At 44.5% G+C, this 70,774-nt stretch overlaps 6 protein-coding genes across 6 annotated transcripts in view; 2 read left to right on the top strand and 4 right to left on the bottom strand.

Annotated features, from left to right (window-relative positions):
- baz1a (bromodomain adjacent to zinc finger domain, 1A) overlaps positions 1–1,335 on the bottom strand; it is a 25,185-nt gene extending 23,850 nt beyond the window's left edge. The window contains exons 1-2 of the mRNA XM_080534872.1: positions 1,264–1,335; positions 759–946 (exon numbers count right to left, since the gene is read on the bottom strand). Coding sequence (XP_080390998.1) covers positions 759–871 — 113 coding nt within the window. The 5' untranslated portion in view covers positions 872–946; positions 1,264–1,335. The remainder of the gene's footprint in view (positions 1–758; positions 947–1,263) is intronic.
- Positions 1,336–2,437: 1,102 nt separating this feature from the next.
- On the bottom strand, positions 2,438–8,106 carry LOC308169874 (uncharacterized protein). The gene is made up of 8 exons (XM_080544605.1): positions 7,965–8,106; positions 6,401–6,519; positions 5,958–6,096; positions 4,580–4,701; positions 4,104–4,214; positions 3,849–3,955; positions 3,486–3,576; positions 2,438–3,360 (listed from the first exon to the last, which is right to left on the bottom strand). Exons 1-8 carry the CDS (start codon positions 8,065–8,067, stop codon positions 3,247–3,249), a joined length of 906 nt encoding a protein of 301 aa, XP_080400731.1. The 5' UTR covers positions 8,068–8,106; the 3' UTR covers positions 2,438–3,246.
- A 15,744-nt stretch (positions 8,107–23,850) lies between these two features.
- LOC308166695 (uncharacterized protein) lies at positions 23,851–28,258 on the bottom strand. Its single transcript, XM_080541020.1, has 8 exons — positions 28,116–28,258; positions 27,170–27,282; positions 26,727–26,865; positions 26,287–26,408; positions 25,813–25,923; positions 25,560–25,666; positions 25,197–25,287; positions 23,851–24,766 (listed from the first exon to the last, which is right to left on the bottom strand). The coding sequence occupies exons 1-8, from the start codon at positions 28,225–28,227 to the stop codon at positions 24,671–24,673; spliced, it is 891 nt and encodes a 296-aa protein (XP_080397146.1). The 5' UTR covers positions 28,228–28,258; the 3' UTR covers positions 23,851–24,670.
- Positions 28,259–28,569: 311 nt separating this feature from the next.
- On the top strand, positions 28,570–34,941 carry srp54 (signal recognition particle 54). The gene is made up of 17 exons (XM_080532130.1): positions 28,570–28,649; positions 29,049–29,170; positions 29,301–29,398; positions 29,534–29,625; positions 29,725–29,809; positions 30,418–30,522; positions 30,820–30,886; positions 31,131–31,188; positions 31,392–31,542; positions 31,858–32,006; positions 32,203–32,303; positions 32,522–32,608; positions 32,810–32,883; positions 33,133–33,241; positions 33,498–33,668; positions 34,124–34,219; positions 34,543–34,941. Exons 3-17 carry the CDS (start codon positions 29,321–29,323, stop codon positions 34,632–34,634), a joined length of 1,515 nt encoding a protein of 504 aa, XP_080388256.1. The 5' UTR covers positions 28,570–28,649; positions 29,049–29,170; positions 29,301–29,320; the 3' UTR covers positions 34,635–34,941.
- Positions 34,942–35,425: 484 nt separating this feature from the next.
- Positions 35,426–59,071, top strand: sec23a (Sec23 homolog A, coat complex II component). The gene is made up of 20 exons (XM_080549110.1): positions 35,426–35,483; positions 36,599–36,841; positions 37,127–37,184; positions 37,564–37,650; positions 37,898–38,134; positions 38,892–38,971; positions 39,194–39,338; positions 39,718–39,876; positions 40,525–40,640; positions 40,983–41,106; positions 41,594–41,674; positions 41,868–41,957; positions 47,669–47,775; positions 49,400–49,553; positions 50,365–50,442; positions 50,784–50,945; positions 52,402–52,488; positions 53,131–53,286; positions 53,437–53,502; positions 57,032–59,071. The coding sequence occupies exons 2-20, from the start codon at positions 36,621–36,623 to the stop codon at positions 57,119–57,121; spliced, it is 2,298 nt and encodes a 765-aa protein (XP_080405236.1). The 5' UTR covers positions 35,426–35,483; positions 36,599–36,620; the 3' UTR covers positions 57,122–59,071.
- LOC308172300 (adenosine receptor A3) lies at positions 43,268–45,854 on the bottom strand (the record flags this gene model as incomplete). The annotated part of the gene is made up of 3 exons (XM_080547203.1): positions 43,268–43,574; positions 44,614–44,767; positions 45,161–45,854. 3 exons carry the CDS (start codon positions 45,852–45,854, stop codon positions 43,268–43,270), a joined length of 1,155 nt encoding a protein of 384 aa, XP_080403329.1.
- Positions 59,072–70,774: the final 11,703 nt, after the last annotated feature.

Raw genomic sequence — 70,774 nt, 5'->3', positions numbered from 1 at the left:
TTAACTCTTCATGGCTCCCATTCAATTACATAAGTCAGTACTTCAATCATATGTCCTACAAAGTAACGGCAACTAACTTCGGGTCATTGTGAAACAAGTTACAAAATAATTTCAAGATTTGAAGTGTTGAAACAGTTGCGTGGTGACTAGTATTAGGGCTCTCCAGAACACAGCCTCCCAACAATAGCCCTGACCACGTTTCTCCTCAGGCGAACCAGCCTCACTGGGACTGCGATCACCACATCCCCCTGATGGGACAGTCTGAGTGTCCTTCTCTAGAACAAGAATGGATACAACCCGAACTAAGAAGTTCTAAGATGCACAAGTTCAAGATATGAATGTGTTTCTCAAATGCTAAATTACAATGCACATCCAAGTCGACTCATTTCAACTTCGATACTTGGCAACGCAGCCTTGTAGCTCCGGCGGGCTAGCAGGCCCGCTAGTCCGGGTAGTAACCGCAGTACTAGGCTAGCTGGCTAGCTCCACCTGCCAAACAAGACTGTTTACAACTGAACCGAGAGAGATATAGCTCACCAATATGACAACCCCAATCCCATCGGAACCGGCAAGTGCAAAGATGTCTCGGTAAAGTAGTGAAATATGGATAGTTTAGCGGAGGTAAAACTAACTTGTCACTTGACGACTGTCACTTGACTTTGGTTAAAATCCTAGATGAACTTTTCTCATTCGGTCGAACGTCAACAAACTCGCTAGACATCGTTACAGAGAACAGATATTTGATCCATTTCACATACGAGTATGTTCTGAAGATCTCATGGGTGACTTTGCAGAGGAACACTTCTTCCTCGGGTCTGAGGTCCGCGGGGAGTTTCTGTCTGACGAAGGGCTTTCTGTGGAGCAGCGGCATCTTGCTGTCTCTTCGCCTCCTCCGCTGTCCTCTCTCAGACTTTCAAAAAAGGGAGGGAAAAGAACGCCAGAAAGCCTGTAATTGTCAAAAAATAAAGTTTCACATTAAACCCTTTTTAATATGAACTCGCCAGCCTATGAAGGACAGTGACCTGAACATGATATAAATAGAGTGATGGAACGAGAAATTTCAAGAGGAAACCCAGCCTTTGTTAATGACACACGCTTCCCAGCTCCAGTCACTCATACAACAGTGACGTTAATCCTGCCCACAGGAAAATGTGCTCACTGACAGATAGACTCGATTTCTTAGAGTAATAACAAGAAATTCGATGTTTAATCTACCCGAGAATACGATCACATGTAAAAGTAATAATTTCAAGAGACGTTTACCAGTTGTGTCACGTTGAGAAGATAATCCGCGCTCGAAGAATACTAAACTCGGAGTACTGCCCTACTTCTCCCGCGGGCCGGCTGCGTGTTGACGACAAGTTTTGATCCGCTCTAGTTCACTCGCGTAGGGGGCGTCGCTTCAGCGATGATTCTTTGAGGTTTATTGGCTGATTATCCCGTCACTCGCATGACACCACCAATGATCTGCTTGGTAATTTGTGTTCGTCACTTTGTGATCAAATCCAAAGGGGTGAAGAGGAGTTGTGGGGTTCTGTGAACCATGCGAGCATGGTACAATTATTATGAAATCAAAATCATAACGGTATGTGTATAAAATGTATGATCGAATGAAGAACTCAGGGTAAGTGTATTGATAACTTTTATTGGTCAACTGCCTGTACCTCAACAACAGACATGAGCTTCAACACATTTTCTTTTTGTTTAATCTAACCATATCAATCATTATTTCATTAATAAATGTTTGTGTCCCACTCTTTGGATGCCACTGTCCTATATCATACCATTTGAGCTCCAGATAAAGAATACTCCAGAAAAGGCAATATTACATTTATCCTCCGATTCTACCTCCACCAGCCTCACCTGGGTGGTACACTAGAAGAAGGTTCGGAAAATCTAACTGTCATCAGTTTCTTTCATACAGTATGGCATGACTGCTCTTCTCTGTCTGGGTCTGTCTTGAGTCATACAGGCCAGGGAACATACATCTGTAACTCTGCTGCAGTGGTGACGGCAGCATTATATCCAGGGTGCCAGATCAACATCCCCATGAGGTTGTAATTACAAAGACCACAGAGACAAAATGAGGCACAGCTGAGCTCAAGATGAAGGGTTGCTGACTGTGATTGTGCTGCTGCCATGTGAAGTCGCACTCTGCTCAATTATGCTCTCCTATCTCCTCCCCTACTTCCTGTTTCAGTGGTGTGGGAGGGAGGGGAGGGTGAGGGAAGAAAGAAAGAAAGGAGAATAAACAACCCTGCATGAGCTTGTTCATGTTGAATGAACAATTCATACAATTTATGTGTATGACCACCAACTGGTCAGAAAGCAGTATGGTGGTAAGTATGGAGGCAAAAAAATATACAACTAAAAACAACAACAGATCTGTGTAAACATAAATTTTAATATAACATTGCTTTTAGTACAAAATATCAAAGGCAGTCAAATCCTCAGATGGATCTGTGTGTAGTTTAGATGTGTTACATTCCTCTAACATTAAACAGTCCTAATCTACAGTATACTTGGGGCTTCCTGGCCTTATCTGAATGCTCCTATGGTACTGCCCACTAATTACTAAAAGTATTTACTGCATAGTGCATATTCCAAACTATTTAGGCCATACTGTTAAGTAAAAATGTATGCAGAAAGCATACATTTCAACATACCGGTACTCATCATCTCATTCATAGGGAAATCATCATCTGTAACTCCATTATGTTCAAGATAATTGTTTCAATCTCGCTAAGGCCCTCCTCCCTTACCTGCTCCATTGAATTATGGTACTAAATTCAGAAAGAACGTACTGAATAGTATGCAGTGAATACAACATGGAAAGACTAGTATGACATCCTGGCATTTAATAAAACCTAAATTTCGGTACATTTAGCATAAACTTTAGCATACATTTAGCAAAACTTTCTAACCGTGCATACTTAAAACGCCTAGTGCATAAGTACAGTATGAGCACTCAGACACAGCCCCTGTCTCTTGTGGCCACTTGATAATCATGACTGTTATATCATAGCACAGATGGCAATACAGAGCCCTCTATCCAGCACTTATTTTTTTAAGCCAAGTAAAGTCTGTTCATATAAAAGTCAAGCTGAGGACAGAAAGAAACAGTGAACAACAATGCGCCCCTCCCTTGTCCCTTGCCCAACCTAAAACCTCAATCGGAAACCAAGAAGAGGCACAAAAGACTCATAGTCTGTGCGTGTGCGTGCGGGTGTTGGTCTTCAGTCAGGGTCATACCACTCTGTAGAGGTGGATCTCCTTGAACGCCTCCTCGTCGTTGTAATCCAGGGGGATTATTACCTGTTCTACCAACTGATGTCCAGGGTCCACCAGAATCTGCGTTATCTAGAAGTAAAATAGATCATATCAGGAGCCAAATGCTGACCAAGAATTATCAGAAGCTGTGCACAGAATCTTTAACTTTCTTTGTAGAGATACAAACATGTTTCAGTCAAGTCTGTATTATTTACCTGAAGAGAACTGAATGATTGCTGGAGGCTGGGGACAGTGACCAATAAAGCTCCCTTCTTACGGAAATTGCGAAAAATAAATTCCCATGCTCTGCAAAAGCAAAGGGAGATATTAATGCGAATAAATATGTCGTTGACCATTATACTGTATCTGATTACGATAAGACGAGTAAGTCAATGCAGGCTGGTGGAGGTAGAAATCGGAGGACGGGCTCATTGTAATGCATGGTACATCAAACACAATACCATTCCTCATTCCATTCCATGTATTACATTGTATTATTGTCTTTAAACTTCTACCTCCACCTGTCTCCCCTGGAGTAAGTAGACACATTTGTGGTGGTCTTTCCCAGTTATACCTACTTAATTTGGTCCTGGGGCTCCAGGAAGTATTCAAACACATTGTTCATGACGAGAACATCTGCATTCTGTATGAGGGAGTCCTGAGTTCTGACGTCTGCATGGATGACCTAAAGAAATTAGAGAAAAGAATGTGGTAATTATTACATAAAACACAAAAATATTATATACCGTATATATCATATTTATTATGACTTGTGACCTTTCCAATAAAACATACAATAAGAAATGAAGGGAAAAAACAATATAACAGTTTACCTGTATTCGATTACTGAAGCCATACTTCTCAATAGCCATGTTCTGGAGCCTGACGAACTCAGCACTGATCTCCACCCCAACAAGCCGAGCAGCTGTACTGTACACGTGTCCCTGAAAAACAAACGTTGGATGTTGGAGGAACAGAAGGGTCTGAATAATGTTGCTATCTTGAGCCAGTAAGTGCAAGTTACACACACTACTTTTCATTGTATTTCCATGACTTCAATAGAGTACATGACTAATGAAAAACTGTGTAAAGAGATTTGATTGAATAGAAGGCTTTGCGCGTCCACGGCAGTGGAGGCTAGTGGAGGTAGAAATCGGAGGACGGGATCATTGTAACGCATGGAATGCTATGAGAAATAGCATCAAGCACGTGTTTGATACCATTCCTCATTCCATTCCATACATTACAATGAGCCTGTCCTCCAATTTCTACCTCCACCAGCCTCCCTTGATCCACAGTTCTATTTTACCCCGTAGAGGACTGCTCCCAGTCTGGATCCCACGTCCACCACCAGTTTCCCTCTGAGGTCTGGTAAGGCATGTTGGAACAGGAACTTCAGCTCCAATATGGAGAAGGAGTGAGAGTGGCGCCCTGCAGATACAAAGCATCAGGACCATCAGGTTTTATGCTCTGAAGGTATGTACCAGTACTATGAAAGGGGACATGAACTGAAGACAATGATGAAACTGTTATCGTAGTGAAGGAAAAGTTCACACCTTCAGTAGACTTTTGCTTTATATTCTTTACCGTAATTCACAGAACCAAGCGGGCTGTCCTGGTTTACGCATCTACCATACTAGTTGCTGAAACAGTGCTAGAAAGGGCAGTGTGAAAGAACGATATTTGACCTAGCAATGTATGATTATGGCTAGGGCTGCACGATTTGGGGAAAAAAATCGAATTGCGATTATTTGGACAGATATCGCGATTGCGATTAATTTGCGATTATTATTTTTTAAAATAGCAACAAAAAAAAGAGCTACGAGTGAAAGAACTAAACTTACATTGGGTTGCTTTAAAGTTGGGTTGCTTTAAAATCAAGTCGACTCTGAAACACTAGTTTGTTTAACTTTGTTAGACTGGGCTACGGGACTTTCACTCAACTCTCCCTTTCTGACCGCACACCCGTCATACAGCTGCCTGTGGTACTTTTTCAAGTGCTGATATAGGTTTGTGGTGTTGCCTCTGGATGTAGCGACTGTTCTACGACAGGTCGTGCACAACACCTGTTTTTGTTGCACATCAGTCGTCCTAAATCCGAAATACTTCCACACAACAGAAGTGCTGCTTTTCTTCGGGACTAAATCGTCCAACGTTGCTTCTGGTTCTGCTGAAGCCATTATCCACCATGAATGTTGCTATTGCTAGCTACCAAAACGTGGGCGTTTCACGTGCGATGTTGTTGGTGTGCGTTCATTGACGTTGACGTTCATTGTTGACGTTCATTGACGTTGAATCCGACGCGCTGTATGACGTATCCCATACGGGTAGTGGATAGTGAGTTGGACTTGTGATCGGAAGGTTGTGAGTTCAAATCCCGCCTGAAACCACACCACTACTAGTGTGCCCTTGAGTAAGGCACTTAGCCCTCAGTTACTCCAGGGGGAATGTCCCTGTAATTCGTAATTGTAAATCGCTTTGGATTAAAAAAGCGTCTGCTAAATGGCAAAAAATAAATAAATAAAATAAAATAACAAAATAAAATAAAAATCGCAGGCAAATCGCAGGCTTTGCGATTAGCTAATCGCGTCATTTCAAATCGCGATTTCGATTTAAAATCGATTAATCGTGCAGCCCTAATTATGGCCCTGTAGTGCGTGGAGCTGCTTTGAATGTCAAAGACCTACAGAGAGGAGCTGTTCTTTGAGAGCCACACTGGAGGCAGTAGTTACGACTCATCTTGCCCTCCTCACACAGAGTGTCCACTGCATCCTCGTCATACAGGAAGGCATCCACGTGCACAGTGGGCTGGGGGTTCTGCTGGGTCTGGTGAATACACAGAAATAAGAAAATGTCAGTGTAGCAGAGGTGATTTGGGGAGGTCATGTTCTCATGGTGAGGTAGCCCTGCCTCAGACATGTAATCTCAAGTGTCACACTTGGGCCTTGAGGATGTCCTCTTGGCCTAATAGTAGACACTTGGGTCTTCCATGTGGGATGCATGAGTTTGTACTCCACCTGTTATATTAGGAAGAACAGTTTAACTGTATCATATTGTGTAACATTGTTGATTGTATCAACAAACTCTTCCTGTATTTTGAAAGCACTTGCTCCCTGGTGATGAAGCTTACCTTCTGAATGGCCATGGTCTCGGAGGAGAGCATCGCCTCCACAGGAAGACAAGTCCTCAGGTACTCTGAAATACTCTCGAGTATCGAGTATCGAGTATGGTTGTCATTATCCGGCTCATCTGAAACACACATTTATTTAACACATTCAATGTAAAACGTGATATCAATGCATTATAATCAATATGATGCCAATGCGTGTTTATCTTTACAATTTTTAGATTAGATTAGATTCAACTTTGTCATCGCAGAGTACAAGTACTATACAACGAAATGCAGTTTGGCTGTAGTGTACTAGCCTATTGGTGAATAGCAGTGGCGGGCGGTGCATTTCACACCTAGGCCTTCAGTGATGTCCGACACATTCCTACCTGAATTATTCTACCTCTTAATACCATCGTTATGACGCCATGGCTCTAGAAACTAGACAGAAACACAGTATAACCGGGCGTTGCATCACCTTAACATAGTCAGACAAGTACAACAGAGTTATATTAATATTTCCGAAGCATTTTTAATCAATAAATCCGCATTTACAATGAAGAGTGTTAAACTAACATCTTTAAGATCGCTACATTACCCACTTGTGTCGTCTCGTCCACCATAATAGCGACAAAGGGTGCCTTTTTAATCTCCATTTTGATCTCTTCTTCCATCACTTCAGCAATAGCAAAAATCAGGTCGTTTTGTATTTTGCCTGACGTCCCAGTAAACACTTTGTTTGTGGACAGGTGGTAATGTAAATCTGGGTTGTTTTCAGCCAGAAAAGAAAGAAGCTCAACGTAGTTTCCTCTGTTTGTGGACTTGGCGCTTTCATCCTGTCCCCTAAATGAAAGTTATTGTTTACCCAAAAACAGGACACAATCGATCAGTATTATCGATCAGTCAACGAAAGCTTTCGTTGTGAGGCTCCGTTTCCCTGTGCACTTTCAAAAGTTTCACATCTACCGGCATAGTTCGGCATCTCAATAGTGAATATCAATAGTGCGTAGTAATAGTGCGTAGCAATAGTGCGTATCCAATCAAAAGACGTGCTGGGTGCTGACATCATTGAGCCTTCCAGCGGCGCCGTTGTTGCTTTTGCTCGCATCTACGTAGGTTTACTAGGTACGCCACATGTTTTCTCGTTCCAACGTTAAGTTACAGGTCGAATCCGCTTCACCGTTTAATGTGAAGGCGGGCAGATTTTTGAGCCCCCTAGCAACACATTTTGATTGGATAAAAGCTCTAACATAAAGGCCAGCCCTCCCAATCTCAATCGGAGACTGGAAGCAGCGCAACCAAGAGGAAAGCTATGAAATGAAGAGAATAGACTATGGGGAATCATTAATACATATTTGTGGAAAATATATATTAAAATAAAATGTATATTCTGATGATGTTTAGGCCAGCAGAGAAGGCCTTGCTGGCCCTGACGGCACACCACTGGTGAATAGTTGTTGAGAAACATGTTACATCCTAAAGTTAGACGCATGTATCCAAAGAAAATGTATTCAGGGGGCACATGGAGCTGTCTGATGATCGATCCCCTGCAGCTGCCTGGTTCGGACTTCAGTCAGTCACATACCTGCGTTTTTCATCCAGTCAATCAACCTCGGACGTTCTTTGGGATTTATTTTAGAGAGTAGACATTGCATGACATCTTTGGCGTCAGAAAACGTCCCCGCCATATTTAACTACATATAGTTGTGACAACAGCTCATGCCCTGGTGTTAGACTACATGTGGGCAAAGAAGATACTGCTCTGGCTAATATAAGGAGTAGGGGCGTGTTCGCCATTTAAGGAGGAACGAGGAAAATGACATGTGAGTGCTAATGATATAGACATAATTGAGCATATGGTTTTATAGCATATAATGTGTGTATCTAAAATATATTATTAGACACTAGTAAAACGATATCTATTCAAAGAAATACCTATCTAATGTCAATCAATCTTAGTATTATTTCATGCGACCTTAAAATTACACAAGGTCACTGCGGAAGTAAACACAACCCCGGAAGCAGTTGGGGGATTCTGGGATATTTGGGATTTCGATGACGTTTATTTGATCGCTGCTCAGGTGAATTTTCTCAAGACAGTTGGCGATCTCGGAGGTAAGGACACCGACTAGGATACCGTATATAATGAATGAATGAATGAATGGTCTTTAATGTCATTGATATAGTACAGGTACCAAACAACGACATTTGGGAGGGGGGGCTCCCCTGTATGGAGGACCAAGTCTGCCAAAATTAACAATAAATATATAGACACATAAATGAATGTATATAACGCAATACATTTCTATAGTATATGTATTTATTCTTTTCCACATTTATTCTTTCTTTTCCACATTCATTCTTTCTTTTCCACATTGTTTTCTACATTCATTCTTTCTTTTCCACATTCATTCTTTCTTTTCCACATTCATGCTTTCATTCTTTCCCCGATTATCAGTAATGTATGCACATATAGGGGCGTGTCTTGCATGTTGTCCTCGCCCCACGCATTTTCATTGGTTGATGCCCCACGCATTTTCATTGGTTGATACCGCGCGTGACGTGGTAAAAGCGACCTTCATGCCACACATCCGAAGGCATGCATTTGTTAATTCTTATTCTGGCACGGGTACTTAAACACTGGTTATGCTCTTGGATGCTGGTTTAACATAGGCTACTTACGATTTCTGATGACTGGCAGTTCTCCTGACCTTCAATGCCCAATACACTGATTGTAAGTCACATTAATGACATTTTTTCATTGTTAACATACTGTGTTCAAAACTGTGAAGAACACGTTCAAAACAAAATGATTTGGTGTATTTTTGCAGTAATCATATTCCTATCATATATGACAGAAAGCTCACAATAAACAGTTTTTTTGCACAGTGTTTGAGTGACTGTTATTTTGCACTCTATTGATACTCTTCAGTTCCAGCACCTCAGCAAAGTCTGATAAGGGATGAGCGGTGGTATTTTCACTATTTGCAGTAATCATATTGACATGTCTAGAAAATATTAGCAGAATATATACAATGAAATGAAATAGACTAGATGCATTGCCAGGGAAGACATTAGAATGATTAGATGATTAATAATTTATTAATTATTAAATTAGATGTGACCAGATGCAGACCAGAGGGTGGACCAAAACCCTCAGGAGTGAGACATTTTTGGTGTGATTGCTATTGTATTGTAGCCCTGAAATTTCTGTTTTTCTTTTTTGTTTGAACTTTGCATCTTCCACTTTATTTTCCACTTTTCATTTTACACAAGTAAATGTAGTGTACTTTGAAGTAAATGTACCGTAACTTACTTTCTGCAAAGATACTGAAAAAAATAAATACACTTAAGGATAGAAGCAAATTGCGGCATTTCTGATTCATTCTTGTTGCCTAATACTTTACAGTTTTACAGTCAACTATTCTGTCTATGATTACTATAAATCAAACCATTCTTATAATGAAATATTCATTCTTGTGAAAATCATTCAGACTATGTAATGCTCCCTGTTGTTAATGTTTTGTAAGTCAGAATGTTATGAATGACTGTGTATGCTTTCTGAGTGAACATTGTTGCCAGTGTATGGTTGAACGAGCTTCTTTTGAGACATGAATGAAGTGATTGGCCAACATGCGTGTTAGTAATGCAGACTGTATGAAGAGTTGTGACTCTGTGACTTCAGTATTGAACACTGTGACTTAGCGACCGTAAAAAAACTGTAACTAGGAAAAGCAGCAGTTTAGGCTATAAAAGAACAGCAGTGGAGGCCATTGTCGTGGATTTAATTGATTCTTATTAGATTGAGTAAAACGTATAAAGCACAAAGAGCTTAAATCAATTATCTCCAAAGAGGCCTTTTATTAAGTCACATGCAGCCTGGCGAAGCCACCCCTCCAGGGCCTCTGCCACACCCACTGCTGCAGCAGGAAGCAGGACGTCCTTTTCAACACCTGACACCATCTCCAGGAACAACAACAATAACAACACAGAGGGAGATCAGGCACCTGTGAGGGAAGGAAAAGGTGATCATGTCAGATCTATGGTATAGACTCATAGAGCTACATGACTGGGGTCTTAATCGCTCTGTATAAATGATAGATGGATGTAATGATAGTGGTATCTCCAGATGTACGTCTGTGTGTGTATATGTGTGTGCCTGCATGTCATGAAAGTATACTTTATTATTTCTTTTATTCAATGTTATTTACCTTTAATACTGGCCAAAGCCATAGGAAGCGGCCGAAATGCTGGCCATCAGGTCGCGGTGGAAGTCCTCATATGTCCGTTGATGTTTTGACAATTTCAGCTTCAGGAAGCAAGTGGATGACTGTGGTAGAACACAGTCAACCACTTCCACTTGCAGGTATTCTGGAGGGACATCCCACTCAGTCCAAAAAGCCAGAAGTCTTTTCAGACCTTCAGACGAACCTAGGTAGTGGATAGGATATAAATTCAGAAACAATCCATTTCAACAAGGGCCAACAACGAATGTCTCCGCCCTAGGAGACCTATCCTAGAGCAATAGGTGGCAGATTTTGGCAGAATAAAGTAATTAATTGCAAGTGCCCTAGAGAGTGCTGTGGTCTAATGCGCTTGGTGCTTGTTCTGTATACACATCCATGTAAGGGCATCAGTATCGAATAATGAAAAATAGCCATACTTGTTTCGATGAAGGTCCTCAGGAATCCCAGCATCCTCTCCTGGCCCTCCTCATCGCCATCTTCCGAATCTGCCTCCGGCCATTCAATTTTCTCCAGAATCATCTAATATAAATGCACCGGTTAAAATTTGCTCCCCCTTTATGCTTTTTCAATTACAAAAGCCGTTTCAATACACAATCTTTAAAAAAATAATCGAGACACATTTAATGCAAAGCTACATGTGATAAGTTCGCACTTTCCCACGGTTCGCACTTTCCCACGGTATCTAGCCTAGACACCTACAGTATGTCTAAAATCTGAAATTCACAGGGTCTCATGTCAAGAAAAATATTTTGGGGATCTTGCTAAGGCCAATCCATACTCTCGTAACAAAAACAAGTGAATATTTAGCAATAAAAATGCTGTCACATGTAGCTTTAATGTTTTCATTTGCATTACCTGTGGCGTGATCCTGGTTTCTGCGGCTCTTGGCCATAAGACTGGCACAGTGTCCGGCCTGGAACTTAATAGCTCCCAGACACCGGTGTCTTTTAGCCCCCTCCTCAGGTGTTTGACCTGCTTTTTCGTCCTTTCCAGCACCTGTAAAACAAATAAACCCCCCCAAAAACGTGTCATGGTTATATTAAGGCAACAGTGAATTCAATGAGAACCAGTGGTTTCGTTTAAATTCAAAGACTTAAGAAAGACAAACTTACAGCATGCACCAATAGTTTCTCCGCCAGCCACATCCTGTTTGCTGATGTAGGCCCTGGGAAATCCCATGCCTGGCATAGGGAGAGGACCTTCTCTTTGTTGTCCTCGGTGAGGTCATGACCATTGTTCAGCTGACAAGAAATGTAATTGTGAAATGTAACAAATGTAAAAAGCAATTACTTAACACATTGTAAATAGAGAGCAATATAACATCATGAAATACTGCACAATACTAGCAATTAAAAAGCTATTTCTAACCAGTTCCAGCGCCTCCCGAACATCCATGTCCACACAATCCAATGGGGAGACAATTGTCATGTGCTGCGCCCCCCCCACACAGGACATGTGCAATGGCTGGGCTCAGGCCGGTCAAGCATGGTCCACCATGCAGGAAACTGTGCCCCATCATGCGGCCCGCGACAATGAAGAAGTCGCTGTCGAGGAGGGTCTGGTCAGTAGACGGAACCAGATGGTCCGTCTCCCCGTGGAAAAGTAAGGTTTTCCCTTAAAAGAATAAAAAGGTAAAACATTTATTTTAGACATCTGGAAAATATTAACATGACCACCAGGCTAGGAAAATATAGCCTATGCATTAAAAAAATTAAAATCACATATGTACGAGTAACAAGACTTAATTACCTTTCTCTTCATCAAGGTGGAAGCCATATTGGAGGCTCTCCATTGCGGTGGCGAGGACAAATCTGGCCACACCCTCACCGACGGCGGGGTCCCCTTGTAAAAATGAAATAATCAGTAATTTTTAAATAACAAGTTTAGCTTAACAAGTTATTGAAAATCATTAGTGTAATGGTACTGTACAGATCTGTACAGTACCATTACACTAATGATTTTCCTGATTGGCCCATGGGTAACTGGTTTTTTGCTTCCCCAAATGTCCTCTCCAATCTCTCTATCCCCCTTTCCTGTCATTGTCTCTACTATCTCTCTACAATAAAGCATAAAATGCCCCAAAAATTATTAAGATCATAAAGAAAAATTATTAAGATCATTACCAATCAGTTTGCAGGTGAGAGGACTCGCCCAGTTCACCTTCGGCCTTTTGTAGAACGAAACGATCGCTCGTGTTCGTTCCTCCAGAGAACCGCTCAAACTGAGAGTGAAGTTGAGCGGCAACTGATTACTCATATCTGCGAGGGCCGACGCGCAGAAGAGCTTGGCAGCCTTTGCAGAGTCTGCTTCCGTTATCCACGCTTTAACATAAAGAAACTCAAATTACACTACACACAAGATTGCATTCACTGTACACAGTTCTAAATTGATATAACTTAGTCAGACATGTAGCCTGTCAATAGCCTGAATGTGATTGTAGGATTCAACCCCATCCATGGTGTACACACACATAAACATAGTGTAGAACCTTTGTTTTTCTTATTCACAGCTTGTGCTTACCAGCAATGGAGTCCAACGACTCAGATGGATCAAGGTCTGTTATCGATATAGAAAAGATAATCACAGGACAGACTCCAGTCTTTTGCTTGTACTGCATTTGGATTCTCCAAGAAGAGGGGGAAGTTGTGTCTTTCTCTGAGAGGTGATCAGGTCCGCATCCTTGATGCAAAGCTGACCACCTTTCAGAGAAAGAACAGTTCAAGGAGAGCAGAAAGCAAATCCAGTATAAATACCTTCTTTCTTCGTGATGATGTGAGTCGAATGACAACTGGACGGAAGCAGACCATCACCATGAGGAAGAAGAAGATGCAGAAGCGACTGCTTACTGACACGTTGAAAAATCTTCATAGGAGATTTGCATCTGAAAACTTAGACAGCGTGTCATACTGTCTGTTTTGTGCATGTCGGCCATTTTGGGTTGTGGCTCCTACTGATGCTTATAGGGCCACGTGCCAGTGCAAAACACATGAAAATCTCCAGTTCATGGCTGACACACTCTATAGCCATGGAATTGTGGGCTCCAAGAACCTTGAGGAGATGGCTGACCACACTGTTTGTGCCACAGGAAACAAAGCCTGTGCATATGGTGACTGCGAAGAGTGCCGCCTCACCGCTCACCCGACCTTGAAAGCTGTACAATGTTGTACAATGGTCTGTTGAAAGGATAGGTGAGGAAGACCATTACTATTAAGAAGAAGATGCAGAGCACAGAGGCAGAAATGGTTAGCAATTGTCAAGACCGTCTCTTCAAATTCCGTAAGCACCTATTTAACATTAGGTGGCAATATGTTGCTTACAGAAAGTTACGAGAAAGCCTCCAAGAGAACGAGTGCCCAATACACATTGACTTTAGTGAGAATTACTCCTGCAAATATCACCATGAGATACAGTCTGTACATTTTGGGGGATCCCACCAACAAGCAACACTGCACACTGGTGTACTGTACACCACTGAACAGACACCAGTGTCATTCTGTTCGATCTCACCCTCACGGAGGCATGACCCACCAGCGATCTGGGCGCACCTGGAGCCTCTCCTGGAGATGGTGAAGACCAAGTTCCCTAAGGTGGAAAGGCTTCACTTCTTCAGTGATGGCCCAGCAACACAGTACAAACAGAAGGGCAACTTCTACCTCCTGTCCACTTTGCCATTCAGGCATGGTTTTAAAGACCTGTCTTGGAACTTATTTGAGGCCAGCCATGGCAAAGGAGCTCCAGATGGCATCGGAGGGACACTGAAGCGGTCAGCTGACAGGATTGTGCGCTTGGGAGATGATGTTCCAGATGCCTTCACTCTATTCCAGAAACTGAGGGGACTGGAATCGACAGTGGAGCTCTTCTTTGTCAGTGAAGATGAAGTTGAAGCAATGACAAAGGTAAAGATGCATGCACACACACAGCCTGCTTTGTTGTCAGTTCTCAGTCTTTAGTGGCTCTCTATAGATTGATTGTTGTTGTGATTGGTAGAATATGTTGAATATTATGTCTCATACTACTGTATATAATTTCTTCTCGCCTCAGGTCCCTGCTCTGACTCCTGTTAAGGGCACAATGAGGATGCACCAGGTAATCAGCCTCTTACCTGGGCAAATCAAGTATAGGGACATCAGTTGTTTCTGTCAGAGGAAGGATGGTCGACTGGATTGCGCCTGCTTCGAGCTTAAAGTTACTACTCTGGATGGAGTTCCAGTGACACCCCCAACGCAGAAGAGAGAGACCTCATGGCGACCAGAGGCAGTTGACAGCAAGTACATTGGAGAGTGGTGTGTTGTCAAGTATGACAATGACGTGTACCCCGGTATTATCATGGATGTGGAGGAGAATAGCATTCGAGTGAAGTGCATGCATCGCAATGGGGTGAACAAATATTTCTGGCCAAAACCACGTGAAGATGTCAGCTGGTATGCAGATGACCAACTTCTGTGTCTCATACCCGAGCCACAGGCACTCAACAAGCGTTCTTTCCAACTGGAGAAATCCACATGGAAATATCTAGAAGACAACTAGAATTGTGTTAGGGGTCTGGAGCTGGGGCTGGACTTTGGTCTGCTCCTTTTACACTAGTGGGAGCTAGGGCTGCACGATTAATCGATTTTAAATCGAAATCGCGATTTGAAATGACGCGATTAGCTAATCGCAAAGCCTGCGATTTGCCTGCGATTTTTTTTTTTTTTTTGCCATTTAGCAGACGCTTTTTTAATCCAAAGCGATTTACAATTACGAATTACAGGGACATTCCCCCTGGAGTAACTGAGGGCTAAGTGCCTTACTCAAGGGCACACTAGTAGTGGTGTGGTTTCAGGCGGGATTTGAACTCACAACCTTCCGATCACAAGTCCAACTCACTATCCACTACCCGTATGGGATACGTCATACAGCGCGTCGGATTCAACGTCAATGAACGTCAACAATGAACGTCAACGTCAATGAACGCACACCAACAACATCGCACGTGAAACGCCCACGTTTTGGTAGCTAGCAATAGCAACATTCATGGTGGATAATGGCTTCAGCAGAACCAGAAGCAACGTTGGACGATTTAGTCCCGAAGAAAAGCAGCACTTCTGTTGTGTGGAAGTATTTCGGATTTAGGACGACTGATGTGCAACAAAAACAGGTGTTGTGCACGACCTGTCGTGGAACAGTCGCTACATCCAGAGGCAACACCACAAACCTATATCAGCACTTGAAAAAGTACCACAGGCAGCTGTATGACGGGTGTGCGGTCAGAAAGGGAGAGTTGAGTGAAAGTCCCGTAGCCCAGTCTAACAAAGTTAAACAAACTAGTGTTTCAGAGTCGACTTGATTTTAAAGCAACCCAACTTTAAAGCAACCCAATGTAAGTTTAGTTCTTTCACTCGTAGCTCGGGCTGTGGGGGTGCTAGAGGAGGGAGCCTCTAAGTCCCCTGAAGACGTACAAACAAACTGCACGTTGATACGACCTTCCTAGCCGGAGATATGGCCACACTTTTAAAAAACTCCCTTTTTTTTGTTTTGCTATTTTAAAAAATAATAATCGCAAATTAATCGCAATCGCGATATCTGTCCAAATAATCGCAATTCGATTTTTTGCCCAAATCGTGCAGCCCTAGGGAGCCCCATGTCAGAGCTTGTAATGAGGAGTCTATCACATACATGCATGCACGCGCAAACACACTCATACACACACACACACGAACAAAGTTATTTTCCTTTTTGTGTTCTTCCAGTTCTTCCTTGGTCCATTATAAACCAATTTTATTCATGTTAGAATTAATAAAATTCATTAAATCACATTGGGGTTTTGGAATTTGTTTGTTTTGTCCACCCTGTTATGCTACTGTGTCCACCCTGTTAGACCTCTGTCCACCCTGTTATGTTGGTATTTTTATCTCATAGTTTAATTAAATTACCAAATAGCAAGTGTATATTTATAGTTACATAAAGATATGGAATGGGTTGATTACACATGTTAAAAACTTTGAGTAATTCTTATCATAATTCACTTTAATTAAGAAAGAAAGTAGAAGAATATGTCCCTTTCTCATAATGTGCACTTGTTTTTCTCAATATATGCTGTTAAAAATAATTTCATTGTAAAACATTTTCTTTGATTAGAGTGAGGGACATACAATTCCTATAAAAAAGGTATTTTAATAGCAATCATGCACTGAAAACACAATGAAACAATTATGTCTATGTCCATAACAGGGTGGACATATTCCATGTGACACATGTTGTTAATATATCTAAATATAATACAATTTAGGTGCCTGAGCTCGACCACTATGTTTTTCAGCAAGTTAGATATGTCCTTTATATAATAGAACATTAAAATATAGGTAAATCAATCATTTATTTTTCACAAGTTATGAAGTCCAAAAGGCACCGTATAAAAAAAATGACCCAAAGGAGAAGATGGTTTGTTTTGTTTCTACTTTGGAAGGTGCTTGATTAGAGGGGAGAGAGAGAGACACACCTTTGCACGGTCACTTCACACCTTTGACAAAGATGCAATTCTTTTGTGAAGGTCCAAAAATGTGTATGTTAGGCAGGAAGGGAGAGAGTAATTTATTCTCCTTCTCAATATTTGATTCATATGATATTAACTTGGCATGTCTGTTGTTTTTCCAGATTATTTGTGGTGTAGATGTTCCATGTTGTTAAACGTTTGTGTGTCTAAGTTGTTCTTATGTTATTGTCTCTCAGCTGGTGGATCCAGGGGTGAAGGCTTGGACCCCAACGAAAGGCAAGAACAATGTCATCATGTTTGTGGGCCTGCAGGGCAGTGGGAAAACCACAACCTGTTCAAAGGTGAGACAGTCCTGTCTTGGATGGCCGCTGAACAATTTGGTCCCTCCTATATGGCTGTATGATGTTTTTAAGGGAGTCAACTGACCATATTTGTATTACTACAAACTAGTTGTTGTTTGAAACTATCAAGAACATGTTTTAGGCATGATTGCTTGGATGCTCTGAGAAATACTCCATAATTTGTACATTTTTCATGCCAGTAAGGCTTGGATGTTTGATTTTAGTCTGAGTGTCCTTCTCTACAACACGAATGGATACAACCCTAACTAACACGTTCTAAGATGCACAAGTTCAAGATATGAATGTGTTTCTCAAATGCTAAATTACAATGTCGACTCATTTCAACTTCGATACTTGGCAACGCAACCTTGTAGCTCCAGCGGGCTAGCAGGCCCGCTAGTCCGGGTAGTAACCGCAGTACTAGGCTAGCTGGCTAGCTCCACCTGCCAAACAAGCCGTTGTCGTTGCCAGACTGTTTACAACTGAACCGAGAGAGATATAGCTCACCAATATAGCCCCTTTTCCACTATCGTGCCAGCTGGCCTGCTTCTTTGGCGCTTTTCCATTTGTCGGCCCGGGTCGGTTCGGCTCGCTTCTTTAGCTACCCTTCGATACCAGGGTCCAAATGTAGACCCGGAACCTTTTTGCCAGGCTGCGTGTGACGTGTGACGCTGCACACCGTTGATTGGTCAATGGAAATCGTCATCCCATGTTCATAGATTTTTTCGCTAACCGCCATCTTTAAATACCACATTCGCTCTTGGAAAATGTCACAACAGTTTCTGTAATAGCTTATTAATAAAGATTCGAAAAATTATGCTGACCATCGTATTATCTTAGTTTAATGTCATTTCAATGCATCATAGAACTTTTATTTACAACAAGCATAACACAAAAATCGCTATTATGCACAGTCTTTGCCCGTGAATAACATCGGCTATGGAGGTGGTACAAACACAATACTCCTTTGCTAACTTCACCATCGGTATACGGTCATTTTGAGCCCTTAACCACCGCGCTGACACCCCGAGAAGTTATGCTTTTAACCGTAAACTCAATGAACCGGGAATTCACTCGCTGCTGCTCGCAGCACCGCGCCTGCTGGTTCAAACTCCCGTTGACAGCGGGGGGAGAGAATCGTTTTACCAGGGAATTCGCTCCGCGCTATGTCGACGGTGATAGGAGTGTAGGATCGACACCATTCAAATGGTTTTGGATTCCCTGTCCTCTCCCCTATCCGGACACATTTGAATTGTTATCCTAACCCACGGTAAACCGAAGTTATTAACCCGCAAAGGGTGCCTCCGTTTACCGTCTTTGCCCATGAATAACACCGGAGGTGTTACAAACACAATACTCCTTTGCTAACTTCACCATCGGTGTCAACCGTGATAACAGTGTCGTATCAGCCCCGCGGTGGTGTAGCGGTCTAAGCACTGGCCGCTAGTGCATGCTGCCCACCGGGGCCGGGGTTCGTATCCCGGCTCGCCAGATCCAGATATGGCCGAGGCACACGGGAAGCGGCATATTGGCCGGCCGCTTCCGAGGGTGGGATAGGAGTATTTCTGGACTAGGATCCGTCGCGCAACACCGCCCCCGTCTGGTGCTGGAGTAACGGTACTGGGCTCGAGGAGCCAGTCAGCCTAGTCTGCCTGGCGGCCTCCTCTGGGACTGCCGGCCACGGGGTCGGGCGGCGGATCCTTCGCAATAGGCAGGGGATAATTGGATGCTAAGTTGGGTTAAATTGGCTACCAAATTGGGTGAAAAGGGGATAAAATCTGAAAAAACAAATTTAAAAAAATAAAAATAAAAAAAGTGTCGTATCGACACCATTCAAATGGTTTCAGATTCCCTGTCCTCTCCCCTATACGGACACGTTGGAATTGTTATCCTAACCCACGGTAAACCGAAGTTATTAACCCGCAAAGGGTGCCTCCGTTTACCGGGAGTTCACCGCTGCTCTAAGCAGCAGCACGTCATGGAGGATATCAGCGGGGGGACAGACAATTTCTACCAGGGAATTCGCTCCGCGCTGTGTCATAGACCGTGATAACAGTGTCGTATCGACACCATTCAAATGGTTTCAGATTCCCTGTCCTCTCCCCTATCCGGACACGTTTGAATTGTTATCCTAACCCACGGTAAACCGAAGTTATTAACCCGCAAAGGGTGCCTCCGTTTACCGTCTTTGCCCGTGAATGACACCGGAGGTGTTACAAACACAATACTCCTTTGCTAACTTCACCATCGGTGTCAACCGTGATAACAGTGTCGTATCGACACCATTCAAATGGTTTCAGATTCCCTGTCCTCTCCCCTATCCGGACACGTTGGAATTGTTATCCTAACCCACGGTAAACCGAAGTTATTAACCTGCAAAGGGTGCCTCCGTTTACCGTCTTTGCCCGTGAATAACACCGGAGGTGTTACAAACACAATACTCCTTTGCTAACTTCACCATCGGTGTCAACCGTGATAAGTGTCGTATCGACACCATTCAAATGGTTTCAGATTCCCTGTCCTCTCCCCTATCCGGACACGTTGGAATTGTTATCCCTAACCCACGGTTATTAACCCGCAAAGGGTGCCTCCGTTTACCGGGAGTTCACCGCTGCTCTAAGCAGCAGCACGTCGAAATATGGATAGTTTAGCGGAGGTAAAACTAACTTGTCACTTGACGACTGTCACTTGACTTTGGTTAAAATCCTATATGAACTTTTCTCATTTGGTCGAACGTCCACAAACTCGCTAGACATCGTTACAGAGAACAGATATTTGATCCATTTCACATACGAGTATGTTCTGAAGATCTCATGGGTGACTTTGCAGAGGAACACTTCTTCCTCGGGTCTGAGGTCCGCGGGGAGTTTCTGTCTGACGAAGGGCTTTCTGTGGAGCAGCGGCATCTTGCTGTCTCTCTGCCTCCTCCGCTGTCCTCTCTCAGACTTTCAAAAAAGGGAGGGAAAAGAACGCCAGAAAGCCTGTAATTGTAAAAAAAATAAAGTTTCACATTAAACCCTTTTTAATATGAACTCGCCAGCCTATGAAGGACAGTGACCTGAACATGATATAAATAGAGTGATGGAACGAGAAATTTCAAGAGGAAACCCAGCCTTTGTTAATGACACACGCTTCCCAGCTCCAGTCACTCATACAACAGTGACGTTAATCCTGCCCACAGGAAAATGTGCTCACTGACAGATAGACTCGATTTCTTAGAGTAATAACAAGAAATTCGATGTTTAATCTACCCGAGAATACGATCACATGTAAAAGTAATAATTTCAAGAGACGTTTACCAGTTGTGTCACGTTGAGAAGATAATCCGCGCTCGAAGAAGTTTTTTCTAAAAAAAGTTTTGGTCTATCAAAAAAAGTTTTTTCTAAAAAAGTTTTTTTTTCTTCTAAAATGTGTTTCTTTTTCCTTTCCTAAACACCAGGGGAGCCTCCCCTCCTAAATTTCGTTGTTTGGTACCTGTACTGTAGCAATGACAAATAAAGTCTATCTATCTATCTAAACTCGGAGTACTTCCCTACTTCTCCCGCGGGCCGGCTGCGTGTTGACGACAAGTTTTGATCCGCTCTAGTTCACTCGCGTAGGGGGCGTCGCTTCAGCGATGATTCTTTGAGGTTTATTGGCTGATTATCCCGTCACTCGCATGACACCACCAATGATCTGCTTGGTAATTTGTGTTCGTCACTTTGTGATCAAATCCAAAGGGGGTGAAGAGGAGTTGTGGGGTTCTGTGAACCATGCGAGCATGGTACAATTATTATGAAATCAAAATCATAACGGTATGTGTATAAAATGTATGATCGAATGAAGAACTCAGGGTAAGTGTATTGATAACTGTTATTGGTCAACTGCCTGTACCTCAACAACAGACATGAGCTTCAACACATTTTCTTTTTGTTTAATCTAACCCTATCAATCATTATTTCATTAATAAATGTTTGTGTCCCACTCTTTGGATGCCACTGTCCTATATCATACCATTTGAGCTCCAGATAAAGAATACTCCAGAAAAGGCAATATTACATTTATCCTCCGATTCTACCTCCACCAGCCTCACCTGGGTGGTACACTAGAAGAAGGTTCGGAAAATCTAACTGTCATCAGTTTCTTTCATACAGTATGGCATGACTGCTCTTCTCTGTCTGGGTCTGTCTTGAGTCATACAGGCCAGGGAACATACATCTGTAACTCTGCTGCAGTGGTGACGGCAGCATTATATCCAGGGTGCCAGATCAACATCCCCATGAGGTTGTAATTACAAAGACCACAGAGACAAAATGAGGCACAGCTGAGCTCAAGATGAAGGGTTGCTGACTGTGATTGTGCTGCTGCCATGTGAAGTCGCACTCTGCTCAATTATGCTCTCATATCTCCTCCCCTACTTCCTGTTTCAGTGGTGTGGGAGGGAGGGGAGGGTGAGGGAAGAAAGAAAGAAAGAAAGGAGAATAAACAACCCTGCATGAGCTTGTTCATGTTGAATGAACAATTCATACAATTTCTTTGTATGACCACCAACTGGTCAGAAAGCAGTATGGTAAGTATGGTCCAGTGGCGTGCAGTCAGGTGAGGCAGGGTAGACAGTGCCTCACCCAGGCATTTAAGAAAGAAAAATAATATCAGTCTTTTTAAAATATGTTTTTATTATTTTTTTATCTCAAAAATATATATATGTTTTATTTATTTTACTCATTATTCTTAACTGTAATGTGTTAAAATGTTGTTAAAATAAAAATAAATGATGTAAAATGTGTTGTTTTAAAAATATAATGCATGCCCTGGCACCAGGAGAGTTTGCTCCCAAAGCTAGCTGATTGCTGGCGAGAGGCTGAGGCAGTGCCTCTGTGCTATGCGAAGTGATAGACCAACGGTTTCGTAGGTTTGCGCATGCGTAGTCTGTTCTCACATTGTCTTCATTGATGGACGTTGAGGCACCGTGCAGGCTGCCTCTGACAGCATGATTGACAGTTTGCGTTTGGCTTGCCGTAGCAGCATTCCTCTACTGTTCGCGCCGCGGTTCTAAATTTCCCCAGCTAACTTGAGATCAGCATCATGGATATCCAACAGTTCAAAAGATTTTCAACCTTCAGTTTTGAGCAAAAAACGAAATGTGATTGAAAATGGGAGGGCAACACCTGACCTATCTCAATTAACCCAAAGGAAGGGACAGAAGATTGTACGAACATTTCAAACGGAATGGTACACAAAAAAGGACTGGCTGTGTGGATGTAGCCAGGCTAACAAGCTGTTCTGCTTCCCTTGCCTACTGTTCTGGTCTAGCGACAGCGTGTGGGTGAAAGGGGGCTACTGTAACCTGAACAATGTTCCAAGAGCTTTAGAGAAGCATGAAAAATCCATAGCCCACATCCACTCTCAGATGGCCTTGGAAACCGTTGGCATTAGTCGCATAGACATGGCCCTGGATGAGCAGCACCGGCTGCATGTTACTGCACACAACGCAAAGGTAAAGGAGAACAGGGAAATCTTGAAAAGCCTAATTGATGCAACATGCTACCTTGCTAAACAAGAATGAGCATTTCGGGGGAACGACGAGAGCAGTAGCTCCATCAATCGTGGGAATTATGTCGAACTTTTGCATTTGATGGCAGAAAAGGATGAGAAATTAGCCGCACATTTGCCTACGCATGTTACACATGCTTAAGAAAATGTAGCCTACATTATGTAGGCTATTGCGTGCCGGTTCAAATGCTGTAAATCCTGTGTTGTTGATGCAGGTGAATTTATATTGTCATTGAGCTGTTTTGCGTGCTGCTGTAAATCCTGTTGAGATGCAGGTGAATGTAGGCAATGCCATACAGGCTGTTGCGCTACGCTATGTGTAGTTATGAGATAACAATACATGACATTTTTGACCAGCTATTTGATAGTATAGTATATATGGGCTATGTGATTGACTTTATAGTATAGTATATTAGCCTACATTACATTACAGTCATTTAGCCGACGCTTTTATTCAAAGCGACTTACAATAATTGCATTTAACGTAGGAGTGTACTGCTTTTTTAAGGCAAAATGAAGAATAGCAAACTAAAAATACAGTATAGCAATAGCAATAGCATAGAGAAGAATAGCAAACTAACAATACAATAGGTGCTTAACAGGGAGGATTCGGGTAGTAGGCCTACTTCTTGAAGAAGTGAGTTTTGAGCCTGCGTTAAAAGATATAAGGGCTATTGATTGCCTTTATAGTATGCGCTATGCCATTTGAAGTCTGGCTGCTGCGTTAATCGCATGAATTTTTAAAAATAGCTCACTGCCTACCCAGCCAATGACCTCACTGCACGTTACTGGTATGGTCAAAGTATGGAGGCAAAAAAATATACAACTAAAAACAACAACAGATCTGTGTAAACATACATTTTAATATAACATTGCTTTTAGTACAAAATATCAAAGGCAGTCAGATCCTCAGATGGATCTGTGTGTAGTTTAGATGTGTTACATTCCTCTAACATTAAACAGTCCTAATCTACAGTATACTTGGGGCTTCCTGGCCTTATCTGAATGCTCTTATGGTACTGCCTACTAATTACTAAAAGTATTTACTGCATAGTGCATATTCCAAACTATTTAGGCCATACTGTTAAGTAAAAATGTATGCAGAAAGCATACATTTCAACATACTCATCATCTCATTCATAGGGAAATCATCATCTGTAACTCCATTATGTTCAAGATAATTGTTTCAATCTCGCTAAGGCCCTCCTCCCTTACCTGCTCCATTGAATTATGGTACTAAATTCAGAAAGAACGTACTGAATAGTATGCAGTGAATACAACATGGAAAGACTAGTATGACATCCTGGCATTTAATAAAACCTAAATTTCGGTACATTTAGCATAAACTTTAGCATACATTTAGCAAAACGTTCTAACTGTGCATACTTAAAACGCCTAGTGCATAAGTACAGTATGAGCACTCAGACACAGCCCCTGTCTCTTGTGGCCACTTGATAATCATGACTGTTATATCATAGCACAGATGGCAATACAGAGCCCTCTATCCAGCACTTGTTTTTTTAAGCCAAGTAAAGTCTGTTCATATAAAAGTCAAGCTGAGGACAGAAAGAAACAGTGAACAACAATGCGCCCCTCCCTTGTCCCTTGCCCAACCCAAAACCTCAATCGGAAACCAAGAAGAGGCACAAAAGACTCATAGTCTGTGCGTGTGCGTGCGGGTGTTGGTCTTCAGTCAGGGTCATACCACTCTGTAGAGGTGGATCTCCTTGAACCAGTCCATCTCCTTGTAATCCAGGGGGACTTCCTCTACCCACCGACTGGAGTCCACCCCTCCCTGAAGGACCAGAACACAGCATTATTAGAGGTTTCACTACTCATTCATGTATATATTAGAAACATAGGAAGTAGTATGTTGACAGATGATACATGTTTTAGCTAGATTACATAGCACTAAAATATCTTCCTGTAAAGGCAGTTTATCAAGAACTAAAGGAACAGAGGAGAACAGTATTAAAGGTGTGCACTTAAACTTAGACATTAGAAACATTTCTCTTCATATGGAAGATTGATGTACCGGTACTTGCATATAGACAGTCATGGTTTTGGAGAAAATGTTCTATCTGCATTATCTAGAAGTAAAATAACTTCCTGTAGATCATATCAGGAGCCAAATGTTGAACAAGAATTATCAGAAGCTGTGCACAGAATCTTTAACTTTCTTTGTAGAGATACAAACATGTTTCAGTCAAGTCTGTATTATTTACCTGAAGAGAACTGAATGATTGCTGGAGGCTGGGGACAGTGACCAATAAAGCTCCCTTCTTACGGAAATTGTGAATAATAAATTCCCATGCTCTGCAAAAGCAAAGGGAGATATTAATGCGAATCAATATGTCGTTGACCATTATACTGTATCTGATTACGATAAGACGAGTAAGTTAATGCAGGCTGGTGGAGGTAGAAATCGGAGGACGAGCTCATTGTAATGCATGGTACATCAAACACAATACCATTCCTCATTCCATTCCATGTATTACATTGTATTATTGTCTTTAAACTTCTACCTCCCCCTGTCTCCCCTGGAGTAAGTAGACACATTTGTGGTGGTCTTTCCCAGTTATACCTACTTAATTTGGTCCTGGGGCTCCAGGAAGTATTCAAACACATTGTTCATGACGAGAACATCTGCATTCTGTATGAGGGAGTCCTGAGTTCTGACGTCTGCATGGATGACCTAAAGAAATTAGAGAAAAGAATGTGGTAATTATTACATAAAACACAAAAATATAATATATATATCATATTTATTATGACTTTATAACACCTTTCCAATAAAACATACAATAAGAAATGAAGGGAAAAAACAATATAACAGTTTACCTGTATTCGATTACTGAAGCCATACTTCTCAATAGCCATGTTCTGGAGCCTGACGAACTCAGCACTGATCTCCACCCCAACAAGCCGAGCAGCTGTACTGTACACGTGTCCCTGAAAAACAAACGTTGGATGTTGGAGGAACAGAAGGGTCTGAATAATGTTGCTATCTTGAGCCAGTAAGTGCAAGTTACACACTACTTTTCATTGTATTTCCATGACTTCAATAGAGTACATGACTAATGAAAAACTGTGTAAAGAGATTTGATTGAATAGAAGGCTTTGCGAGTCCACGGCAGTGGAGGCTAGTGGAGGTAGAAATCGGAGGACGGGCTCATTGTAACGCATGGAATGCTATGAGAAATAGCATCAAGCACGTGTTTGATACCATTCCTCATTCCATTCCATACATTACAATGAGCCTGTCCTCCAATTTCTACCTCCACCAGCCTCCCTTGATCCACAGTTCTATTTTACCCCGTAGAGGACTGCTCCCAGTCTGGATCCCACGTCCACCACCAGTTTCCCTGTGAGGTCTGGTAAGGCAAGTTGGAACAGGAACTGCAGCTCCCATATGGAGAAGGAGTGAGAGATGTAACCTGCAGATACAAAGCATCAGGACCATCAGGTTTTATGCTCTGAAGGTATGTACCAGTACTATGAAAGGGGACATGAACTGAAGACAATGATGAAACTGTTATCGTAGTGAAGGAAAAGTTCACACCTTCAGTAGACTTTTGCTTTATATTCTTTACCGTAATTCACAGAACCAAGCGGGCTGTCCTGGTTTACGCATCTACCATACTAGTTGCTGAAACAGTGCTAGAAAGGGCAGTGTGAAAGAACGATATTTGACCTAGCAATGTATGATTATGGCCCTGTAGTGCGTGGAGCTGCTTTGAATGTCAAAGACCTACAGAGAGAAGCTGTTCTTTTAGAGCCACACTGGAGGCAGTAGTTACGACTCATCTTGCCCTCCTCCACTGCAGTTTCCACTGCATCCTCGTCATACAGGAAGGCATCCACGTGCACAGTGGGATGGGGGTTCTGCTGGGTCTGGTGAATACACAGAAATAAGAAAATGTCAGTGTAGCAGATGTGATTTGGGGAGGTCATGTTCTCATGGTGAGGTAGCCCTGCCTCAGACATGTAAACTCAAGTGTCACACTTGGGCCTTGAGGATGTCCTCTTGGCCTAATAGTAGACACTTGGGTCTTCCATGTGGGATGCATGAGTTTGTACTTCACCTGTTATATTAGGAAGAACAGTTTAACTGTATCATATTGTGTAACATTGTTGATTGTATCAACAAACTCTTCCTGTATTTTGAAAGCACTTGCTCCCTGGTGATGAAGCTTACCTTCTGAATGGCCATGGTCTCGGAGGAGAGCATCGCCTCCACAGGAAGATAAGTCCTCAGGTACTCTGAAATACTCTCGAGTATGACCTTATGGTTGTCATGATCCGGCTCATCTGAAACACACATTTATTTAACACATTCAATGTAAAACGTGATATCAATGCATTATAATCAATATGATGCCAATGCGTGTTTATCTTTACAATTTTTAGATTAGATTAGATTCAACTTTATTGTCATCGCAGACAAGTACTATACAACGAAATGCAGTTTGGCTGTAGTGTACTAGCCTATTGGTGAATAGTTGTTGAGAAACATGTTACATCCTAAAGTTAGACGCATGTATCCAAAGAAAATGTATTCAGGGGGCACATGGAGCTGTCTGATGATCGATGATTGCACTCCTATAATCTTAAAGGAGTGCAAAACACTGCCCACCTTCAAAACCACTCTCAAAAAACATTTACAGGAGGCTGCAATCCGTAACTGGACCCTCTAAATCAAAAATCAGATTAAAAGACCCGAACTACCCACTGTACATACTTTGTGTTTTGTCCCCCGCCCCCACCTGTGGTGTATGTCCCCACCTGTCCTACCCGCTGTACATACCTGATGTTTTGTTGTATTGTATATCTAGTATTGTTCTTCCCATGATGGATGTATTTTTATCTTGTAGATAGTAATAGTTATTTGTCTGTATTATCTTGTAGATAGTACTAGTTTTTTTTCTTTTCCTGTCTGTCTTACATGTAACGATGAATTGAAAATCAAGGACCCCAATTGAAATAAGCCAGTGGCTTTCTTGGGTTTTTATCCTTTTAGATGACCTTGTATGTAATATGTACTTTCATGTACCTACTTCTGCAAATCTTCTAATAAAGTTTTCAATCAATCAATCAATCGATCCCCTGCAGCTGCCTGGTTCGGACTTCAGTCAGTCACATACCTGGGTTTTTCATCCAGTCAATCAACCTCGGACGGTCTTGGGGATTTATTGTAGAGAGTATACATTTCATGATCTGTTTAACGTCAGAAAACTTCATTTCATATGTCGCCATATTTAACTACGTTGTGACAACAGCCCATGCTCTGATGTTAGACTGCATGTGGGCAAAGAAGATACTGCTCTGGCTAATATAAGGAGTAGGGGCGTGTTCGCCATTTAAGGAGGAACGAGGAAAATGACATGTGAGTGCTAATGATATAGACATAATTGAGCATATGGTTTTATAGCATATAATGTGTGTATCTAAAATATATTATTAGACACTAGTAAAACGATATCTATTCAAAGAAATACCTATCTAATGTCAATCAATCTTAGTGTTATTTCATGCGACCTTAAAATTACACAAGGTCACTGCGGAAGTAAACACAACCCCGGAAGCAGTTGGGGGATTCTGGGATATTTGGGATTTCGATGACGTTTATTTGATCGCTGCTCAGGTGAATTTTCTCAAGACAGTTGGCGATCTCGGAGGTAAGGACACCGACTAGGATACCGTATATAGGATCTGTTGTAACCACTGTACTGTAATCGCTGTGAAACTGTTGCCTGTTTTACTATTTTAATCAATTTTCCCTGGTTTTACAACAGCAATCACGGCCTCGATTCGTTCATCCATGCTAGCGAGTTCGCCTAGCCGACGAGCTGTTTTTGGGGACAATATTGTCAACATCTGTTTTCTTGTCGTCGTAGATGTGTTTGTTACTTTTAAGTACACTATTTGTAATTAAATAGGTGGTATAGTCAGTGACTCGGTGTTGCTGCTCGCTGTAAAGGCAGACTGGTCGTGATGAACTTGTTTTTATCGTTTTTTATTATTATTGTTTTGATCGTCATTTAACTGCTTCACAATGTTGTTTTTCACTGACCCAGGAAACCAGCGGACGCCTGCAGCCTTGGTTCTTCTCTCAAGTGGTAGTGAGCGGTGTGCGGTCAAGACAGGGGGTTCCCCCTAAACACTGACGCCGAAAAGGCCGTATTTCTCAACTGATTTTGTGAGTTGATGTAGTCATCCAAGTCCCTTCAATTAACCAGCATCGAAGTGGTTGCTATGTATGTATGCTTGCCCTGGCAGTTTTCGTACCATCTAAAGTCAACTCACCATAACATTTGCTTCCAATCCAGGTTCCTCAAGGACCGTCAAGATGGTTTTAGCCGACTTGGGAAGAAAGATAACCTCGGCGTTGCGGTCACTGAGCAATGCGACCATCATCAATGAGGAGGTACTGTAATCCATTTCCAATGAACATGCATAGCGACCGTATCTGTTGTGAACTGTGCCACTAGTAAGGTTTGAAAACTCATTGTTTATGTGAGCCTAAGTGAAGTCTTCTAAACAAAGCCATGTCTCCCTCTAGGTTTTAAATGCCATGCTGAAGGAAGTATGTGCTGCCCTCCTGGAAGCTGATGTCAACATCAAGCTGGTGAAGCAGCTCAGAGAAAATGTCAAGTAGGTCACATTATACAGGCATACATTTTAGTTGATAGAAACGTGTGTATGTATTGTATTCTACAGGCTTTTAGTAATGATCCTGATTTCTGTTCTTAGAGCGGCCATAGACCTGGAGGAGATGGCCTCTGGTCTGAACAAGAGGAGAATGATCCAGCATGCTGTGTTCAAGGAGCTTGTCAAGGTCTGAGCCACATAATACACATACAGTATTTGTCATTTCGAGTTTCAACACAATCCTGACCAAATCAAAAAGGTGCTTGTACAAATCGGTTCAGCAATACCTATTCAGAGAGATTAGGCTTGTTGTCATTTCAGTATAATTTGATTTATGTATAATTTAACCAGCGATTCGGTTATTTCCCCTTAATTGATTCATATAGGAAGATACTCAGTGAACTGTTTAGAGGTCAATCTGTTATTCTGTGGCCTGGAGTTTTGGTGTGGGTTTTTGTGGTGGGAGGGGATACTTTCCAACACATATTTAACACAAAGGAGAAGATGGTTTGTTTTGTTTCTACTTTGGAAGGTGCTTGATTAGAGGGGAGAGAGAGAGACACACCTTTGCACGGTCACTTCACACCTTTGACAAAGATGCAATTCTTTTGTGAAGGTCCAAAAATGTGTATGTTAGGCAGGAAGGGAGAGAGTAATTTATTCTCCTTCTCAATATTTGATTCATATGATATTAACTTGGCATGTCTGTTGTTTTTCCAGATTATTTGTGGTGTAGATGTTCCATGTTGTTAAACGTTTGTGTGTCTAAGTTGTTCTTATGTTATTGTCTCTCAGCTGGTGGATCCAGGGGTGAAGGCTTGGACCCCAACGAAAGGCAAGAACAATGTCATCATGTTTGTGGGCCTGCAGGGCAGTGGGAAAACCACAACCTGTTCAAAGGTGAGACAGTCCTGTCTTGGATGGCCGCTGAACAATTTGGTCCCTCCTATATGGCTGTATGATGTTTTCATCAACTGACCATATTTGTATTACTACAAACTAGTTGTTGTTTGAAACTATCAAGAACATGTTTTAGGCATGATTGCTTGGATGCTCTGAGAAATACTCCATCATTTGTAAATGTTTCATGCCAGTAAGGCTTGGATGTTTGATTTTATGTCTAACCAAACAAACACATGTTGTTGTCAGTTAGTTTTGGTGTTCACTAATCTGCTGTTTGTACACCCCCCTCCACAGTTGGCGTACTACTTCCAAAGAAAAGGTTGGAAGACCTGTTTGATATGTGCTGACACTTTCAGAGCTGGTAAGTTTTCATTTTCAACCTGGGGGATATACCATCAACGTTGCTAAAGAAAAATCCAGTTTGGTGAGATTTATCAAAAAATCTGGGTTGATCTTGATAAGTCTCACGAGACATCGAAAACAAGCCTGGATTTTCCTTTAGCGACATTGATGGAATACCCCCATGATCTATTATCAGGTTGATATCCCTTTGTTTTAAAATAAATCAGAGCACTAAATATCTCCTGTTTTGCGTGTTCATGCAGGTGCCTTTGATCAATTGAAACAAAATGCAACCAAAGCTAGAATCCCATTCTATGGGAGGTAAGTTGAAAACATTCCCATGTGTATCATTGACCTATATTGGATTCAGTGGAGGTAGAAATCAGAGGACAGGCTCAATGTAATGAATGGAATGAGGAATGGTATCAAAGCAAGTCCTCCGATTTCTACCAACACCAGCCTCCCCTGCCGTATTTGTATTCTAGCGACTGTTTGTAAACACTGACTTTGATTTAATTCCGCAGTTACACAGAGATGGACCCAGTCGTTATAGCAGCAGAAGGTGTTGAAAAGTTCAAGAATGAAAACTTTGAAATCATCATTGTTGACACCAGCGGTCGACATAAGCAAGAAGACTCACTCTTTGAGGAGATGCTTCAAGTTTCCAATGCAGTGGTAAGTTTCTGGTGCAAGTTATACAGTATATCTTTGAACTTGAGTTATTGAACATGCCCAATACAGTCCAGTGATGTGAAGTTGAATGTTATCTGGGATAGTATGGTATAGTATGATATAGTGCTGAGTAGGTAGAAATTGGAGAACGGGCTCGTTGTAGTGTAATGAGGAATGGTATCAAACACACATGGTATGGTGGCATTTTACATTACAAACCCCCTGCTACTCTGAGTATTACGGTATGCAGGGTCTTAACCCAAGCAAGGATGCTTCTTTCTACCAACTATACTGTATCCTGATTGGCTGTTCCCCCAGCAACCAGACAACATAGTGTATGTGATGGACGCGTCCATCGGCCAAGCCTGCGAAGCTCAAGCCAAGGCCTTCAAGGATAAGGTAGACATCGCCTCTGTCATCGTGACCAAGCTGGACGGCCACGCCAAAGGTGGTGGAGCTCTCAGTGCGTAAGTACACAGACGCCGCAGTAAGACCTCATCACATACAGATAGGCGACTTCCTGGTTACAGACATCAGCAGAATTCAAAGGATTGTGTTCAAGCTTTGGTGAATATTACCACACTTCTGTTGCTGTCATAGAATTCTCATACGCAGTGAGGAGCCTGTTGTTGATGTATTTTGTTTTCTTGGCACCTTCTTTAGCGTGGCTGCCACTAAGAGTCCCATCATCTTCATCGGAACTGGAGAACACATTGACGACTTTGAGCCGTTCAAGACACAGCCATTCATCAGCAAGTTGCTGGGTAAGCTGTCCACCATTTTGGCAATCCAATGGGTGTCTCTGTCCTCCTGCTAAACAATACCTTCCTTCACACTCTTTCATATGGATCCTCACTCACACTATTTTGATAATTATGTTTTAGATAGTAAGTGCATGTATTTTATTTCTACATGTAGTTTTTTGTTGTTGTTGAACAAACTGTAATTCATACTTTTTGCTTTTTGTATGTTTTGTGGTAAGGTATGGGAGACATTGAAGGTTTGATAGACAAAGTCAACGAACTCAAGCTGGATGACAACGAGGAATTGATCGACAAGCTGAAACATGGTAAGAATTGCATTTCTGTACTGAAGGCCCCATAACCCAAACACACATGCATTATTTCAATGTATACTACATTATATAAAGACGTGCAGTACAATATCTAACAATGCAACACTGCCACCTACAAGACAACTACATTCTGTGAAACTGCATGGCTATTGGGTCACATTGTATTGATCCTCTCCATGCCCCCCTCCCCCCCAGGCCAGTTCACTCTCAGGGACATGTACGAGCAGTTCCAGAACATCATGAAGATGGGACCATTCGGCCAGATCATGGTAATGGCAACCTACAAATTCAGGACTTTTTCCACAGCCTTCTTGCTCTTTTAATGATGTATTTAGTGTTGGGTTCAAATTGTATTTTAAATGATTTCAAAATTGATTGAGTTTTCCTGGTGCAATGAAACAAATGGTGTTTGGGGTCCCACGAGTGCAATTTACGCCTGTATGGCACCCGACTCAAGCTGACACCCAGGTCTGGTTTAGAGACACCAAAGCTAATCTCTCTTCTGTTGATGTCCCCAGGGTATGATCCCAGGCTTTGGCACAGACTTCATGAGCAAAGGCAACGAGCAGGAGTCTATGGCCAGGCTGAAGAAACTCATGACTATTATGGACAGCATGAACGACCAAGGTAAAGATGCAACACCGAATGGCTGAAACTAAATGGTTATGCCAAATATCCTGAGTAGGAAAAACTCCAGACCCCAGTCATAACCTGGCCCTGGTTGCTGCCCGTGCCTAGGGCAAGCTTGATTTTATATAGGTTTAAATTCGGGCCCTGAGTTTTTCCTTCGGAGATCTGTCTGTCAGGAAATACTTCTGATCCTACCGGTACTTAATTATGTCACAAACTTGTTATAACCATAAGGTTTCTTTGCCCTTCACAGAACTTGACAACAAAGATGGAGCTAAGCTGTTCAGCAAGATGCCCAACCGGATCGCCAGAGTGGCGCGAGGGTCCGGGGTGGCCACCAGGGACGTCCAAGAGCTGCTGACCCAGTACACCAAGTTCGCCCAGATGGTGAAGAAGATGGGAGGCATCAAGGGACTGTTCAAAGGTACCATACATTCAAGAGGGGTTTTCCACATGCAATACTGTCGCTATATTATCAACATAGTGGTGGGCAACTGACATTACAGGGTGATCACATCAGTCGATCAGCTGGGAAAATCCCATCAGGTAATCCCATATAGTTAGAACTCAGATGAAAGGGGGAATGACTCAGCAATGCCAACAACATACTAGTATATTGTACTTTGTACCCAAAGTGTAGTGTCGAGTAGGGTTCAGATTTATATGCTATATCGCTACACCTGATATTAGGTTGGAAAATGACAGATTTACGTATTTAGAGATGAATCCATTTTCTTTATCACCAAGGTCAATTGTTACGTTCTTGTTCATGGGTTTGATCACTAGTTTGAAACTGAAACTCTTGTCCAAATACAACCGTCTGTCCTTGCTGCACCTTCAATGCTTTGTAATCTTCATTTTTGCGCTCTGTGTTTTCAGGTGGGGATATGTCCAAGAATGTCAACCCATCTCAGATGGCTAAGTTGAACCAGCAGATGGCCAAGATGATGGACCCAAGAGTTCTCCACCACATGGGTAGGCTTTGCTTTCTCTCCCATGTGAATCATTAATGACAGATGCTATGCCCATACATGGACAAAGTTTTTTTTCCTGGACAGGCCAAATGGTGTTGGGCCAAGATCAGTGCTTTGGGCACCATCAGTAGAACATGTATTGGTATAGATGTGAGCTAATGTTCATCCGCATGTATTGTGTCTCAGTTTTATGGCCTAGATGTGAAATAATGCTTATACAGGTGTTGTATGTGTTATGATATAGATGAAACAATGCTTATACACGTGTTGTATGTGTTATGATATGGATAATAATGCTCATCCACATGACTTGTGTGTCTGCAGGTGGCATGGCTGGCCTCCAGTCGATGATGAGGCAGTTCCAACAGGGCGCCGCAGGCAACATGAAAGGAATGATGGGATTCAACAACATGTGAACTGAGCCTTAACACAGCTAAATACAGATCTATTATTTGAACTTAGCAAGAAGGAGTGGAGATGAGAGGAGTGGAGAAGTGTTCTTTTTGCCTCAGTAATATAATTAATTAAATTGTTTTGTGTATAACATTTTGCAGAGGCTTATCTAAAGTACAAAAGGTTCTGTGATTTTAATTCTCAATGAGGCAAATAAGAACAGGGAGTGTAGTGGAATCATGACAATAGTCCTGGTTTCGGAGAGGTTGCAATGGAACATTGAAATTAGTTTGTGACAATATTTTTGTCATAACATGTTATAATAAAATTTGTATTGCAACGTTTTAACTACTGTCTCATTTTGTGTTAGAGTGACATGCTTGTGCTGAATGATGTTTAATAGTATTAACTCCTCTGGCTGTCAATTAATAATCTTGCCATACAACTGAAAGGACATATCCTAGATTATGAGTTATGACTATGACAAGAGGCTATGTATAAATATGTTAGTGATATTCTTCCTATCTTATTGAAATGGATATGGAATGTCTGCTATGTAAGTCTAGTCTATATTCATTTCTCAAGATATGCAAAATAAATATCTGAGGAACCCCTTGTTTCTCAAGATCATAGACCTGTGTACATAATACATAACAGTGTTGATAGAATGATACAATTCCATATATCATGGGGGGTATGCCGGGTGCATGAACTTGTGCCCTAAAAACTATTTTGGGCGGAGGATCGTGATTGGACCCGCCTCTTGACGTGGCAGTCCGCAGCAGCCATGTTGTTTGCTACGTTGTCAGACGCGGGGCGCTGTTCACTGACACTGGTACCAGCGGTGTGGACACAGGCTGTAAGTGGACCAGGTAAATATGTCACATATGCTGTTATTTACTGTGGCTTCTGAATAACAATTATGTTTGTGATACGTGGACTTCACAGTTGATACTTCTTTTTGAATGGAGTAGTTAATAACTGACACGTTTACTTTGACCGTTAGCAGACGAGAGCATTAGACACTGCATCTGCATCTGCTAGTGGGGTTAGCTAGCAGTAGGCTAGCTAGCTAGCTGAAAGCAAGAGTTCATTGAAGAACTTGTGCACTTTTGGGGTAACAAAACAGGCCAGCTCATGTAATTAGAAGAAGCGCTGATGTTGATTTAATACTCCTACCTTATTATTGGCCACCAGTTGTTTATGATGACATTTAAACCAGCTAGCTTTGATCATCAGACACAGCATCAGTTGTCATTCAAGCCTGTTGATTAATCGATTGTCGGTGTCAGCCACCCCAGTAGACTGTTGTCTGACTCTTATCACTGTCACAATACTATCTTCAACTGCGTCATACTATCAGCCTAAACCATAGATCTGGGATAGTCTAGCAGCCTAGTGGACACTTATCTAGTTTTACATTTAATAAGAGTTTGCCTATAAGTTACGTACCGGAAATTAGTAATTAGTTACGTACCAGAAAGTATGACCTCTCTAGTTATAGGCCATAAAGTCGTACTAAACCATATGATGGACTTCAACTGAAGATGGTATCCAGTGATGCAGTCAGTACTACCGGGGTGGACTGAACTTGCCAATAACAGGATCAGAGACGTGCTATTTAGGTTGCATCATGTTTGGCTACTGTATAAATAAATAGCTTGCACATTTATTGATATGACACACACTGTTGGTAAGCATATGAGTGGATGCTCAAAGTCCAAAAGGGTATCTCTCTATTAAATAGGCAAATAAAAACAACCTTATGCAATTGTATGTGGTCAACAGATGTGCTGTTCTAATTGCTTTGACATGCGTCATACTCTAGTCAAGAGTCCAGATATGCTGAAATATCAAGTGTAGCCTAACATTGATGCTACAATGGACGGTTACCCCTTTCACTCCACAGAGTCATAGCCTACTTCAGGAAATAATCCAGATTAATCTAACTCTGATCCCTGACCCCCCCCCCCCCCCTCTCTGACAGTCTGTAGTTTTCAGAGGGTGCCATGGCGACCTTCCCAGAGTTCATCGCACAGAATGAGGAGCGTGATGGGGTGCGTTTCAGCTGGAACGTCTGGCCCTCCAGCCGCCTGGAGGCCACCCGTATGGTGGTCCCCGTGGCCTCTCTCTTCACCCCCCTGAAGGAGAGGCCTGACCTGCCCCCCATCCAGTATGAACCTGTGCTCTGCAGCAGGGCCACCTGCCGCGCCGTGCTCAACCCCATGTGGTACGTTGCATGAATTGAATGTTCCTGAGATCCTTAGAATGTATTTACGATTTTGGGGTATTTTTTATTGTTCATTTACTACCATACTTTGAGTTAATTACCTATGATGAAATACAATGAACTTCTCTATCTGGATGTTGAACTTTGTTTGGTTATAGTGTAATCATTGTAATCATTAGCTTCCATGTCGACACTGACGGTCTTTTTCAGTTGTAGAGGATTCATGGTTGTAGAACGTGTGGTCAGATCTGTGCTTACTGTCCTCTCTGCTCCTCTGCCATCTAGCCAGGTGGATTACAGAGCCAAACTGTGGGCCTGCAACTTCTGTTACCAGAGAAACCAGGTCAGTTCAGATGACGTCTGATGGCGTAATGCTTCCTGACGCAAGTGTTGGGTTCAGAGTGGTGTCACTGATGTTATCGGTATATTCCGATCAAATGAAACTTTATTTATACACCACATTTGATATATGGATGCAACATTATGTGCTTTACAGGAATATTAATAAAAACCGTTAAAGGACGGTGAGACAAAATATAAGGGGATAATAAGTATAAAAGTAATAAAAAACAGTAAAAGCAGAGAACAAGTTAGGACTGTAGAGACTAATGCATGGTAAATAAAGGCTCAAATATAATGAAAAATAATTTTACAATAATTATTATATATATATATACTAGTTCTTCAATATCATCATTGATTATGTTCTTTTGCTCCTTTAGTTTCCACCCACCTATGCTGGTATATCAGAGGTTAACCAGCCTGCTGAGCTACTGCCACAGTTCTCCACCATTGAATATGTGGTCCAGGTAATGTCTCTCTTTGATGATGGAATGGATTAGATTTCTCATAACAGTGGTTTCATTTTAATTCATAGAAATTGGAATTAGTCGTTTGTTAACTGTGTGAGAATCTAATGACTATATGAACAGCACAATTACACCACCACTCAGTATAATCTTACCTAGCATTAGTTCTGACACCTTTGAGCCAAGACACGTATTGATGCCTATATATCCCTGTAAATTCGAGTGTGCTCCTGGCCTGTCTCCACAGAGAGGTCCCCAGATGCCCCTGGTCTTCCTGTACGTGGTGGACACCTGTATGGAGGACGAAGACCTGCAGGCTTTAAAGGAGTCTCTCCAGATGTCCCTGTCTCTACTGCCCCCTACTGCCCTGGTGGGCCTCATCACCTTCGGGCGCATGATCCAGGTCCACGAGCTGGGCTGTGAGGGCATCTCTAAGAGCTACGTCTTCAGAGGCACCAAGGACCTCAACGCCAAGCAACTGCAGGTAATATCACACCTCCCTGGCGGTCACACCTGCACCAAAAATATAATCTAGAATGGAATTACCCGTAGTCCCCAAAGTGTAACTCCCTCGGTAAATTAAATCAAGCACACGAGCTGCGAAAGTACAGTAACTGCAAGAAAAACCTTGCATACTTCGTTCACCCAGATCTGCTGGTAATGACACTGAAGTTCGTTATTTGCATCAACTTTTGAGTTTCTCTGAGGAGTGTCACGCATCTCCTATTACTGATGCATTTACATTACATTTACATTTTTGGCATTTAGCAGAGGCCTTTATCCGTATATTTTTACAACATATACATTGCTAAGTAAATGAATCATCTATCCACCAGTCATAGCAGGAAAAAGTAATCTATGCTCAGGCCTGGGGCCATTGAAAGCCATGCTAGAATGTTTTATTATGACACTGGGAAAACAGTACAGGGGGGTGGTAGATTAGGTGTAGCCTGAAGAGAGAGATGGGTCTTCAGTCTACGGCGGAAAATGAGGAGTGATTCTGAAGTTCTGACAGCAGTGGGAAGCTTGTTCCACCAGAACGGAGCCGGTATAGTGATGAGACATGACCGACACCATCATAGATCATAGATCGTTGCGTACTGTGATTGGTTAGCCATGGATATGCTGGTTTGACCTTCGCCGAGCCATAAATGCTAGAAAGCGACCCAACGTTTTTGCCGAGTGCCGATATGTCGTCACATATTAAAAAGCACATAACAGCCTTTGTCGTCCGTCTGCAGGAGATGCTGGGGCTGACCAAACCCACAGCAGCACAGGCAGGGCGGGGACCACAAGCTCCTCAGGCTCCCCTCTCTAACAGGTAAACCACACTCCCTTGAAAGGTTCTGAAGTATTCCTCTTAGGAGTTTGGACTCACAGGACGCCCGGGTTGTGTTCAAGAGGGCAGATAGAATTGTCTTGTATAGAGCTGACTCTCCCTATTCCATACGACTAGAAAAGCACTTTATGCCTGTAACGTTGAACACTCTGTGGGGTGGTAGCCAGGACAACATGCTTGATTATGGTCTGTCCGGCCTCCTAGGTTCCTCCAGCCGGTGCAGAAGATAGACATGAACCTGACAGATCTGCTGGGGGAGATGCAGAGAGACCCCTGGCCCGTCACCCAGGGCAAGAGACCCCTCCGGTCCCTAGGAGCGGCCCTGTCCATCGCTGTCGGCCTGCTGGAGGTAAGACCTCCTCACTCACCGTCACTATAGCGTCCTGAGGGAGTAGTTATCAGTTAGAAGATGTCCACATGTTTCTCATAGAAGTATCTCTATGAATGTTGTGGTGTATAAAACAGCGCAATGGAAATTGGCTGTTTCTTGAAAGTGTTTAAATATCATTGTTTTTTGTGATTAGCCAGTGTGCTGTGTGTTCCGACCCTATTGTAATGATTTCTATTTCTTCAGCGGGATTAGTTATACATATAAACCTCTTAACCTAGGGAAATAGGTCAGGAGGATTACGTGCTGTTGTTGCATTGCATACTCATCTTAATAAAAAAGGTTTTCTCATTTCCCTAACCCTAACCCTCTCCCTCTCTCCTCCAACCACCTCCCCCAGTGTACGTTCCCTAACACGGGGGCTCGTATCCTGACCTTCATCGGCGGCCCCGCCACCCAGGGACCAGGTATGGTGGTAGGGGACGAGCTGAAGACACCCATCCGCTCCTGGCACGACATTGAGAAGGACAACGCAAAGTACATGAAGAAGGCCACCAAGGTTAGTTCTGATTCATGTACTACAACAGGGTATCCGCGGTGTCTTGAAAAGTATTAAAAGTTGATAAATCAATTTTGGGAAAATCAAGACCCTTAATAAGTTAATTAAAAAGTCTTATCAGGATTTTATGAGGTTTTGAATTTTTGGGGTATTTTTCTGAATTAGACTCTGTCCAAAGAGTTTGAGTCCTATTTTTTATTTTTTTTTGAAAGTTCGTGAATTTATTAGTTTTATTAAAAAACAAAGATGAACCGGAAATTCTGTTGTATGATAGTGGTCTAGTCTATTGCAAACTAAAACTGTTTAGTATTGACAAGGTCTTTAAAAAGTCTTAGAAAGGTATTGAAATTAACCTCAAGATTCCTGTATATACCCTGTACAAAGACCCCATCAAACGCTGTTTCCCTCATCAATGTTTCCCACCTCTACCAGCCATCTGAGCTTTTACTGGACTGTTGTCACTGTACATTGTACCCTATAGTCATATTTTACGTTCAGCTGAGATTGGATTTTTCCTGATAACAATTATAAATATAATTATCTATTTATGGCTCCATTAATGGAGAAAAAAAAAATCAATTATAATAATAATACCTCAGACTTATGTAGTGCTTTTCTAAGACCCAAAGACGGTTTCATGTGTTTCAGCATTACGAAACATTGGCCAACCGTGCCTCCACCAACGGCCACATCATAGACATCTACGCCTGCGCCCTGGACCAGACCGGCCTGCTGGAGATGAAGTGCTGCTCCAACCACACCGGGTAGGTCTCACCTAACCACCCACACCTAACCACCCACACCTAACCACCCACACATCACTGAAGGTAGGCCTCTCACCTAACCACCCACACGTAACCACCCACACATCACTGAAGGTAGGCCTCTCACCTAACCACCCACACGTAACCACCCACACATCACTGAAGGTAGGCCTCTCACCTAACCACCCACACCTAACCACCCACACATCACTGAAGGTAGGCCTCTCACCTAACCCACCACACCTAACCCACCACACCTAACCCACCACACCTAACCCACCACACCTAACCCACCACACCTAGGCATATGACTCACCATGCTAAACATGTTTGTGTTCACAGAGGCTACATGGTGATGGCCGACTCCTTCAACACGTCTCTGTTCAAACAGACCTTCCAGAGGGTCTTCAACAAGGACGTGCAGGGATCCTTCAAGATGGCCTTCGCCGGCACGCTAGAGATAAAGGTACTGTCGGCCTGCTAGTTGTGTCTCGTGCCTCATCGATAGGGTCGGCTGGTGGAGGTAGAAATGAGAGGACGGGCTCTTTGTAATGCATGGAATGGAATTAGGAATGGTTGAAAGCATGTGTTACATACCATTCCTATTTCCATTTCATTCCCTTCTGTAGATGCTCTTCTGAAACGTTGTTAAAGTTCCCATAGCGTTTTTGATTCATGATTCATATCCGGGTTCTCCCTCTCCCCAGGACTTATGAACAGCCTGGCGCTTGATTGGATGATCAAATCCCGACTCATGTTTATTCATGTCAAAATGTGCCACAGAAATACATCTAAAACGCTGAAATCCACAAAGATTGTTACTAAATATCTAGTTTAATTTGCAATGTTGTAAACGGGAATGTTTACATAGAGGCGCCGAAAAGTTCACAGCGCCACTGGTACGTTATTTTGGGGGGAGTAGCTGTCGTCATGTCTGTTCTTGTTCGTTTCAGACCTCCAGAGAGATCAAGGTGTCCGGAGCCATCGGGCCGTGTGTGTCATTAAACGCCAAAGGACCTTGTGTATCAGAGAACGTACGTTTATTTCTCATACACAGACCACTCACCAACACTTTCACTTGCAGATGTACAGTAATCCTTTGAATGTGTACAGCTAACATACGGGTACTTGAACCATTTTATGTCGTAAAGCCATAATGACTTTCATTCGTCTGTACTATCTACTGTAGGACAGTTCTGATCCTCTTATTGTGTGTTTCTCCGACAGGAGATTGGAACAGGAGGCACCTGTCAATGGAAGATCTGTGGGCTGGACCATAACACTACTCTGGCCGTGTACTTTGAAGTGGTCAACCAGGTATGCATGTTTACCCCCCCCTCCTCGCTGAACTCTAAACTCACAGACCTAGTGACTCAATATGCCATGGTGTCAATAACATCCCTGGACCTTTCTGGAATGATGCTGACGTTTGGACCTGGGATTTTAGTCCTGACATTGACAGCGTTGTGTTGAAATGAGGAATTTTCCGTCAGAGGGGGGCGAAGAGCGTTGGATAATCACGGTAGCAGGTCAAAGTGGTTCCGTACGGAGGTGACCTGAGGTTTAGATGACGGCTGCATCCCGTTTCTCCACCCTTCTCCTGAACCGTAGAGGAACATGGAGGTAGAAATTGGAGGACGGGCTCATTGTAATGCATGGAACGGAATGAGATAAACAGTTGAGTTTGATACCGTTCCTCATTTCATTCCATGCATTACAATGAGTCTGTATGGATTGAAATGGGAAGGCATTGTAAGTGCTGTTGCTAAATGTATGTGGGAAGTACATACTTTGAGGAGGGTGGATAATTGGGGAAACAGCATCAGACTCCCGGCGACGAAGACAGCCAGCAGAGGGCAGACTGCTCCACTGCACTTCTCTCTATAGCTGCATCACTATGCCACCAGATGGTGAGCTTGTGTATGTAAGGGCTGATGAACGACCAGAGGTGTGCACTGAATAGGGAAATAACCCACGACACGGAGGTGTCAAATTAGTCTCCAGGCGCTGCCGCAAAGTCATCTGAGAAATCGTAGTAGGTTCTACTTCAGTTGAAGATATTGTGAAATGATCTAGATAAATAAAATAAAAATGATTGACAGAACGTTGCTCCAAGGTGTATTCATCAGGGGAGGCTGGTGGAGGTAGAAATCGGAGGACAGGCTCATTGTAATGCACGTATTTGATACCATTCCTACAATGAGCCCAACCTCCAATTTCTACCTCCACCAGCCTCCCCTGTTATTCATGTAGCAGGAGGAAGAACACATTGTGCTGTTTTTAGAAAGGAAGTCAGATTGTGTACAGTGACGTTTGAATATATTGAGTTTAGATCTGTACAGTTTCCATTGCGACATCTTATTTCAAACAAGAGAGGGTTCATACATATAGACAGACTGAGTGACAGAACACAAGTTTGGATTTGTCAAAACCTGTTTGGTTAGAGAACAACATGACAGATCAAATCCCTGGCTTCCTCCTCTTGTCATAGCCAGTGGAACCGAAAATGTCACAACAGTATCCACTGTTCAAAGACAGTTCGATGCCTCTGTCAGCGCAGTAGAGAGGCGCGGAGTACATTTCCATAAACAGTAAAGAAGTGTCAACATGGTTCCTCCAGTGAAGTTTCAAGTCCCATCGTGAGCCTGGTCTGTCGTTGAGCCCAGCGGATGAGAGTGGTGACTGGGTGTAGTGGTGTCTCTTGTCCCCTCTGCCATGGACTGACCCCGCCAGGGGCCTCCCAGGATCTGAGGGGGGGACTCTGGCCTGGAGGAGACCGAGGAGGACTCTGGCCTGGAGGAGACGGAGGAGGACTTACTGCTCACCTCCTCCAGTTGGACGGACATGCTCTGGGGGTGGGACGTCTTACCAGACTGCTGAAACAGCAGCTGGCGGATCTTATTCAGGCTTCTCCTCAGAGCAGCTCTGTACCTCCTGGGAGGGAGGGAGGGAGGGAGTGATGGATAGAGGCGGGAGGGAAGAGGGAGATTGAGAGAGGGGGGGAAGGGAGAATGAAAGAGAGGGAGGGAAGGGAAGGGTAGGGAGATTGAAAGAGTGGGAGGGAAGGGTAGGGAGATTGAAAGAGTGGGAGGGAAGGGAAGGGTAGGGAGATTGAAAGGGAGGGAGACGCAGAGGGAGATGGATGGAGGACGGGAGACAGCGAAATTAAGAGAGAGAGAGAGAGAGAGAGAGAGAGAGAGAGAGAGAGCGGGAGGGGGGAGAGACATGGAGAGAAAATAAGATCCACGGCTGCAGCCACACTAAGCATCTCAGACCCTCCCCACTTCAACTGTAATTCAGAAACGCTCTCTCCACACCACTCCACCTGTCTCTGGGCTCCACTAGACACTGACAGCTTTGCACCCATCTTATCTATCTAATGAACCGCTAAGATGACTGTGAACATGCTCTTCTTTACAGCTACACCCTGAGGACAAGATGCAGGGCAGAGGAGAGGAAACTTGGATCAGCCAGGTCAGATATACTAGGTCAGGTAGCTACAGATGAGCATAGTTCCTGAGATATGGAGAAAAGTCATCCTAGATCAGGTGTCAGACATGGAGGAGAAGAGATTATTTTAGATTATTTCTTCAATATTGGAGAAATTTACGTTTGAAGGGGTGTTTCTGTTTCAAATGGGTTTTATTGTCGAGCAAAGATAAATGCAATGTTTGTAGGTATGCTCCACGACTGCTTTGTAGGTATGCTCCATTTTGTACATTGTGTACAGTGAACGAATGGGTGTTTCTGTGCCGCTCTGCGTCTACGGACTGTCTACAGGGCATCTTAAGACGTCGTGAATAGGTGTGTTCCTGGGGAGGCTGGATGATGTCGAAATCGAAGGACAGGCTCAGTTTAATGCATGGGAACCACCATGCATTAAGGATGATACCATTCCCTTATTCCAAGGAGCCCATCCTACGATGTCTACCTCCACCAGCCTCCCCTGATGTGTGTTCTACCACCGCCTTACGTCTGAGTCATGGTGTTGATCCAGGGGTTGAGACTGGAGGTGAAGAGGACCAGCCAGGTGGCCACAGCGGAGGCCGCCCCGGGGGCCTCGTGGCCGGCGAACGTCTCGTAGAAACACGTAGTGATGTAGGGCAGCCAGCACACCAGCAGACACACTGAGAGGAGAGGAGAGAACGGGAGGTTCTCTTTTACTTGTTACAGAGTTTGTAGAGATGAAACTTTCATACGTGAACTGACAGGATCTAGTGGGTAGATTTGTTTTGCTATTATCACCCACCATGTAATGTGTCGTTTATCAAGAAAGATTCAAGAAGATGGAATTTCATTACAATGTGAAATTACGATGAGCAACGTGCAGAAATATATTGAGTTTGTAATGTCATTTTCAATTGTCACATGAGCAGTATAGGAATTCTGTCTACTCAGAAATCACAGTACTACATCTCGAAAGGGTTCACACCCTTATTTAGTTTGAAATGAATGACAGAAGCAACTCAACAGTGTTGTTGGAAAGCTCTCGAAAAGTATGGAGAAACAAGGATACTCGCCTGAGGTGGCCACCATGACTACGGAGCTCCTGAAGTAGTTGTTAGCGGGCACGTAGAAACAGTGCTGGTCGTTACAAACAAACGTTCCCCTCCGCACCTGCTTCAGGGCAATGTAGACGATGTAACCATACAGCGAGCACATGATCAGTATGGGCACGATGATCCCCACCACAATGAACAGCACTCCGAAGCCCCAGTTCTTGGGCCGGAAGCAGGGAGCACAGAGGAACTTGTTGCTGTTGTAGGCGTAGCTACCGAACCCCAGCAGAGGCAGGGCGGCATTGACCAGGCAGTAGAGCCAGACCAGAACCAGGACCGCCCTGGTCCGCCTGGCCGTGCAGATGGCCGCGTAGTTCAGGGCAAAGCAGATCTCGGTGAACTTGTCGACGGTGGCCCAGGTCAAGGAGTGGATGGAGGCCAGCTGGAGCAGGAGGAAGAGGAAGGCGCTGCCCTGGCAGAGAGCCCCGTCGCTGGTGTAGCCCTCGGGGCGGAACAGGCTGTTGTGGACTCCGAAGGGGATGACGGAGAGGCCCAGAGCCAAGTCGCTCACGCAGAAGCTCAGGGTCAGACCCCAGGTCTCGGTCTGCAGGTCCTTGTTGAGGAAGACCACCAGCATCAGCATCAGGTTACCGCACACAGAGCACGCGCTGGAGAGGACCATCAGAGCTGCATAGATCACAGCCACAGTCTGCATGCTGGTGGAGCGCCGACGAGTCCTCCTCTGAGCCCTGAGTTGGTGGACTCCTGCCTCAGGCCATCAGGGTCTCCTTCAGTTGACTCAACGTGGCAAAACAAATATTTTCACTGTGTTCTTATCAGACCAATTCTGTTCGGTTCGGTTCCGTCCCCGTAAAACGAGAAGGCTTGTCTTTGTGCGTCGCGCCTATTCTGTCGGAAACGTCGTCCTGCTTAAAAACGTCGATCGTCCTTAAAAAAAAAAAAGAGAGAGATTCTCCACCTCTGAGGAAACCTCCAGGTCGAAAGCACAGGTGCAGGTGTATAAGGTGCAGCAAGGCAGAGGAGATCAAGCTGAGAGAGAGTGACGTGAGTTTGCGTAGGAGGGGCTGCGTGCCCGCTGCGTTGGAAGGCTCCAGGGAGGCCGTTGCTGTGGTGGATGTGTCCGTCTCCTGCTGAGCCCTGCTAGGGGAGGAGGCTCTAACACACTCTCATAGCCTCACCTCTCCAACACACCTCTTTAAACCCAGCTCTGTCGTAACAAGACGCTCCAATACACTCCAGTACACGCACCATTCACTCTGTAGAGAGAGACTCCCAGCACACCTCCCAGACACCCCTCTAACGACAGCTCAGTGGAGAGGAAGACTCAGCCGCTCCTCTCAGCCTGAGTTCATTCCCATCCTCCCAACAATACACCGTCCCTGAGGTAATGGCCCTGCCCCTCTCAAGCAACACCACTATGAGAACCCAAATATTCGCCTTCACCCTAATGGTGCGCTAGAGATACGCAGGCAAACACCAGTCCAGGAAGAGGTATGTGGATGAATTACGCAGCCTCGCCAGAGGTGGTAGCGAAGCTGTGTGGGACGGACACGCCACCTAGACAGAAACCGTAGTGAAGCCGCGTGGATGGACGCGCCACCTCGTGAGAGGGTTGTACCGCAGCCAGCAGAGCTGCTTGTGTAAACACAGGCCTTGAGATCCAATATCCTCTTCTGTGGTCTCCCGATAGTGCCCGGGCCTACCTAATGAGCCGTGTGGCTGTGGCGTGTCGGAGGGGGTAATTGGTGAGAGGCCCGTCTCTAATTAGCCCTAAGCTCCTACGATCATTATTAACGGCCCTTCTGCTTTAATAAGCCTCTCTCTCTCCCTCCTCTTACTCGCCAATTATTTTTGGTTATGAACGTTGTTTTCCGTGAGGCTGAAGTTCATGTGTGCGTTCATATTACCGAGGTAAAAGATTTGTGAATATTTTGAATATAAGTTCACGGCAGCCCCGTGTTTATTGTGTTCAAACAGATAACGGGGTCGTAAAGGTTTATGGTTACTGCGGGTGTACCTAACCATGGGACTGGGGTATTATTGTTTTTAGTTGTTTACCCTCTCCAACTGCTCTACCTGTTTCTGACTGCTGTACCTGTTTCTGACTGCTGTACCTGTTTCTGACTGCTACACCTGTTTGTGACTGCTGTACCTGTTTCTGACTGCTACACCTGTTTGTGACTGCTCCACCTGTTTGTAACTGCTATACCTGTTTGTAACGGCTATACCTGTGTCTGACTGCTTCACCTGTTTGTGACTGCTATACCTGTTTGTGACTGCTATACCTGTTTCTGACTGCTCCACCTGTTTCTGACTGCTATACCTGTTTCTGACTGCTCCACCTGTTTGTGACTGCTCCACCTGTTTGTAACTGCTACACCTGTTTCTGACTGACTGCAATACCTGTTTGTGACTGCTCCACCTGTTTGTGACTGCAATACTTGTTTGTGACTGCTCCACCTGTTTGTGACTGCTACACCTGTTTCACCCGTCTGTGTCTCTGTGCAGCACAACGCTCCCATCCCCCAGGGCGGCCGAGGGTCGGTCCAGTTCGTCACCCAGTACCAGCACTCCACTGGACAGAGACGCATCAGAGTCACCACTGTCAACAGGAAGTAAGTCCTCCCCTCTCACACACACACACACACACACACACACACGCATGGATACATTCACACACTCTCGTGCGCACACAGACGCATACTCTCGCATGCTGTGTCTCGTGCACGCACGCATGGATACACACTCTCGTACACACACACACACACACACACACACACACCTGTACCTCATTTCCCATACATTACACGTAGGCTTTCAGCAACAGAAAGAAACACATTCATCTGGATTCATTCACCTTATTTTAGAAAAAAAAGGAGAAGAGAAACATTCACTAATGTAGCGTCTTATTCAATTCCATGAAATGTCCTTGTTGATTTTACCTACTGAGTACCTGCAAGTTCACCTTGTTTCCATAGCAATGTGTGTGAGAGAGAGAGGGAGAGAGAGAGAGAGAGAGAGAGAGAGAGAGAGAGAGAGAGAGAGAGAGAGAGAGAGCGAGAGAGAGAGAGAGAGAGAGAGAGAGCGATGGCAGAGACAGAGACAGAGAGATGGCAGTGACAGAGACTGACTGTGTGTCTGCATGGCCTTATGTGTCAAACATGTGTATTTATACTAAACTGTGTATTTGAGTCATTCTGACAGCGCTGTGACATTGATACCCTGCTCTAGACGCTTTATGATAAATGTTGTCCTTGTAAAGATGCTAGGCTTTATGGTAATAATCATAGTTTATATGGTAATGTGCCTTTGTTTGTTCTACCTTATGAGACCCATGTTTAAACATCGTGTGACCATGTGCAGAGGAAATTTGTATAGATAAGCAGAGTGATTGTAAAGTGTCTCAGTGTATTATTATTATTATTATTATTATTATTATTATTATTATTATTATTATTATTATTATTATTATTATTATTATTATTATTAAGGGTTTAGTTGACCTGCTCTTCCATGAGAATCGCTCAGTCTATTTGAAGAGCAAAGGGCTTTTCCATGACAAATGTAGCCAAACAGCCAAAGTGGTCTTAATGTCGCTAGCTACCATTACTGTTAGAAGTTTGTCGTGCAACGCGTAGTCTGTATTAGTAGTTGACTGTCGCACTAGCCGTAAATGCTGGGATCCTTGGAGCAACCCTACCCTATATTAATACCTACCCTACCCTATATTAAATAAACCTCACTTGCCTGTTGATATGAAATATACAACTGGTTCAACAAACTAATTTGGGTTTTGGTAAATGGTAAAATGGGGCGGCTGTGGCTCAGGAGGTAGAGCCGGCGTCTTCATGATCACATGGTCGGCGGTTAGATCCCTGCCTGGCGATATGCCTTGGGCAAGACACTGAACCCCAAATTGCTCCCAATGAGCGGGCCGGCGCGTTGCACGGTAGCTTGCCACCATTGGTGTGTGAATGGGTGAATGAGAGGCCATTGTAAAGAGATTTGAAATAAGGCGCTATATAAGTGCAGTCCATTTACCAAATGTTTGAAATGTTATGTAATTCTTGTGCATGTATACAACTCAGATCATGTTTGTCCCCTCATAATAAATGTCTCTCACTCTCTCTCTGTCGCTCCACCCTTCTCCTTCACTCTCCATTTCTTACCCTGTCTCTCTTCATCCTCCACCTCTCCCCTGTCTCTCTTCATCCTCCACCCCCCCCCCCCCCCCCTCAGTTGGGCCGATGCGGCGACCCAGATCCCGACCATCGCTGCATCGTTTGACCAGGAGGCGGCGGCCATCTTGATGGCCAGGCTGGCGGTGTACCGCGCTGAGACGGAGGAGGGGCCTGACGTTCTGCGCTGGCTCGACAGACAACTGATACGCCTGGTAAGACTGACAGAAAGCTGACACACCTGGTCAGACTGAGACAACTGACACGCCTGGTCAGACTGAGACAACTGACACGCCTGGTCAGACTGAGACAACTGACACGCCTGGTAAGACTGACAGACAACTGACACGCCTGGTCAGACTGAGACAACTGACACCTGGTCAGACTGAGACAACTGACACACCTGGTCAGACTGAGACAACTGACACGCCTGGTCAGACTGAGACAGCTGACACACCTGGTCAGATTGAGACAACTGACACGCCTGGTCAGACTGAGACAACTGACACACCTGGTCAGACTGAGACAACTGACACACCTGGTCAGACTGACAGACAACTGACACTCCTGGTCAGACTGAGACAACTGACCCATACCTCCTGATGACAGGCAGACTCACCACCGACCAGCAGCACAGACAGACAGACAGACAGACAGACCAATACCTCTTGATGTGAGGCAGACTCACCGTCACCACCGACCAGCACCACAGACAGACAGACAGACAGTAGAGGAGGTCAGGAGGTGTCCCAGGGGAGGAGGGCTGGTAGAGTAGTCCGTTAGCAGGTGTTCCATCTTCCTCCTCGTTACCACCCCCCTACATGTGCTGTGGGCCCGGGACCCCCACCTGGCCCGGGACCCCCCACCTGGCCCCCTCTGCTGTGTCAGGCCTGTTCTCAAGCCTAGTGGGGCTTAAATCAAAGTAGCGGCTTATTCTCACCGGCAGCAGGGTTTCAAAGTGGACCTGCGATTACATTTACCACACGACGTTTTGAAATGACATGATTTTTATCTCCTCTCTCCCAGTGTCAGAAGTTTGGAGATTACCATAAAGACGATCCCAACTCGTTCCGCTTCTCGGAAACCTTCTCGCTGTACCCCCAGGTAAGGTAACCCCCCCCCCCCCCCCCCCTGCTGTGCATGCTATTGGATATTTAGAACAACAACGCTAAATACCGACTTATTCATGAAGCTCATCTAAATACCTAATTATTCATAAAGCTGGTCTAAATACCGACTTACCAAGCTGATTTGTATTTCTCTCCTTATTCAGAGAGATGGAGAGTAAACGGGGAGATGCAGTGTGCTTTATGTTCTCAATAACAACGCTGGAGGGTTTTGGCACCGTGAGATCACAGCTTTAATCTGTGTGTGTGTCTGTGTGTGTGTGTGTGTGTGTGGGTGTGGGTGTGGGTGTCTGTGTCTGTGTGTGTTCTTGGTTCCAGTTCATGTTCCACCTGAGGAGGTCTCCCTTCCTGCAGGTGTTCAACAACAGCCCAGACGAGAGCTCCTACTACAGGCACCAGTTCATGAGGCAGGACCTGACCCAATCCCTCATCATGATCCAGCCCATCCTCTACGCTTACTCCTTCAACGGACCCCCGGAGGTGAGACCACACACACACACACACACACACACACACGCACACGCACACAGACACACATACACACACACAGACACACACAGACACAGACACACACAGACACACACAGACACACACAGACTTACACAGACTCACACAGACACACAGACACACACAGACTCACAGACAAGAGTCCTGTCTGTCTGTCTGAAACTCACTGTTGCAGTTCACTTCATGGGATAATCAGAGAAGAGCTTTTCATTTGACCTTTCCTACCATATCTCTCTCTCTCTCTCTCTCTCTCTCTCTCTCTCTCTCTTTTATTTAAAAACCAAATACGACATCTAAAGTCTGGAACGATTATATTTCAAAACAAGGCTTCCCTTTAACTCCCCGAGGGCTACGACTATTACCAAGTCTATCGCTGGGTTTATTTGCAAGGACCTTCACCTGTACAGTGTTGTGGAAAACAAAGGTGATGTCTGCTGTCCTTTAAAAAAAATAGAATGAAAATAAAACTGTTGTGTTCCCAGTCCCGCCTCCTCCCTATAGACCCAGATGTTTCCCAGTGAACCCTGTAACCCTGCATCTGCTGTCATGGTTGTTACCAGGAGACTGAGAGCTTCAGGTGTTTAGTTTGTAGATGAGTGGATCTTAATGTTTCCACCGGGCTTGCTTCTGTACTAGCTGGTCAACATTGAGAGAGTGGTTGTGTGTGTGTGTGTGTGTGTGTGTGTGTGTGTGTGTGTGTGTGTGTGTGTGTGTGGTGTGTGTGGTGTGTGTGGTGTGTGTGTGTTGTGTGTGGTGTGTGTGGTGTGTGTGGTGTGTCTGTGTGTCTGTGTCAGCTAGCTGGTCAACATTGAGAGAGTGGTTGTGTGTGTGTGTGTGTGTGTGTGTGTGTGTGTGTGTGCGCGCGCGCACATGCGTGGCCTGTAAAACAAACACACAAAAAAGGATGACATTTTTTTTCCATGATGTATTTTTGCAATAATAAACATAGCCTGCCCAAGCTAAATCAAGACCTGCTGACGCATTTCAATGAAAACAAATTCTATTTTCGACCCAGGTCTGCTAATTACCTGAGACGTGTGAGTCTGTAGAACACCTGCCTAAATCCAGGTGTTCCCATTGGTGTCAGGGATTAAAGTCTTATCTATTAAATCTGCTTCTATAATCTGCTCTAATTGGTAGATAGTGTTATTGATTAGAGCAGAGACAGAAGGAGGCCTTCCTCTAGTTTTAGAGGTCACTAACATTCTTTTGTCTCCTCCAGACTGTGAGGGATCTAGAAGCCACCCTGCTGTCGTCTGTCTCTCCTCCTAGCTTAGTTAGATACCACCGCCCCTCAATGACTGATCTCCTCTGTCCCTTCTCTCCTCCTAGCCTTAGTTACTGCATAGCAGGGGGTTCACATCGAAACATGACTGATCTCTATTCTTCTTCTTCTCCTTCCCCCCTCTCCTTTCCCCCTCTCCTCTAGCCCGTACTGCTGGACAGCAGCAGCATCCTGCCGGATCGTATCCTCCTCATGGACACGTTCTTCCAGATCCTCATCTACCACGGAGAGGTACGGAGACATCATATAGAACACACATCTATCACACATCTATCATACATCTATCATACACCTCACCTCACCCCCCACCACCACACACCTCTCCTAAATGTCTCTGTCTGTCACCTCACCTCACCTCACCCCCCACCCCCACAGAGGCATTTCTGTCTCTGGAGAGATGGTTATGGTCACACTCGGCTGATTCTTATTTCCTAGCACATTTCCGAGACCAGGATATGATTGGTCCTTACGTGACCACTAGTGAATAGAGCCGCGGCATGTAGGTCAGTACTCCTGCAGCCTGAACGCGGACACAATATCAATACCAGGCCTGTTAGAGGGAGAGGGGCTCTCCTGGAGCAATCTCCTGAGAGGAGGAGTGATGAAGACATACTCTGGCCCCTATTGATGTTTTCTATAACCTCCAAAGCCCCGCATCAGCAAACAATCACAACCAATATATGCCCCCCCGTCTCAGAGCAGTGGGTTCTTTTCTCTTTAACTCAGATCTGATGCTGTTTTTCTCTCCATGTCACACCCCCCACCCCCACCCACCATTCTTCCCCCTTCCTTCTCCTGTTTTCCTATTTCACGGTCTCTCTACCCATTTGTCGATGTACTACTGCCTATTTTGTCGTCCCCCCCCCCCTCCAGACGGTGTCTCAGTGGCGTAAAGCAGGCTACCAGGAGATGCCGGAGTACGAGAACTTCCGCCACCTGCTGCAGGCTCCGGTGGACGACGCCCAGGAGATCCTCCACAGCCGCTTCCCCATGCCCCGATACATAGACACAGAGCACGGAGGCAGCCAGGTACACACACACACACACACACACGCACACACACACACACTGTGATGCAGTGTTTGTGTTTATGTCAACTCTATTGAGGGGGAAGTCTCCCCATGGGACTATTGATTAGGCTGTGGTATTGATTGATTGTGGCTGGTCTTGTTTTCCCAGGCTCGCTTCCTTCTCTCCAAAGTCAACCCCTCACAAACCCACAACAACATGTACGCCTGGGGACAGGTAAGACCCCTCAACACGTCACACGTCTCCCTATTCTCAGGGAACGCACCCAATAAGGTGTTCCTATACTACCATTTAAAGGGGCAATCTGGGATTCAAACAACAACAAAGCGGCCTCTTTATTCTTTCAGAATAAACGGTTTGAGATTGTTATATTAATACTCCAAACATGTATGTAACAAGCCCAGGTTAGGTTTTTAAGGATCATCGTTTAGCCAACACTGACAAGCAGTCTTTGAGGTGTGCGCGTGCACCGGTGAGCCTGTAGGACCATACTGGAGTCTCTGCAGTGTTGACTGTGACGGTCAGGGCTTAATGCTTTAATAAAAGTCATTATGTGGCCAGAGAGAAAGAGAGTGAGGGGCCTGGTCACGCTTGGTTGTCAAGGCTTAATGCTCCTGGCTGCTTATTACAGTAGAGGGCACTAAGGGATTATTTACATTTAGTACCGGTATATGCACACGCACGCACACACACACACACACACACACACATATGTACATACACCAGAGACACGCGTTAATCTACTCCTATTATTGACTAATTGTTGCATCGCTAGACTATGTTTCTATTAATTTGATATGGATACAGGTTGTGTCGTAGTGTAATTATTTTTTTTGTAATCAATTATTTATTGCAAAACAGTACACATGAAAAACTTTATTACACCAAACAAAATAAGTGTCTGTCCTGATTCTTTTTTCCCCCCCTTATCTTACCCCCCCCCCCCGCCCCCCCACTATAAACACATGAGTAACCCCCCCCCATGGCGATAACATCCCTTCCACCCACCCACCCCCCCCACCCCATAGTTCTTCATTACACTATATTTGGTATATCATAAAATCATAATAATACAACAATTACAGGTTACATTCACATACAACACAGCCTACAAACACAGTCACTCCATCAACTCTTTTATCCTATGTATTGCAGAGGTCCATGTTTGAATTGTCCTTTCTTTAGCTCCATGTATTCTGGCTATAGATTGTTCCATGTATAGTATGTCCAGGAAAGACAGCAGCCATTGTTTACACGTAAGAGTATGTGGAGGGTTCCATCGTAATGCATCGTAACATCTTTTTGGCTGCGGTAAGACCAGCAAATAAAACACGAAACATGGAAGCTGACAGATCCAATGATGAAGTATCATTCAAAATCAATAATCTCGGACAACAAGGTATATGGATCCCCAATAGATTAGATAAAGTAGAAGATATTAGTTTCCAAAATGCCGCCACCCCAGGACATTCCCAGTACATGTGTAAAAAGGAGCCCACATGACCGAGTGAACACAGATCACAAATTGAGGAGGGTATGATTTTCATGAGGTGGCGTCTTCTCGGAGTGAGGTATAGCCTGTGTAAGAAGTTAAAGTGAATAAGCTTATGATTAGGATTTTTAGATGTGATATCCAGATTGTCCCAAACAGTCATCCAATCAATTTCCCCATCAGAAAAATCAAGGTCTCTCTCCCATACCTGGTGAACAGCAAGAGGTTTACAGGAAGCTTCTAGTAAACAAATGTATAATTTAGAGACTAAACCCCTTGTCTGTACTCCCACATCTAACATCGTGTGAAGCTCATGGGTATATAGAGATTGTCCCCAGGGAACACCATATGCACGCATGGAAGATCTAAGTTGCAGGTAAAAAAAAAGAAAAAATTAGAACCCTGGTAAATTGTAGGTCATACGCAGATCATTAAACATTCTAAGACCCTCATCATTAGAAATGTCAGAAAGAACATGTATACCTTTATCACTCCATTGGGGATATGAAAAGGGAACTTTTCCGGTTAGAAGAGCGAAATTGTGGAAGATAGGAGTATGGGTGTGCCACTTTAACTGAGAGTGAGTAGCCTTCTCTACAGCCAGCCATACTGATAAAAGAGAGGACATTATAGGGCCCAGCTTAGATTTGGATTGTTTAGTAGATAGGCCTGAGTACACTAAGTCCTGTAAGCGGTGAGGGGAAGCCACATTTTCCTCTATTGCTCGCCATGAAACCGATGCATTACAATCTAACCAGGTTGATAAAGGGCGCAGCACATACGCCCAAAAATACATTTTAAAATTGGGGACAGCTAGACCTCCCTCCTGTCTGCTGCGCTGTAGAGTGGATAGAGTGGAGGGCGCTTGCCTTTACATTTTGATATAAGACTATGGATCTTGTCCCAGTAACCCTTGGGAGGTGAGATTGGCAACATTGGAATAAAAATGTACCCTGGGAAGAACATCCATTTTGACAATGGAGACACGTGCTTGTAGGGAGTGTGGATGAAGTGACCATCTATTCATGTCTGCCTCCACTCTGCTTAAGATGCCTTGGAAGTTTTTGGTTACAACTGAATACAGAGAGGGAAAGATATCTACCCCAAGGTATTTAAAAGACTTAACGACTGGAATGTGAGATGGTAGGGTAGATGGATCAAGAGAAGTACTGAGAGACATTAATGAAGACTTGGACCAATTGATCTTGTAGCCTGACAGAGTGCCAAACTCTTCAAAAGTGTCCAACACTCTGGGAATGGATGCTGGAGCCTTATCCATATATAACAGAATATCGTCGGCGAATAATGAAATGTGGTGTGATGTATTACAAAACTTGATAGAGGAGATAAGAGATTGTTGCCGAATCTTTTGAGCTAATGGCTCGAGTGAGAGACAGAATAGGATTGGCGAGAGCGGACATCCCTGCCTAGAGCCCCTTGACATTTTAAAAGAAGGTGAAATGATATTTCCTGTAGTGACCATAGCTGAGGGGTTTGAATACAAAACTTTGATCAATTTAGTGAAGTCTGAACCTAAGCCAAATTTGTCTAGTACCATCCACAGATAGTCCCATTCCAGCCTGTCAAAAGCTTTTCAGCGTCTAATGATAGGACTGCACATGGAGACTTAATATCCTGTATAGAGGACTTAAGTGGAGTACATGGAGCAATCTACGAATATTGTCAGCAGCTTGGCGAGTTTTTATGAAGCCTGTTTGGTCATGATGAACGAGTTTGGTCATATGCACATCAAGTCTAGAGGCCAGCACCTTGGCATAAATCTTTACATCGGCATTCAAGATTGATAATGCTCTGTAGCTGCTACAGAGGGTGGGGTCCTTGTTAGGTTTTAGAGGGAGAGATAGAATGGCAGAGTTGGCGTCCCTATTGAAACACCCTTTTCGTAGTGTAATTATTGATGATTATTTTCATGTGGAATATTCAACAATTACCACCTTTGGTCAAAGAACAAATAACATAATTAAACTTTAAACTTGTATTATGTTAATACCAAGCAAATGGTTATTTCCTCATTTTCATTTGAAACATTAACCCCCCCCCCTCTCTCTCTCTCTCTCTCTCTCTCTCTCTCTCTCTCTCTCTCTCTCTCTCTCTCTCTCTCTCTCTCTCTCTCTCTCTCTCTCTCTCTCTCTCTCTCTCTCTCTCTCTCTCTCTCTCTCTCTCTCTCTCTCTCTCTCTCTCTCTCTCTCTCTCTCTCTCTCTCTCTCTCTCTCTCTCTCTCTCTCTCTCCAGGAGTCAGGTGCTCCCATCCTGACGGATGACGTCAGTCTGCAGGTGTTTATGGACCACCTGAAGAAGTTAGCAGTCTCCAGTGCTGCCTGAGTCGCCGTAGTAACCAACCAACAACTCACCCCGACATCCCAGTTCTATGGAATAATCAATTCCATCCAATCAACAGTCATCTTACTTCAGGGGTGGTCAATCGTTTCCTTAGAGGGTGGGGGGTCCAGGCTTTCCTTCAAACCAAAATCATCACAAAAGCCATATAACAAACCGAATTCCACTTATTTAAAGTCTTGATTTATAGAGGACTGTGTTTAGTTGATTAGTTGAAACAGCTGTGTGTTACTGCTGGCTTGGAACGAATGCCTGGACCGAAACTGTCCCTCTGCGTACTAGACTCCACTGTTCTAGTCAGACCATACATACATACATACATACATACATACATACATACATACATACATACATACACACATAAATGGGAAAGTCAACAACAACCAAAACTGTGTTTTACCAAAGTCCACACTAGCATACCTCTTAGTACTTATCACTATTCATATTCTGCTTCATTCTATGTAGTATGATAGTGTGGATGTTGGAACATAGCCTCTCTCCCTCCTCCTCCTCCTTTTTTTATTGAAAACCAAGAGCTTTGTACAGGACAGTGTCTCTGTACGGAGTATGACCTGCAGTCTAACCTTTGTACCACCTGGTCAGTGGTCCATGATTGTCATGTGAGAAGAAAAGGAAAATAAATCTCCTATAAACTGTTGGCTAACTGTTAGCCTGGCTCCAGACCCTAACCCCAACCCTAACTGTTAGCCTGGCTCCAGACCCTAACCCTAACCCGTATGGGCTTCAGCTGACTCCTATGACATCATTAGCAGGTGTCGGACATGTTTGGCATGACAGCGATTGAGGAGTTGGCTGAAACACACACACCCACATCAGGAGGCAAGCTAGAGAAAAGTCTAGTCCGGAACCATTTCAGTCTGATATCGGTTATTCATGTCCGTGTTCTCTTCCCCATTACACACTACACTACAGGGGAGGCTGGTGGAGGTAGAAATCGGAGGACGGCTCATTGTAATGAATGGAATGAGGAATCGTGTCAGACGCGCGTTTTGGTACCATTCCTTATTCCATTCCATGCATTACCGTGAGCCCCTTTTCCTCCACCAGTCTCCACGGCTACACTACCAAAGCATCCATCTAGGCTGTGGATAGCATTAATGTGATGTTCCAACAGCAATAAGTCCTGTCTATCTATCTAACAACACAGGAGTTTTATTTTATTATCTTCCCCCCTCCATCTGTGTGTTTCTATTTAAAAACAACGTGTATCCTGTATCAAACAGAGTGTATCCTGTATCAAACAGAGAAATGTATATTCTATATCAGCCAGCGCTAGCTGAGTTAGCTGCCGCAGGCTCCCCGAGAACCAGTGGGTGTCTGGGACACATCTGAGAATCCCATGCAGCTGAATCTAATTAGAACTAAGTGTGTCTCTGCTCCTCTCCCCAAGCGCATGGAGGAGAATAATAGGGTTATTTTCAAACCTTTTAGTGTGTGTGCTGCTTGATCCTGTCTAATTTATGTTGGTTATTTTACTGAACACATTGTGGTACGAACATTCTAGTTAACATTACAACAGAACAGTGCAGTACTTTCATGTACCTACTTCTGCAAATCTTCTAATAAAGTTTTCAATCAATCAATCAATCAAAGACAGCCCCGACTACCACGCTCCACCGGAACATTCTAGTACACACACGCGGGGCGGAATCCTGACTCGAGATCCCTGTGCATAACTATGACGTTTGTGTACATCTTGCATTGATATCAATCGGACATTCGCTCGTTTATGGGAGCCTGTGCGTTGACCTGGAGTTAGGATTCCACCCAGAGTGCAGTGGGAGTGACACTCCTCCACTGTCACGACTTGCACGCTGCCTGGCTGAGGCTGTGGGAACGCTGCCTTCTATCTGACATCTCTGCCTTGTTACTAACAGTGTTATTTCTCATATTTCTAATAAAAAGATCTTCCTGTGAGAACCGGTTGTCAGTGTTATTTGATAGGCCTACTGTCTTGTGTTCATTTCACACTGTCTTAAGCCCTGTTCTCACAGAGACATGTCTCAGTCATTTACCAGGGTTGTAGTCTGTGTAAACTGACTTGTAGGAGGGCGTACCGCTACACTTTAACCTGTGGCAGGTCCTAGTCATGGTCCCGGGGGGGGGGTTAGCTCATGGTAATACAAGGCCTGTGGAAACAGACGGGGGTCTGACAAAAGAAAGTACCGGACCTCTTTTGAGGGATTTTACTGTTATCTCTATGGAATAGGCTATATAGTTAGCATATTATTGACGTGTGTTACTGTAGCTTCTATATTTCATGGTGTATTATGAAGGGGTATTTTTATCAGAAGTGCATTGGTAGTAGATTGTCAGAACTAATTGCAACTGTCCATAATTAGTGTCAAATTAGATAAAGTACTTCATATCATACATCATATCATTAGGAGTTATACTTAGTTTCGAAATACTCACATCAATGATTGCTTGTTCCTTGCAGGCTGTCTGAGGGTGTAATTAGATTTCACATTTAACGACAATACACTCTCCCCAGCTTGAAAGGTAGTTGGAGAGAGCATTTTGTACTGTATAATGGCCAGTAATTGAGGTATAATGTTTGGCCTAATGATAGGAGAAATAGAACAAGAGAAAAGAAGGCTGGAGAGGACAAACAGAGAGAGAGAGAGAGAGAGAGAGAGAGAGAGAGAGAGAGAGAGAGAGAGAGAGCGTGAGTCACTGTAGAACCCTAGTCATGGAGACATGGAGTCATTCACTGAGGTCACCACCGGAGCGCAGCAGATCTCAGTAAAAACCATCAGGGGAGGCTGGTGGAGGTAGAAATCGGAGGACAGACTCATTTTAATGCACAGAATGGAATAAGCAGTGGTAGGAAACACGTGGCCATGCATTACAATGAGCCCATCCTCCGATTTGTACCTTGACCAACCTCCCCTAATCTTCCCGTAGGTGATTGATTGATTGATTGATTGATTGAAAACCTTTATTGTCCCCAATGGGGAAATGTTGTTGTCAAACAGCTCAGTTAGGGCAGAAAACATTCAATACAGAAAACAGAAAACGTTCACAGTGTGAGCTTTCATTGTTCTGCGACTCAATTGGACATTAGCTGCATCAGCTATTGTACTGAAGCTTTTCATCGCAGCAGACCTTAAAGTATTTATTGCTCCTCAATAGTCAGTCAGAAATATGACTCACAACCCAGAATGACTTACTGTTTATGTTGAGTTGACACCTTTTTCTATCTGAAATTGCTTTTTAGCTGTCTATCAGTGGCTAGAAATTGAAGCATTGTTGTGTCAAAATGTACTGTGCATATCTTCCAGATCAGGTCAGCTACATTCACACAGGACATTAATGGAGAGATGACCTCAGTGGAGGATGGTGGAGGTCGAGTGGCGGGCTCATTGTAACACAGGGAACAGCACTGGGGATGGTATCAAAGACGTGTTTGTCACCTGGATAACCTGTAATTCTTTGACCTCTCACTGTGTTGACAGGGTTGGGAATGGTCAGGAAAATAGTGGTTCAATCATGATCGTCAAGACCTTTACACACTACAGTATACCGCACTGTGCTGGATCTGACATTTTCCTTTCACATGATCCAACACTGTTACAGCAAATAATATGGTGGATGCAGAACCCGCCCAGTACAGCTCAGCTTGGTTCGGGTCGGTAGTATGAATTAAGTTTCAGAAGGGCATCATCTCTGGCAAGACCACAAGTTCAGAATCAACGGTAAAGAAAGGCAGAGAGGGAGCCAATATTTGTGACAAACAGGAAACTCTAACATGCCCATGGGCACAGGACAAAATAACAGAATAGAATTTTCTAACGGCAGGAAGAAAAAATCTTATCTGGCTGCCTTTGGATGAGTCAGATGCTGGACAACAAATCTTTTCCGTGTACATGTTACCTTGGAGACAACACTAGTATGTTACCTGGGAGACAACACTAGTATGTTACCTTGGAGACAACACTAGTATGTTACCTTGGAGACAACACTAGTATGTTACCTGGGAGACAACACTAGTATGTTACCTTGGAGACAACACTAGTATGTTACCTTGGAGACAACACTAGTATGTTACCTTGGAGACAACACTAGTATGTTACCGTGGAGACAACACTAGTATGTTACCGTGGAGACAACACTAGTATGTTACCGTGGAGACAACACTAGTATGCATGCAGGAGGAGGAGGATATCAACCGCCGAACATTCTGTGCTTTTAACATTACATGCTTTTAAGAATGTTGAGTCTGAATTCTTCTCATCCTCGTCTGGTAAAAAGAGGAACCAAAACATTTAAATAATCAAATGTATTGTATCACAATAACAGTGAGGGAAAGAGTGAGTGTTTGGTAGAATGAATATTGAACATAAATACATTAATATAGTGGACTGATAATATGGCTGACTTATTTTGATGAATGTGCATTTCAGTGATTTTACCATGGCACTAACAAAATGAATCATAGCAATTAAACCATATGCAATATTGCAATACTCTAGCAGTGGAGGCTGGTGGAGGTAGAAAATAGAGGATGGGCTCATTGTAATGCATGGAATGGAATGAAGAATGGTGTCAACCACTTGTTTGAGCTCGTCCTCTGATGTCTACGTCCACCAGTGTCTGCTGGAGCTACTGTAATAATATCTAGAGTGGTTTATAGTGGAAATATTGAACATGGCATATTGGACATGAACCATTCATAAAGATCTTCTAGAGATAAAAAATTGTGGATTAATAATTGCATGGTTCATCCGTTTTGATGGATGTGTTCATATTCCAATGATTTCACTGCTGCAATAACATGCCAATCACGGCAATTGAATCAGAGCGGTTGCTACAAATTGATTAAGACTATTACATGGTTTTACATGGTTCTCTTTGGATCGATAGCTTGCCGCGCTGCGACTCATCAGGCGTGATGATAAGGGTGATGAGAGGTCCCCCGCTGCTTCTACGAGGAGGAGGACGCACTGCAGAGAGGCTAGCATGCTTAGCACACACGGAGGCTGGTGGAGGCAGAAATCAGTGGACGGGCTCTTTGTAATGCATGGAATGAAATGAGGAATGGTATCAACCACATACCATGCACCATTCTTCATTCCTCAGCGTGGTGGAGGTAGAAGTCGGAGGCCAGGCTACCATTCTGTTCATACCATGCCTTACAATGAGCCCGGCCTCCGATTTCTGCCTCCACCAGCCTAGACATGGAATACATATACTGTACGTACAGTATATGTTTATGCCGATGAATCACCATTCCATTAGTGATACATTTACATACTATCCAAAACAGGAACATTGCATATGAATAAATGCATTGATATGTCAGCCAGCAATGTGTCACAAAACATAAGGCCTATGGTACATAAGTGTTGCCTTGAAGTGACATATCTCAATGCATGATTTAAGCTATGGAGAGAACTGTATGGAATTGAAACACTTACGTTCTGAATGAAACCATGATGATGGTATGAATAGAGATAGACATGTGCCTTCTTTCATTAGCATCTCTACAAGCTGTGTGCCTCAATTCAATCTGCTCTCCGGGAATATATTCATGGTGTTTGCACATGTCGATCCAGGTGAGCAGCTATGTTTTATGTAACCTTTACTTTGGCAGAGAGTCTCAAGGTCCCATGGTCTCTTCAACTAATTATTTATTTATTCATTTATTTTATTTTTATATGAGTATTCTTTTTTTATATTGACACAGGGGAAACAATACAAGGGGGTAGTAAGTGTCTCAGGAAAAACAGTGCAGGCTGATCTACATGTCCATGAGGATGTCATCTTGGTATAACAGTTCATGACAGTTCATGTCTGCCTGTGGCCTCTAAGCTCAGATATAGTAAAGACTTGTATAGCCCTCGGACCACGAGGATGTCCTCTTTGTATAATGGTTTACATCTGTGGCGGCCATGCAAGAGGTCCCTTGTTCAAACCCTGTCAGTTACAGTTGCATCCATAACCCAGGGTACAGTATTCAACCAACGCTTGATACTAGAGTGTGTTTAATGTAGTTTGTCTGGTCAGGGGGGGAAGAGAGTCGAAGGTGGAGGCTTTTACTCCATCTGATCTCCAGATGGATAATATACAGCCATTATAGTTTCCATGACAACTTTGCCTCAAAGTGGTGTTTTTTTTCATTTAAACTGATATCTCGGGGGTTTTGATCTGCTGTATGGCTGTTCATTAGTGATACTGTATGCCTGTGGGAAGCATTTACAATTATGGTTGGTTTCATTCTTGCACTACAATGCAGATGTGTCGATTGCAGCAGGAACAAGATTAATGTGATGACACATCCACCGTGTTGGAGCTTAGTTATCTCACTGACACTCTTTTGTTCACTGCTACAAATCACAGTCAGGTATACTTTGTACAGTGCCTACGATGCTCAATTAAAGCCACCATTGTGTGCAGGAGACGACACCACAGGCGGTGTACGACCTCCTTTACAAGTTACACGGTGCAGGATGACTACATCCACTCCTCTCCTGTTCCTGTCAGAAGAGATCTCTTAGACATTTCTCTGTAATTAGGTCTTCAGTTTGATGCTGCGTACGTAGCGCCTGCCAATCAACAGGGCTTAGATGAGTCTGCTCTGCTGCCAGGGTTGGTTCATTAGACCCCTGTTACGTGCTGGGTCAAGACAGACCTGAGTTATCAATCAAAACTTGTTGATTGTGAAATAGCATCACTAACAATCTGTCTGATTAATAAAATATGAAATGCTTGATTACCAGTTAATTCTCCCAAAATAGGGTTGCATCTGTTTCATTTGGAAATGTTATGATATGATTCACAGAAATGGTAGTATGACATTATTAAGTATTTAATAGGGAAAATTCTGATAAACGTTGAGATAGAACACTGCTATCTCTGTAACCAACATCCACACACCTGCTGTATGTAAACCTGGAATTCAATCTTGTGTTACATGTTCTGTCATCCTTCAGAATGCACTTTCATACTGTAAGTGTGTTTGGTTGGCTGTATATGTTGACACAAGGATGCCTAGAGAAGACATGATACTGGGTAAATTATTCATTATTGAATCATGATCAGACAAGCATGGTTAACCTATCACAAAGGACTTCTTCAACTCTTTAGGTGATGGAGCAGAACTAGAGAACTTGATGGGGATGTATTAACATAATGTTCTTTAAGAGGAAAATACATTGTTAAATCATGTCTATCAGCACACCTGTGAAACCATGTGTGGTTACAGGCAGGGGAGGCTGGTGTAGGTAGACATGGGAGGACGGGCACATTGTAATGCAATGAGCCCGTCCTCAGATTTCTACCTCCATAGGCCTCCCCTGGTCTACAACTATCAGTGTTGTTGTGTAGGTCTCTGTAGCCAATCCCGTGGTAGGCAGGGCAAGTAGAAATTTAGATGGGGCAACCCGGGCAAGTATATTTGAGAAGTACCTGCCCTGCAATGCAAGTAGGCAAAAACCTTAACGTTGAACCCTGGTGTGTGTGTGTGTGTGTGTTCTTCAGCTTCACAGCCACTGCAGCAGTACACAGTTCACCAGGGAACACCACACTGCATAGAACCTGCCAAAAAGGGCCTACTCCTGTGTAATGTATAGGCCCAGGGCAGAGAATTCATTTTCCAAGCTTTTATTGAATGTGGGACTTATTTCGTTTGGCAACACTTATTTTGCTTTGAACACCCGACAAACGTCAAAAGGATGAAGAGGGGACCGAGTTCAGGTCTGCCTCCAGCACTTTGTCAGAATATGAGAATATGTCTGCGCTAAGAATACATTGTCATGCCCTCTACCTCTAGGTAGTGGGCAGTGCCTCTCTCTCTCTCTTTCCCTCTCTCCCTCTCTCTCTCTCTCTCTCCCTCAAATTGGCAGGAGTGGCTTCAGGTGTGCGTTTTGTCCGGCTGTTCTCTATTACCTCATCGTTAGCCCTGCATAAAGACCCGTTCCAGCCTTCACTTCTCTGCCAGATCGTAGCTTCAGCTTACCGTAAAGATACGCTTCCAGCTCCCCTACCTATTTACTACCCTGCCTGTACCTGCCTCCTACTTACCCCTGTTTTGCCTTTACACCCCAGTACCCCTACCGGACTCCTGCTACCTGCCCTCCTGCCTGCCTGCCCTACCTGCCCTCCTGCCTGCCTGCCTGCCTGCCCTACCTGCCCTCTTGCCCTACCTGCCCTCCTCCTACCTGCCTGCCTGCCCTACCGGCCTGACCCCTGCCTGCCTAACGACTACTCTTCCTGCCTAAGCCCCTGCCTGCCTGCCAACTACCCCTCCTGCCTAAGCCCTGCCTGCCTGCCGACAACCCCTCCTACCTTAACCCCCTGCCTGCCTGCTGACTACGCCCCCTGCCTGACTCCCCGCTTGCCCTACGACCATTCTCTGCCTACTCCCTAAAATAAATTATACTTTATTTTACTTTAACCTGTCTCTGTCTGTGTCTGCGCTTGGGTTCCCTATCTGACCGTAACAGTACGATCTGGCCATGGAACTGAACCCAGCAGACACAGCATCGGTCCTACGAGCCCTCACAGAACAGGGCAGACTGCTGGGGCAACACTCTGATGCCCTTATGGCCCTGGGAGGGCAATTCTCTACCCGTACTAAACGCCTGGAACGGCTAGAGGAGGCGGTTGTGGAGATGAGCAAAGACTTTGAGACTCACTTCTACGGTCATCGCAGTGGCGGCTGGTGCTAAAATGTTTGGGTGGGGCACAGGTTATGGGGGCATGCTCCACGGGGAAGAATATCAACTTTAAAATCTGGATTTACAGTCAATTTTAGCATGAGAATAGCTCTACCCCCCTGTACAGACCTCGCCATCCCCTCTACCCCCCTGTACAGACCTCTTCATCCCCTCTACCCCCCTGTACATACCTTTTCATCCCCTCTACCCACCTCTACAGACCTCTTCATCCCCTCTACCCCCTGTACAGACCTCGCCATCCCCTCTACCCCCCTGTACAGACCTCTCTTCATCCCCTCTACCCCCCTGTACAGACCTCTTCATCCCCTCTACCCCCTGTACAGACCTCTCCATCCCCTCTACCCCCTGTACAGACCTCTCCATCCCCTCTACCCCCCTGTACAGACCTCTCCATCCCCTCTACCCCCTGTACAGACCTCTCCATCCCCTCTACCCCCTGTACAGACCTCTTCATCCCCTCTACCCTCCTCTACAGACCTCTTCATCCCCTCTACCCTCCTCTACAGACCTCTTCATCCCCTCTACCCCCCTGTACAGACCTCTTCATCCCCTCTACCCCCCCTGTACAGACCTCTCCATCCCCTCTACCCTCCTCTACAGACCTCTCCATCCCCTCTACCCTCCTCTACAGACCTCTCCATCCCCTCTACCCCCCTGTACAGACCTCTTCATCCCCTCTACCCCCCTGTACAGACCTCTTCATACCCTCTACCCCCCTGTACAGACCTCTTCATCCCCTCTACCCCCCTGTACAGACCTCTTCATCCCCTCTACCCCTCTGTACAGACCTCTTCATCCCCTCTACCCCTCTGTACAGACCTCTTCATCCCCTGTACAGACCTCTTCATCCCCTCTACCCCCCTGTACAGACCTCTTCATCCCCTCTACCCCCCCTGTACAGACCTCTTCATCCCCTCTACCCCCCTGTACAGACCTCTTCATCCCCTCTACCCCCCTGTACAGACCTCTTCATCCCCTCTACCCCCCTGTACAGACCTCTCCATCCCCTCTACCCCCCCTGTACAGACCTCTTCATCACCTCTACCCCCCTGTACAGACCTCTTCATCACCTCTACCCCCCCCTGTACAGACCTCTTCATCACCTCTACCCCCCCAGTTTTCTCTACAATTTCTACAATTTTCTCTCTACAGTTTCTACACGTCAACGTGTACCGAAACGTGGTCCTACGTTTCTCCTACACCAAGACACATACAAAGAGCATAGAAACATACAAAGAGCATAGAAACATACAAAGAGCATAGAAGATACAATCAGAATACAGTCTGCCATTCCTTCTCCCAGCATCGATTTGGTTTTCCTATCATGACTGAAGGACAGATGATTCACTTACTTACACAAGTTTGACTTCGGTAATAGGTCCAGTTGCAATATCAAGTTGGGAACAAAAGATGCCTCCTTCTAATCCATTTGTTCAATTTGTTTACAAAGTCCGGTAGTGGAAAGCAGAACAACGCATTTGTTACTTCACATCCCGCTAGCCATGTTTTCTTCTCATACCAACCCCTCGTAAATCCTCGGTTATACGATTTTCCAATTTTCCCTGCCTTTGTATAAACTTGCTTTATAATTAAATTTGGTCTGGGTGGTCCTAATTCCTTTACTGTTAATTTCTCCTGGTTGCTACGACGGCTGAACGGTGTTTCTTTTAAAGATTCAACCGAGTTGTTCAGAACATTACTAGCCATGGTGAAGCAGGTGAACGAACGTGACGCCGGCCGTATGACATGACGTAAGCACGTACGATTCTTTGTGCATGTCCCAAAACCCCATAGACAAATGACCGAATGGCCTGAAGTTACCAAAATAGATTTTACATGCAAGTCTACGAGAACAGCCTAGTGCAATTTCGAGTAGAGTAAAAGTTGCCCTGAAAGGGGCGGGACTTGAAGCTGATTGGAACATACTCCACAGAACACTAGCTGATTGGACTATGATATACTCCACAGAACACTAGCTGATTGGACTATGATATTCAGAAGCAACACTGTCTAGAAGTCATAGAAAAAAATCTCTCTCTTCTCCCTTTGGTGGGGCATTGTCCAATTGCCCCTAATGAACCAGCCTCCCCTGGGTCATCGGATCCGACACCACTCACAGCCCCCCTGCTCCTTCCCCTGGTCCTCCTATGCCCGTTCACGCGCCGTCCCACTCTCCACCCACGACTCCACTCCCCGAGCGCTATGGTGGCGACCTCGGTTCTTGTCGTCCGTTTTTACTACAGTGCTCCTTACTGTTCGGGCTACGACCCCAGGCTTTTAGCTCGGACCGCACTCGTATTGCGTACCTCATTGGACTATTGAAGGGTCCCGCTCTCGTCTCGACTGGGCTGCGGCGGTCTGGGAGAGACAGACAGTAACTTGCGATTCTTACCAAGACTTCGTTGGGGAGATGCGCAGGGTCTTTGACCATCCTGTCGCTGGTCGGGACGCCGCCAGACGTCTTCACTCCCTCCGTCAGGGGACCCGTAGTGTGGCTGAACTAGCCATTGAATTCCGTACCCTCGCGGCGGAGAGCGGGTGGAATGACGAGGCTTTGACCAGAGTTCTTTTTCACAAGCGCTTAGTGAGACTTAAGGACGAACTTGCTTCCCGGGACGAACCAGAGAGTCTGGAACAACTCATCACGTTGGCTATTCGTCTTGACAACCGTTTTCGGGAGCGCCGTAGGGAATGGTCTGAACATCAGGTAGTGCCCACTTTCTCCTCCTCAGCCCCGCCCCGATCCTCTCTCCTGTTCTATGCCGGATCCTCCCGAGTACGGACGGAGATGGCCGAGCCTGAGCCCATGCAACTCGGTAGGGCTCGCTTAACAGCAGAAGAACGTACTCGCCGAGTGACTTCCAAGTCTTGCCTATACTGTGGGCGTATGGGGCATTTTCTGTCGTTTTGTCCTCTCCGCCCGCTAAACAAGCAGGCTCGACCGTAATTGACGAGGTACGTTCGAGCCAGGCCTATATGTCTTCCCCTCTCTCTCGTCCCCAACTTCAGGCTCATCTTCTGTGGCATGGCCAATCCCAGCCCTTTTCTGTCCTTATTGACTCCGGGGCAGATGAGAGTTTTATGGATATTGATGTGGCACGGCAGCTGGGGATTGAACTGGTCCATTTAGAAACACCTCTCAAAGCTAAGGGACTCAATGGCACCTCCTTAGCCCAAATTGAGTTTAAAACCCCCCTTGTTACCCTCTTCCTGTCAGGCAACCATCGGGAGGAGTTGAGTTTCCACATTATTGCATGTCCCCTCACACCCTTGGTACTCGGCTATCCTTGGCTAAAGACCCACAATCCGCAGATTGACTGGCCCACGGGCCAGGTTAGTTCTTGGAGCCCTCACTGTCTCACCCATTGCCTTCGTGCTGCTCGGAGCTCAGCCCCCACCAAGACACTCCCGCTTCATGAGCCTCCTGACCTAACCTCTGTGCCTGTGCAGTACCACAACCTCGCTCCGGTGTTCAGCAAACACCATGCCCAGTCACTACCCCCCCACCGCCCTTATGATTGCGCCATCAACCTCCTTCCCGACGCACCCCTTCCTAGTAGTCGGCTGTTCAATCTGTCCCGACCGGAGCGTGAGGCCATGGAGACCTACATCCAGGACTCATTATCCGCCGGTGCTATTCGTCCTTCTTCCTCTCCTGTGGGTGCTGGGTTTTTCTTTGTGGGGAAGAAGGATGGCACTTTGAGGCCCTGTATTGATTATCGAGGCCTTAATAACATCACTGTCAAAAACAAGTACCCTTTGCCTCTAATTAGCTCTGCCTTCGCCCCCCTTCACGGCTCCACCATCTTCACCAAACTGGACCTACGCAACGCTTACCACCTGGTCCGCATCCGTGAAGGGGATGAATGGAAGACGGCTTTCAACACCCCCCTAGGCCATTTCGAGTACCTAGTCATGCCTTTTGGCCTTACCAACGCCCCCGCGGTTTTCCAAAACCTCATAAATGACGTTCTTCGAGACATGATTGGAATTTTTGTTTTTGTCTACCTGGATGACATTAAATTTTTTTCTAAGGACCTTGCCACCCACCAGCAACACGTCCGCCAAGTCCTTCAGCGGCTGCTGGAGAATCGCCTGTTCGCCAAGGCGGAGAAATGTGAGTTCCACGTCCCCTCGGTTTCCTTCCTGGGCTACATTATTGCCCAGGGCGAGGTTCAGATGGACCCCACCAAGGTCACCGCGGTTACTCTTTGGCCCGCCCCAACCACTCTGAAGCAGTTGCAGCGGTTCCTGGGCTTCGCCAACTTTTACAGGCGCTTTATCCGGGACTATAGCCGCATCGCTGCCCCTCTCACAGCCCTCACCTCAACCGCTGTATCCTTTCGGTGGACTGAGGAGGCTGAGAGAGCCTTTAAGGACCTCAAGGAACGCTTCAGCTCCGCCCCTGTCCTCATCCAGCCGGACCCTGACTTACAGTTCGTTGTGGAGGTGGACGCTTCGGACACAGGTGCGGGAGCTGTTCTCTCTCAGAGACCCAAGGCTGACAGCAAGATGCATCCCTGTGCTTTCTTCTCTCGATGTTTTTCTCCCGCAGAGAAGAACTATGATGTGGGAAACCGGGAGTTGTTGGCAGTTAAACTGGCTCTGGAAGAGTGGCGTCATTGGCTGGAGGTGCGGTCGTCCCTTTCATTGTTTGGACTGACCATAAGAACCTGTCCTATATTCAGTCTGCCAAACGGTTGAACTCCCGGCTAGCCAGATGGGCTCTCTTCTTCGGGCGCTTCAATTTCAGTCTTACCTACCGTCCTGGGTCCCGCAACATCAAGCCTGACGCGCTTTCCCGTCAGTTCACGGGGGACGAGACCTGCTCAGACCCGGAACCTATCCTACCTCCCACTTGCCTTGTGGCAGCGGTTACTTGGGAGATCCAGTCTCTGGTGCGCCGTGCACAGCTTGACCAGGCTGATCCTGGCAA

This window comes from Nansenia antarctica, assembly GCF_963989245.1.
Source record: "Nansenia antarctica genome assembly, chromosome: 1".
In the NCBI taxonomy this organism is placed as follows: Eukaryota; Metazoa; Chordata; class Actinopteri; order Argentiniformes; family Microstomatidae; genus Nansenia; species Nansenia antarctica.
The sequence above is the reverse complement of the archived record's forward strand: the minus strand, read 5'-3'. Positions and strand labels throughout refer to the sequence as shown.

Coding starts and splice junctions, on each gene's coding strand:
- LOC308169874 (XM_080544605.1), bottom strand. CDS start 8,067: ATGGCGGGGACGTTTTCTGACGCCAAAGATGTCATGCAATGTCTACTC. Junction 4,215..4,579: donor TGGGAGCAGTCCTCTACGGG/GTAAAATAGAAC, acceptor TTTGTTTTTCAG/GGACACGTGTACAGTACAGC. Junction 3,577..3,848: donor GAGCCCCAGGACCAAATTAA/GTAGGTATAACT, acceptor TTGCTTTTGCAG/AGCATGGGAATTTATTTTTC.
- LOC308166695 (XM_080541020.1), bottom strand. CDS start 28,227: ATGGCGACATATGAAATGAAGTTTTCTGACGTTAAACAGATCATGAAA. Junction 27,283..28,115: donor TGACTGGATGAAAAACCCAG/GTATGTGACTGA, acceptor TGTGTGTTTCAG/ATGAGCCGGATCATGACAAC. Junction 25,924..26,286: donor TGGGAGCAGTCCTCTACGGG/GTAAAATAGAAC, acceptor TTTGTTTTTCAG/GGACACGTGTACAGTACAGC.
- srp54 (XM_080532130.1), top strand. CDS start 29,321: ATGGTTTTAGCCGACTTGGGAAGAAAGATAACCTCGGCGTTGCGGTCA. Junction 29,399..29,533: donor CGACCATCATCAATGAGGAG/GTACTGTAATCC, acceptor GTCTCCCTCTAG/GTTTTAAATGCCATGCTGAA. Junction 32,007..32,202: donor GGTGGTGGAGCTCTCAGTGC/GTAAGTACACAG, acceptor CACCTTCTTTAG/CGTGGCTGCCACTAAGAGTC.
- sec23a (XM_080549110.1), top strand. CDS start 36,621: ATGGCGACCTTCCCAGAGTTCATCGCACAGAATGAGGAGCGTGATGGG. Junction 39,339..39,717: donor TCGCTGTCGGCCTGCTGGAG/GTAAGACCTCCT, acceptor CACCTCCCCCAG/TGTACGTTCCCTAACACGGG. Junction 53,287..53,436: donor CAGAGCACGGAGGCAGCCAG/GTACACACACAC, acceptor TTGTTTTCCCAG/GCTCGCTTCCTTCTCTCCAA.